The sequence below is a fragment of the Helianthus annuus genome, chromosome 11, assembly GCF_002127325.2.
Source record: "Helianthus annuus cultivar XRQ/B chromosome 11, HanXRQr2.0-SUNRISE, whole genome shotgun sequence".
Lineage (NCBI taxonomy): Eukaryota > Viridiplantae > Streptophyta > Magnoliopsida > Asterales > Asteraceae > Helianthus > Helianthus annuus.
In genome coordinates, this window is record NC_035443.2 from 104,157,730 (window position 1) to 104,229,818 (window position 72,089).

The 72,089-nt window shown below is 39.6% G+C and overlaps 2 protein-coding genes across 7 annotated transcripts; both read left to right on the top strand.

Moving 5' to 3' along the window:
- Positions 1 to 12,003: 12,003 nt before the first annotated feature.
- On the top strand, positions 12,004 to 15,404 carry LOC110886923 (protein terminal ear1). 6 transcript variants are annotated; one of them, XM_035979764.1, is made up of 6 exons: positions 12,004 to 12,117; positions 12,268 to 12,445; positions 14,154 to 14,538; positions 14,661 to 14,774; positions 14,846 to 14,987; positions 15,079 to 15,404. In XM_035979764.1, exons 3-6 carry the CDS (start codon positions 14,396 to 14,398, stop codon positions 15,244 to 15,246), a joined length of 567 nt encoding a protein of 188 aa, XP_035835657.1. In that variant the 5' UTR covers positions 12,004 to 12,117; positions 12,268 to 12,445; positions 14,154 to 14,395; the 3' UTR covers positions 15,247 to 15,404. The 6 variants fall into 6 exon arrangements, with proteins under 6 accessions (XP_035835657.1, XP_021990502.1, XP_035835656.1 ...); XM_022134810.2 differs by having other exon boundaries at positions 12,268 to 12,339; positions 13,968 to 14,538; XM_035979763.1 differs by having other exon boundaries at positions 12,268 to 12,339; positions 13,977 to 14,538.
- Positions 15,405 to 29,645: 14,241 nt separating this feature from the next.
- On the top strand, positions 29,646 to 33,604 carry LOC110886921 (F-box/LRR-repeat protein At1g55660). The gene is made up of 5 exons (XM_022134809.2): positions 29,646 to 29,732; positions 29,882 to 29,953; positions 30,417 to 31,479; positions 31,698 to 31,889; positions 33,000 to 33,604. Exons 3-5 carry the CDS (start codon positions 30,526 to 30,528, stop codon positions 33,399 to 33,401), a joined length of 1,548 nt encoding a protein of 515 aa, XP_021990501.1. The 5' UTR covers positions 29,646 to 29,732; positions 29,882 to 29,953; positions 30,417 to 30,525; the 3' UTR covers positions 33,402 to 33,604.
- The last annotated feature ends 38,485 nt before the right edge of the window (positions 33,605 to 72,089 follow it).

Consider the following 72,089-nt stretch of genomic DNA (forward strand, 5'->3'; position numbering starts at 1 on the left):
TACGTGATATTACCTGCTTCAGTGATTAAGCGCCTAGGTGTTTGCGTGTTTATGTGTTTTGTGCTCTAAGTACTTATGTGCTTTTGTGATCTACGTGTTCTATGTGCTTCTGTGCTTATGTGTATCTGTGGTTATGTGATTATGTGACTATGTGATACGTGATTCGACGTGATTCTAAGCTTTAGTAGTCTAGACGTGTGAGGTGAGATTCGATTTCGTTGTGTTGAGTCTCGTGACGATGTCTAATGCAGACCATGTCGTCGTCTGGATCCCGACACCGTTTGACTCGCCAAGAGAAGAGAGACCGACGTCTCGCTGCTATCATCTCCAAACAAGTGGCGAAAGCTGTGAGTGAGGTGTATGAAAATGCCAGCAAAACGTCTGAAGAATCCCGAACTGAGAACCCTAAGGATTCAAGCAAGACTGCTTTTAGCTTCAAACAGTTTAAAGCATGCGGACCGAAGGAGTTCACCGGTGAGGATGGTCCTACCGCCATGTTTCATTGGTTCGACTCAGTCGAAGTCACTCTGCGACAAAGCGGATGCCCCGAAAATTTCCACACTCTCAATGCTACTGGCGTCTTCCAGTCCCGTGCTCTAGACTGATGGACTGCTGAACGAAACAAGCGTGGGAATGATGCAGCTTACGAGCTGACATGGGAAGAACTGAAGGCAATTATGATCGACGAATTCTGCCCTCCTCATGAACGCCAAAAGCTGGAGGATGAATTTTGGGTCATCAAGCACAAAGACGGAGACAACGCTGCTCTCACTGCTCGCTTCAAGCAGCTCAGTATTATCTGTCCTGATCAAGTCAAGACCTCAGATCAAGCCATCAAGAAGTACATCCGAGCCTACCCGACTGTGTAGCCGACTTTGTTCACGTCGCCAAGCCAGCAACGATCGAGGAAACCTACCTACTCGCCGCTGAGATCAACGATAAGCGAGTCAAGTCTGGTTTCTGGGATAAGCAAACCAAGTCTCTGCACCAAGCCACTGCAACACCCACCGACTCATCTGCTCAATCCTCCAAGTATTCAAGAAGAAAGAAGAAGAACAACAACAACAGCTCCAGCAACAAGAGCTGTGCTGCCGCAACCACTGCTGCTCCACTCCAAGCTGTACCAGCTCAATAACAGCAGCACCACCGCTCAGCTCCAGTGATCAATGCACCGCCAGCGAAGCGTGCATACACAGGCCCTCACCCGCTCTGCCCGACATGCCCGTATCATCATCCAGTGGGTCTAGCCTGTCGCTTTTGCGCTCACTGCAATCTATACGGTCATTTCACTGCGAACTGTCGCTACGGTCCTCGTCAAGCCCCAGTTCAAGCTACTTTCAACCAAGCTCTACTCCCCGCCCCTCAAGGCCAACCAGCACCTCCAGCACCAGCAGTCAATGCTCGAGTCTGCTTTGCATGTGGTGACCCTAACCACTTTGCAAACAGGTGCCCAAACAGGGTGGTTAAGCAAGAGCCCCAACAGCAACAGCAGCCTCAACAACAGCAGCAAGCAGCCCATGCCCGAACCTTCAACATTAATGCCCGCCAGGCTCAGGCGGATAACAACGTGGTTAATGGTACGTTTCTTGTGAATGGTATTTATGCATCATGTTTGTTTGATACTGGAGCCAATAACTGCTTTGTGTCATTTGAATTCGAGAAGCTCCTTAGTCGTAAGTGCTCTTATCTGTCCTCGTCATTCGAAGTCGAAGTTGCTACAGGAAGAACTATTGCCGTTAATTCAGTACTCCGTGATTGTACTCTCGAACTCAACAATCACATCTTCCCAATCGACCTTATTCCGATGCAACTCGAAAGTTTTGATGTTATAATAGGCATGGACTTTCTTCGTGAAAACCATGCTGAAGTTGTGTGCTTTGAAAAGATGATTCGATTCTCGCTCGCAAATGGTGATCTCCTATGTGTATACGGTGAAACAACGTCGAAGGGTCTCAAGCTTATGTCGTGTATTCAAGCCAGCAAATATCTCCGCAAGAAATACCGAGCCTTCTTGGCCAACATTGTAGTAGCGGAGAAGGGAAAGAAAAAGAAAGTTGAAGTCAAAGATGTTCCAGTGGTTCGTGAATTTCCTCAGGTGTTCCCTGACGATCTTCCCGGACTACCACCAAGTCGTGATATCGACTTTCGTATCGACCTCATTCCTGGAGCTAACCCTGTTGCCAAAGCCCCTTATCGACTTGCTCCATCCGAAATGAGGGAACTCTCGAACCAACTCCAGGAATTACTCGAAAAAGGCTTTATTCGCCCAAGCACCTCTCCTTAGGGCGCGCCAGTCCTTTTTGTCAAGAAGAAGGATGGATCGTTCCGGATGTGCATCGACTATCGGGAGTTGAATAAGCTAACCATTAAGAACCGATACCCCTTGCCACGAATTGACGATTTGTTTGATCAGCTACAAGGTGCAGCATGCTTCTCTAAGATCGACCTACGTTCAGGATATCATCAACTACGGATTCAAGAGGAAGACATTCCTAAAACTGCTTTTCGAACCCGTTATGGCCACTACGAATTCGTTGTTATGCCCTTTGGTCTAACCAACGCACCCGCGGTTTTTATGGACCTCATGAATCGCGTGTGTAAGCCTTATCTTGACCGTTTCGTCATCGTGTTCATCGACGATGTCTTGATTTATTCCAAATCGAAAGCCGAACACGCGCAACATCTACGTTTGGTTCTCGAGTTACTTCAGGGAAACCAACTCTATGCCAAGTTCTCCAAGTGCGAATTCTGGTTGGAGGAGGTTCAATTTCTGGGTCACATAGTGAATAGTCGAGGTATCCACGTCGATCCTGCGAAGATTGAAGCTGTCAAAAGCTGGATTACGCCTAAGAACCCGTCAGAAGTTCGTTATTTTCTCGGACTAGCGGGCTATTATCGACGATTCATCGAAGGATTCTCCAAGATCGTTGTGCCGCTTACTACTCTTACGCATAAGGACAAGCCTTTTGTGTGGGGAAACGCACAAGAGACTGCCTTTCAAACCCTCAAGCATATATTGTGCAATGCACGGATTCTTACGCTGCCCGACGGAAGCGACAACTTCATTGTCTACTGTGATGCTTCTAACCTTGGTCTCGGCTGTGTCCTCATGCAGCGAGACAAGGTTATAGCCTACGCATCTCGTCAGCTCAAGATCCACGAGAAGAACTATACAACCCATGACCTCGAGCTAGGCGCGGTTGTCTTTGCATTGAAGATTTGGCGACACTACTTGTATGGCACTAAGTGTACGATCTACACCGATCACAGGAGTTTACAACACATCTTTAATCAGAGAGAGCTTAATATGCGTCAACGCCGATGGGTAGAACTTCTCAATGATTACGACTGTGAGATTCGTTATCACCTAGGCAAGGCGAATGTGGTTGCTGACGCGCTCAGCAGAAAGAGTTACGTGCTCAGTACCCGAAACATCCAAGCCCAGCACAACCTCGAGACCCTTATTCGCGAAGCCCAACATGCTTGCTTTAACGAGCGTACATTGAAGAGAGAGAGAATCTATCACGATGGAGCTCAGTTAGTAAGCAAACCAGATGGGATATTCTATTACCTGGACCGAATTTGGATCCCTAAGCGGACCGATTTGCGAAAGATTATCATGAACGAAGCCCACAAGTCCCGATATTCTATTCATCCCGGTGCAGACAAGATGTACCAGGATCTTCGTTATAAGTACTGGTGGCCGGGTATGAAACGGAATATCGCTCTATACGTTGGAAGCTGTTTGACTTGTGCAAGAGTCAAGGCTTCAAAGACATTCTGGCTTACTCGAACAACCGCCGATACTTATATGGAAGTGGGAGAGTATAGCTATGGATTTCATAACGAAACTCCCGCCCACGCCATCAGGTCACGATAGTATTTGGGTCATAGTTGATCGTCTAACGAAATCAGCTCACTTTTTGCCGATACAAGAAGACTACAAGGTGGAACGATTAGCTCAAATCTACACCGACGAGATCATTCGTAATCATGGTACGCCTCGTGACATCATTTCAGACCGTGACGCTCGATTCACTTCGCGATTGTGGGAAACGTTTCAAGCGGCCCTTGGTACGTCGCTTAATCTGAGTACTGCATTCCACCCTCAAACCGACGGACAGACTGAAAGAACGATCCGTACTCTTGAAGACATGCTCCGAGCGTGTGTCATAGATTTTGGCGGTAGTTGGAACAAACATCTGCCATTGGTCGAATTCTCGTACAATAACAGCTATCATGCCAGCATCCAAATGGCACCTTTCGAGGCTTTGTATGGTAGAAGATGTCGATCGCCTATTGTGTGGCACGAGATCGGTCACTCGCAACTAACCGGTCCCGAGATTCTACAAGAAACGACTGACAAAATCCACCAGATTCGAGAAAACTTGGTGAAAGCTCGGAACAGACAGAAAAGTTACGCTGATAAAAGACGCAAGCCCCTTGAATTTGAAGTTGGTGACTACATACTCCTAAAGGTATCACCTTGGAAGGGTGTAGTTCGATTCGGCAAGAAAGGGAAACTAGCGCCTAGATATGTTGGACCTTTTATGATTCTGGAAAGAATCGGAAAAGTCGCCTACAGACTCGAATTACCGGAGGAACTCAGTAACTTCCACCCAACTTTCCACGTCTCTAACCTCTGAAAATGCCTTGTTGATCATGATCTAATCGTACCGCTCGACGATCTTCAGGTCAACGAAAAATTACACTTCGTGGAAAAGCCTGTCGAAATCATGGATCGCCAAACCAAGCAACTCAGGCGCTCTCGCATCCCGATCGTGAAGGTCCGATGGGAAGGCAAACGAGGCGCGGAGTTCACTTGGGAACTCGAAAGCGACATGAAGGCCAAGTACCCGCAGCTGTTTAAATAAATAGATCTGAAGGATCAAATTGGTAAATCACGGTGTCGTGTAGCCTTCGGCCTAATTTCGGGACGAAATTCCCTAAACAAGGGGAGGCTGTAACACCCCGTGTTTTCGAATGTTAAAGTCAAAGTCAAAGTCAATGTCAAAGTCAAAGTCCAAGTCAACTTTGACTTTCTTTGACTGTAAATAGTCGATTTTATGTTTTAATTGTATTATGTGGAGTAAGTGTTGTAATCAGCAAGAATCGAAGTAATCGAATGTGTTTTAACGCAAACCGATCTACGACTGTGAATAGTAGAAGTAACAATGCGATAAAGTTAACTAATCATTAATCAAACCGATCTAACAATCAATCGAACTCGAGACTCGAATTATGCTAATGGTGGTATTGTTATACGTGTGTGTGTGCCTTATGTGTTACTTGTGCATGTTTACTTTATGTTTGGTGTGGTATTCAAGCAAATTAATCGAAAATCAAATCGAAACTCGAAAAGCAATCGAACTCAATCGAAACCGACATCGAAACGTGACTTATAGAAGATTGTATGTTAGATATAGTAGTTGGGACTGAAAGTAATTTGACTAGGAACTCTATCGTATTCATATCATCGTCCATCGAAATCGAAACGTCAAAAATCGTCGCAAAATACCCAAAGTGTGTCGCGGATCGAACAGGAAGGCAACCTGATCGAACAGGCCAGCCGATCGGCTAGCATCTTGCCAGCCGATCGAGCAGCCCACTCGATTGGAGCTCCTGGCCAGCTATCTTCTTCACCTTTTCTCAGATTTCTCTCAATCCCGGTAAGTTTTCACTCTAATTCTTGTACGTTTTTATCATTACCTGATTCTACACCTTTCTATCTTTCAAAACTTGGATTCTAACCGTGAAATCACCAAGATCTAAGTGTTCTTGGGTGATGTCATCATAGTGTTCTTGAAGAACATCATGTTTTGGCCTCATTCCACTATGATTAGCTTAGATCTAACCGATTTCCACATAAACAAGTTAAGATCTATCAAAGATCTAAACATCCACAAGTTGTGAAGGATTGAAAGAAGGAATTCCAACTTTCTTTCAACTCTTTTACACTTAATGCCTTCAAATCAATAGAAACGAAGCTTGAACCGGCTAACTAATCATTCAAATAGTTAAAGGTTCAAGATTCGGGTTCTATGAACAAGGTTCACCGATTTCGGGTTAAACTCTAAACCGACATTCCGAACCGTTCACCGGCCGAACTTGGGTGATTCCTGTTCGAGCCAAGGAAACAAGTAGGAACGGAAGTTATCATAGTTCAACACGTTGTCAAGATACCTTGAAAGAATGACAAATAAACAAACAGCCAAATGTTAGACGAAAGGCCGACCGGGTCAGAAATGCTGGCCGAACGGCTAGGCTGTTCGAACAGCCCAGCCGATCGGACATGCCAGCCGATCGACCGGGCCAGCCGATCGGCTAGCACATGGTCCCACACTTTCAAAATTTCATGAGGTATAGTATTGACGAAGTAATGTTCGATCGAACATGGCACTCGATTGGTGAACATTACTGTTCGGATCATGAGATACTATGCTTCAACACTTAATCGTTTTCACAACTCGTTCGTAGTAGGGATGCCAGCCGATCGAACAGACTGTTCGATCGAGTGACATTCAGTTGGGGACTAACCCTGAAGCTCCTAGCCGATCGAGTGAGCTAGCCGATCGAACGAACCGTTCGATCGATCGACTTGAAAGGTAGGAACACTTCAGTGCTCTCAAATACTGCCACAAAAACTTCAAAAGTTCAAATCCTCAAACACAAACACACCAGAGGAAGAAACAATCCACTCGAATGGTCCAGCCGATCGAGCCAACCGGCCGATCGAACGGGACTGTCCAATCGGATATACCAGTCGATCGAACGGGCCGTTCGATCGAACCTGCCGTTCGATCGACCAGCCCACTCGATCCATCCATACTTGTTTACTTTTCCGCATTACTTATCGTTATGCTATCGAACTATTCAGGCTAATCTTACTCTCAGCGCTCCCTTCAATCAACAATCAATCACTGTGGGTATACTCGATCCCTTTTTGCTTTTAGCACTTTTGGGTGTTACATACGTTACCTATCAAATCACAATCAAACACAAACTATTTGAACGCCAACCGAATGCATGTGCTATTTGACTAAATGAATGCTGTTTATTATGTTTACACGTGGAGTGCTATCTACCTGCCTTAGCAACATAGTACTATAGTTTGGACTCAGCACCCGTTCACACGGGGATTGTTAAGGACAATTACTTGCATGGATTACGGTGGTAATCATGTATTGCGAACCGTCTCGGACGGTCAACCCGCAGTCGTTGGTATTGATGGTCCCATGTCGATAATTAACATGCATCGTTTTCCTCTGTATACGTGCCTGGTTATGCGTAAACTATTCGAACTCTATATGCTATTATCAAACTTGTGTGCTCACCTTTACATTTTATGTATTGACTTTATTTTAACGTATGTGACAGGTAATTAGTATGCTTATCTGCTAGGAAAGCGTGGCTAGGATAAAGCTCTAGAGGCCAATGAATAGCTATAGGTAGTGGTCTACCTAGGGGTCTCTAGAAGCAAATAAACAATTGCCATGGAGCCGTTGGAGTTGTCCGATCCGGGGTCTATGGCATTTGCTGTCTGTAGATCTTGTCCGGATAGGTCTTAATGACTTCAAGCAATACTTTTATTCATTTGGTTTGTAATAATTAAATCTGAGTTGTCGGAACGGAATTTATTTGCCTAGTTGCTTTCTATGATAACTTGTTTATTTATTTGGGATACGGCATGGAACTATCATTTAACTGAATTTGTAATAATAGTTGTTGTGGAAACTTCTGGACAATCTGTTTCGCTCAGTGGCGCACCCCGATGATTCCGCCATCGGTTGGGGTGTGACATTTGGCCTTGATAATAAAAAAGAATTAGAAGTAAATGACACATTTACACTGTGCTTTACCTCCGCAAACACATTTACACCATGTTTTATTATAGTGTGTTCTCCGGTGATGTTCCGACCACTCCAGCGATTTCCATTATACACATTATTTATTTATAATTTTTTACACATTATTGTAATTTTAATTTTCTATTATACAACAGGTCTATTATACAACCTTGTGTGATACACGAGTATATAATCTAAGTAAACCAATACCATGTTATAAAAGTATAAATTTATATTTATCAAACATTGGATAAAAGTTTCATTCAAAAACCAAACTAAGTAAAATACAATCGATTTTATTGTTCTTTATTACATATCAATATGTTTACACTTTTTCTTCCTAAGGTTTTATATATAACTAGATGGAGTGTAAATGAATTGACAAAGCACTAAATGATAACTGAGAAGGTGTAAACGAAATTTCACTAAACTAGTTTTTTACTATCGTCGTGTTGCGGCGAACGTCTTTTGTTGTTTAATCTGTGTTTATATGTGTTTTGAAATCACTACGAGCGCGTTGTTCACGGAAACCGCTGACAAGAATAAAAAGAAAATATATAAAAAACACTAAAAGATAACCAAAAGAAATTCAACCAAAAAAGTTGTATGGTAATAATATTGTTCGTATGAAACCTGTGGTTAGAGATGAGCAAATGATACTGGGTACCGGTACCGAATTTTCCGAACCGAAAGATCTTAAGTTCCAATTCGGTACGACTTTTGGCGTTCCTGGTACCGGTTCGCTACCGCTTTTTTACCTTCATGTACATGTACCATAATTGGTATTTTCGGTACCAGTACCGATTCGGTATTAGGTGGCATCGAGCTCATCCCTACCCTGAAACTAAAAAAAGAAATCATTAAAAGTTGAAGAAAAAAAAAAGTTGCACGATACCGTTGTTTTTCATACGACACCCGTGATCAGGGATAAGCAAATGGTACCGGGTAGCAGTACCGAATTTCCCGAACTAAAAGATTTTCAAAATTAATTCGATACCGACTTTTGGTGTGTTCTGTATCAGGCTGGTGTCGGTTTTTACCTTTATGTACCGATAACCGTACTGGTATTTTCGATACCAGTACCGGTTGACAAAAGGTTATCTAACTTAAAAAGTAAAGAAGATAATAAAACTATTAAAAAAACCATATATATTATTATAACTTTTACTATTCAAAGCATTGTTATTAATAGGAGGATGGGAAATCAATAAATGAAAAAGTAGTAAATTACAGGGTGTGTAAACGAAATCTCGCTAAATGGCCACCGAGTAAAATACAAGGGTGTAAATGAAAATTCACTATAACAAAACAGTATAAGACGAAAGAGTTACTATTCCTTCATGTGATATATGTTTAATACTAGTGGATGCCCCGCAATGCGGGCGGGGCGATGACCAAATAATGAGCGAGTGTTAGGGAGCTCATTGACACGAAAAACAATTAAATCGAGTCAATCAATTAAAAAAAACACTTTTATAGTTTTGAAAAAAAAACAAAAACAATGGCAATATTGTAATTTTTAACTGAGAGAAAGTTGTATTTTTTGACTGGGGTAAAATCGTAATTTGCCAAAAGCTAAAATGATGGTAGTACTGTAAATTTGAACCAGGGGCAAATTCGTAATTTTGAACTTGGGGTAACAGCGTAATATAAATTTAAACTAATTAAGGGCACAATCGTTATTTTAAGGTGGAGGCAAAACCACAATTTTATTTTGAACCGAGTGCAAAATCGTAATTTTGAGTTGGGGGCAAAAGCATAATTTTATTTTTAACTGGGGAAAAAACCTAATTTTGAATTGAGGGCGAAATCATAATTTTTTAAACAGGAAAAAATCACATTTTTGAACAGAGACCGAAATCGTAATTTTTAGCTTGGGGCAAAAACATAAATTTATTTTGGACTGGGGGGCGAAAAGGTAATTCTGAGCTGAGGGCAAAACCACAATTTTATTTTGAATCGAGGGAAAACGTGTAATTTTGAGCTGGGGACAAAAGCGTACTTTTATTTTGAGCAGGGGGCAACAACGTAATTTTAAAATGGATATAAAATAATAAGTTGTTTGGGCCAATGGGGGAGTGCCAGGTAAAATCGTAATTTTGATATGGGGACGAAAACGTAATTTTATTTTAAGCTGGGGGCAAAACGGTACTTTTAAACAAGAGCAAAAATGAAATTTTAAAATAGATATAAAATAGTAAATTGTTTGGTCCAATGGGGGAGTGCCAGGCCCCATTTGGTAAATGTAAGTATAGGAAACTAGTTGATGCCCCGCCCGTGTTGCGGGGCGATGGCTGAATAATTCTCAGTCAATTAAAAAAAGACTACTATAATTTTGCTAGAAAAAAAAAAAAAACAAAAACGATGATAAGACCGTAATTTTGGCCTTATGGCAGAACTGTAATTTTTCAGGTCTAATGAGCCAGTGTTAGGCAGCTCCTTGACACGAAAAAAAAATCGAGTAAACCAATTAAAACAAAAAACCTTATAGTTTTGCTAAAAAAAACTAAAATGATGCGAAAAACGTAATTTTTAACTGAGGGCGAAATCATAATTTTAATTCAGGGATAAATCGTAAATTAAATGGACCAATGGGGGAGTGCCAAGAAGCTGCCGGCATGACTGTAATTTTCACTGGAGGCAAAATTGTAATTTCACCAGGAAAACAAACAAAAACGATGGGCAAAATGTAAATTTAAGTTGAGGGCAAAATCGTAACTTGGCTGTGAGAAAGAAAAACTAATGACAAAATTATAAATTTATACAGGGCAAAATCGTAATTTTGAACTGAGGGCAAAATTTGAATTTTTAGCTGGGAGCAAAAGCGTAAATTTATTTTTAAGTGTGGGTAAAAACATAATTTTGAACTGATAGCAAAATTGTAATTTTAAGGGAAAAAACTAATGGGAAAACTGTAAATTGAAACGGGGCAAAATCGTAATTTTTAACTGGGGGCAAAATTGAAATATTTAGCTGGGAGCTAAAGCGTAAATTTATTTTTAAGTGGGGCAAAAACATAATTTTGAACTGATTGCAAAATCATAATTTTAAAGCGGGATAAAATCGTCAATTTATTGGGCCAATAGGGGAGTGTTCCCTCTGCCGCCCATTTAGTCCAATAGACGGCAAGCATTGGCTTTGTAGATATTGATAAATGATGAATATCATGCAAAAAAATAAAAAATAAAAAGGTTGGCCGCCACTTTTGGCCAACGAAATGGATGATCTATTCCCGCCGCCCTTTTGGTTTTGTATGTATGGAAATATAGGTATAATACTTTATAAAGTTTTTGATATAATCTAGTTTCGATACCTTTTTAACCCATTTAATTTAACTATTTTCTAATATGTTGCGTTCGTAAACTTTAAAAAAGCTTAATACTGAACAGGTACCAAATTTCCGTTGCATTACAGATAGAATTCCGCTAGTTATTTCAAAACTCATAAAATTGTTACTATTTAAAGTTTACATTTTTTTTTTGTTGAACACCCAACTAAATCACTGGATAAGCATTCTGGATGTTCTCAATCGAGCAAATGCATACCTTCCTCCATAATGGTCAGAGTTGGATACATACTCGAGCCACCAAGCCACCAGTTCTAGGGATAACCCGCCCGCTCGAAGGCCTACTGCGATAAAACCCGGTTCGCCTCGGTTTCGAATTAGCGACCTTCAAAGAGGCCTAGTTCTAAACTTTATTTCCACCACAATTTCCTTCAAAGTGATGCTAGTGGGAGTTGAACTTGTGACTAGGGCTGTTCAATTTTTAACCAAAACCCGAAACCCGACCCGAATTCAAAGCCACACAAACCTGAATTAGCTAATATCTGAAAACCTCGAACCCGAAAAACCCGAACTTTAAATGGTTCGGTTATCGGGTCACTTTTTTCCTACCAAACCCAAACAACCCGACCCGAAAAACCCAAAGCATGAAACCCGAAAAAAAACCCGAACATTTATTGTTTTTTTTTTCCTTACCAAAAACTGAAACAACCCGACCCGAACCCGAATAACCCAAAACCAACTAACCTGAATTTTAAATAGGTCGGTTACCGGGTCAATTTTTCATAGATAAAAACCTGAAAAACCCGACCCATTTTGTTATAAATTTAAAGTAAAATTTAAAACAAGAGATATCATTTAATGTATGTTTGGCAATGGTATAAATTGAAAATCATCCCTACACATTCACTCTCTCACGCTCACATAGTCACATCCTGTAATACCAACTGAGCGATGCTTAACTTTTCATCTTCCTTGGAGTAAAAGGTACCTTTTCACAACAAACCCTAGCCCAACATACACTCATCATTTTCCTTTCAACTGTTGAACTACTGATTCATTGTTAGATTGATTATCATATTCATATTTCGATTGTTGATAGTATGAACTCATTTTTTTAATTTTTCTTGTTATTAGGTTGAGTTTCTGCTAGTAAAATTTGTCTGTCTGCTCGTAATGCACGGGACTGCTTAGAGTACTAATCTTGTGGTTAGTATTCCATTTTCCGATTTTTAAAGTTCAATTAAGATTTAGCAAACAAGAATAGTGCTGTAACGATTGTTGCCAGTTTCAACTGATTTTCCTTGTTTTTAGGGTAAGTTTCTTGTCTGCACATAAACATATGGGTGTACGGGGTGGAAGCGGCAAGGGGTGCGGCAAGTCCCTTTGCCGCTCGGGGAACACCGCTGCCACCTTTTTATGCCGTGCGGGCATCTTTCAAAGCGGGGAGAGTTCACCGCTTGCGGGGACTTGATTGTTTGGCTTGATTTGACCGTTGGGGACTTGATTATAACCAATCATGTTTTGTTTTTTGTTCTTTTTAAGGGTTATTGGATTTTAATAATCATAAGTTTCACCTGTTGGCCGATAATAATCACAACTTTAAAAATTCTCTCCAATAATCTCAACTTGTAAAAGTTTGGCCGCCGTTGATCCTTTTCAAACATATAAGAATTTGGTCTCCTCAATAGATTCAATTACACCTAGAGACTCATTAATTGATTTAAGTGCACCTATGTTAGAAAATGATCAATGACGGCCAAACTTTTACAAGTTGGGATTATTGGAGAGAATTTTTAAAGTTGGGATTATTATCGGCCAACAGGTGAAATTTAGGATTATTAAAATCCAATAACCCTTTTTTTAAACGAAAACCACCTCCAATATTTGTTAGGCAAGAGGGGAGAACGAAAGGGAAAATGCCTTAACGTATTAGACCGTGGTGTATGGTGGGGCGGGAGTTTGGGGCATGGGTTGACACGTGGACTTCGAGGGGCACCGTTGGTCAGTTGCATGTTGGGTCGGTATGGCGGGGCGTGGCTAGCCCGCGTGGGTTGGCCACGTGTTATAATTTTTTTTTTTAGTTATTGTAAAAATACACACTTATTAAATTTAAATCCTAGCCACCTATAGCTTAAGCCAACCCAGCCAATGAGAGCCGGCCACGGAAGACCGCTAGGCCCGCCCAACGCCCGGGCTGAAACCCCTGCCCAAGAGGCAATGCCGAAACCCAAGCACACCCGGGTGGTGACGTGGGCGTTTATACCCAACCCACGCCCCAACCCCGCCCCATACCCCATAATGTTATGATTAGGCGGATGAAATTTTCCCCTCAACTGATAAGCGAGCGGTGCACCCCTTCACCCTAATGTACTACTGATCAGAAACTACATGTTTGACTCGAGATGAGAAAAGTTGATGAAAAGTTTTATATTTTCAGCAAATATTAATTAACATCTATTATTACAATATTTAAAATTTAAAAAATAAACAATATTAAAAGTACCAAACTAGCCATGTAGGTAATGATTGCTTGGCGGCTTCACCAGGCCTTGACACGATGCCCAATAAACTTCAAATTGTAACAAAAAACTTTTGATTTCTCTTGAAACAAAAAGTTATGTGATGCTGCTAGATCAAAAAAATTATATCTAAAAAGATATTTCATCCACCTTCATGTAATATTAACAAACGTTGATATAACACCAATAAATTAAAATATAACATATACGTTAGCAGTATAAAAAAAGTACGTTATAGTTTATTAACATTTTGGGAATATCCTATAAAATTGTCGTTTATTTAAAATCTTGTTTTTTTACAAATTATCTTATAAGCTCTGGAAGGTTCGCTATCCCTGCAGTGCTGCACGTTCTCTTTCACATATCGATCGCAGATACGAAATGTGCTGTTAACTGATTCTTGACCTTCTAGTTGTCGAACTGCATGTTTCTGGTTTAGGAGAATACCATAGAAGGGTTTTTCTTTTCTTTTGTCTTCAAGTTCTTCTCATGTCAGTACAGATTTTCTAGAGAGAGAAAAGAGAGTTTCTAGAGAGATAAAGCATGGAACATGCTTCTAAATAAACCCTTGAATCCAACGCTTCTCCTTACATTACTCAGCGATCCTTGTACGTCGTATACCCCAATCATCATTCACCACCCATCTACACATACAACACCCATCTTCAACCATTTCCGACCACTCACTCACTCACCCCTGTTCCCTCGGGCCCCGAATCCCCAAAACCCGCCGCCGGAAGGAAATGAAATGGGTTCCGGTGGATAACAAAGTTCTAGGGTTTAAAGAAACCAGATGGAAGAACAACCGTCGAGGGTATCACAAGCTTCTGCCTTTGGAACCACAAACCACATCTTTGATGATAAGAAATGTTCCAAGTAGATATACGTAAGTAACTCTTCATTTATGACAGCTTTTAGTTTGTTTGTTTTTTTTTCTTTTACATTTAATGTTTGTTGTTTTCTTAAAATGGGAATGTTTTGGTTTAAACGAAGTTGTTTATTTTGTAGTCGGAATTTATTGATCCAGACTCTTGATAATCATTGTCAGCTTGAGAACAGGAAGCTCAGCAATGGTGGTAACAAGTCTGCTTATGATTTTGTTTACCTGCCGATTGATTTCAAGTAAGTTATTTATTGACATTAAACTCACTGTGGGTTTGTTGTTGGTGTAACTGTGTGTGTGTGTGTCACAGGCGCCGAACGAACGCTGGGTTTGCGTTTGTGAACTTCACAAACCCTAAGGCGGCGTTTAGGTTTCGAGATGCGTTTCATGGCGGACATTGGAATCTGTTTGAGAGTTCAAAGGTGGCTGAGATTACAATAGCAAGGATTCAGGTACCTACTTTTTTTAATCACATAATTAATTATTAGTATTAATACTGGGCGTTTAATTAATTAATTAATTAAAAATTTTACTTTCTTTCAGGGTAAGGCAGCTTTGATTAATAACTGCAAGTGTATGGATTTTAGCGATGGCTTGGAGGAAGACATGCCGGTGTGGTTTGCACCGGCGAGAGATGGATCAGATCAGGTTAGGTCCAAAATGTTTGTGGTGGGGAAGTTTTCATGGGCTAAAATGAAATTTGGGAATTAGGTCATCATCATCACATGTGTGTATGTTGTTTAGTATGTGCAAATAGTAGTAAGGTGGTGGATTTGAGCACCTGAACCCTGTGGTGTTCTGGTCCACCATCTTTTCGAGAATTTTGTTGAATTATATTTTGCTATAGGTATGCAATCTCTTTTATGCAATTTGGTATGTTGTCCAGGTACAATTAAATTCATAAATTTAAACACATTTTTTTAAGGGTAAACTTCATTAAGAAACGGCCGGCCTGACAAAAAAGCGCAGGACCGCAAAGTCATCAAACATCTACTTTCAAATCATTAATTGTTTAAACTCACCTTTGCCTTTTGGATCATAGCTAATATGCCCTAATAACAAAGTTATATATTTACAGGGGTCACTTGGACATGATAATAATGCCTGAATATCTTAAATTAATAACATATTATCAATAAGTTGATAATTTGTCGGATTATGTCATACTAAAGCTTTTCTAGTACTTGTATATGGACAAGTTGTATAATTCAAGAACAATGAGTCCATGATCAACAAAATCTCAATAGTTTAATATCCCCTATACACTATAAATAATACGTGTTTATACCTCAATAGTTTAATTTTCCTTTGAGAAAAATGCCCGGATAGTCCCTGTGGTTTCGCATTTTTTCACCTATAGTCCCCAACTTTCTAAAACTACCTGAATAGTCCCCAAGTTTTCATTTTTTGTTCCCGGATAGTCCCTAGGTCTAACTTCAGTTTGTTTTCTCTGTTAAGTGGGGTGTGAAATGACCAATTTACCCTTTCCTTTAAAAGACCAAACCACAGGGACTATCCGGGCATCTTCTTCATATTTATTTATAAAACCCCATATTATCCCTTTCTCTTCATCCCTGCTCTCTCTGGTACCACCACCACCGTCACCGTCACCTCCACCGCCGCCAAGATACGGATCGGGTCTTCATACTCCTATTTTGCTCAAAAATCATTTCATCATCACCGCCTCATAACAACATTGTACTAGCAAGGGCGCCGGATTATGATTCGTAAACACAGAACAACATGATAATAACACAATGTAACAGGTTTGGTGAAACTGGTCCCTGTTTCAAACCGACCACCGGTTCGAGAACTTATCCCTTGAAACCAATTAATAACCGGAACTAGTTTCAAACCAAACCGATCCTTTTCCACTTGTAAATCGGTTTCACCAAATACCAGTTTTGACAATTGTTGACCCAAACCAAACCAAAACAATTCCAACCTGAACTAGTTTGGGAAAAAACCGAAATGTACACCTCTAGGTAGATAGATATTCTTATCTCCAAGGATAAAGGTTATCATCGGAATTTATTGTCGAAATCCGCCATGGCTGCAAACACCATAGCCTCTCTATATGGAACAACAACAGTAGCAGCAACATCAAATAATTCCCATCACCATAGCCTCTCTATATGGAACAACAACAGTAGCAGCAGCATCAACATAATCACCGGAGTAATCTGCGGCTTCTTCTCTGGTCGCATACAACACCCCAGACCCCCCCCCCTTTTCACCTCCCGTTCCCTCTCTGTAAATTCCGGTGAATAGAACGGAGCCAACCAACGATGAGCGGCGGCGGAGGTGTGCTTGCAGACGAGATTTCTCCGACATCTTCCGTCAGCGACATCTCTCTCTCTCTCTCCTTGCACTCACTCTCCTCTCGCTCTGAACAAACGGCCGACCACCATTCGGTGGTGGCGCCTCATGGTGGATATTGGCAGCAGAAGATGAAGATGATGGTGCTCGGTTCCACGGTGGCGTCGCACGACGTCACACAGCAGTATTCAGGTAGTTTTTGGCTGAGTTGTGGTGTGTCTGTGGATGTATGTGTGTATTTAGATTAGGGTTAGAGAACTAAGGCCATTTGAAGAAGATGCCCGGATAGTCCCTGTGGTTTGGTCTTTTAAAGGAAAGGGTAAATTGGTCATTTCACACCCCACTTAACAGAGAAAACAAACTGAAATTAGACCCAGGGACTATCCGGGAACAAAAAATGAAAACTTGGGGACTATTCAGGTAGTTTTAGAAAGTTGGGGACTATAGGTGAAAAAATGCGAAACCACAGGGACTACCCGGGCATTTTTCTCTTTTCCTTTTATAACTTTCGTTCGTAAGTTTTGTTTTCACAAAACCTAAATACGCGACATAATTCTATAATTGTTATATTTTGTTTCGATTTTGTCTTTTTACGCATTCGTATTTTGCGTATATAAAATTACATAACAAAAGGTACTATAACAGCTACAACGTTGGGGTTTTTTACCCTATGCACTATAGATAATATATGTCTTTATCAGGTAGTTTTATTTTTCTTTTATAACTTTCGTTCGTTTGTTTTTTTTTTTTTTTTTACAAAAATTAAATACACGATATAATTTTACATTGTTACATTTTATTTCGATTTTGTTTTTTTTACACATTTATATATTACATCTTCATACTCGTCTTTGCCGTTTGATCCGTACGCGGATTCCCTGCCGCAAAAGCGTGATGGGGAAATCCTAGTTATAAAAACAATAAAAGGTACGTGGGTTTGTGTATTGGGTTTGTGTATTGAGCTAACATTACTGAATATATTTAACATTTGACGGTATTTATGATTACATTGGTCATGAAATAACTAGAGGCCCAAAATCTTAGAAATGTGGGTTTGTGTATTTGAGCTAATTAATTTCTGAATGTATCATTTGACGGTATTTAGAGTGGAGGGAGCGGTCACCAAATGGTAATTGTTTAAACAATTTTCTAACCAATAATATTATGTTATATCAAGTTTTCACTCCACTCCCCGTTTTGCACTCAATCACTAGCAATGGTTAAACACATAGAGAGTGGTAAACAATTTAAAAAAAATGTGATTGGTTGAAAGGGGTTGGGGTTCACCATTAACTCTCTCTCTCTCTCCATCACTTCTTTTCTCTTTCGGTTTCTCACCCGGTGAGTATTCACCGACTTGGACAATCCCCGATCACCGCTCCACCCCTGGCAACACCTCCCCCCTCTGTAAACTACCCTTCCCGCCCCACTCACCGCTACCACTCCGCCCACCCTTATGCTTACAATGGTCATGAAATGAAATTTTATTAACCTTCAACGTAAACTACTAGTAATATTAGGTATTCTTTAATTGACGTAAAAACAAACTTCCATCTATGAAATGAAATTTTATTAACCTTCAACGTAAACTACTAGTAATATTAGGTATTCTTTAATTGACGTAAAAACAAACTTCCATCTATCCGAAATACCAAAATGATGACGATTGACGAGTGAATAATATTTAAAAGCAAAATGGATCACTTTTGAGAGTTTGAAACAAGTGTGAGATGTTGGCTTAGCAGAGTGTAATATACTCTGATTAAAATATAAAATTTTAGAAATGGCGTGCTCTGTATGTTTTTCCAGATGATTTAAGTTTGAGAAATCATAATTTACATATTACATTACATTAAAGTGTGAAACAAACAAGGCAGTAACTAAGTATTAATATTATTGTATGTTATAAGCTTAATCCCATATTTATTTTGATAATAATTACATACACAATATACAAATATAAATGACTTGCTTATTTTCTAACAATATCCTAAGGTATTATTATTTTTCCGTACGGTTGAGGATTCAAAGTTGTATAATGGACAAATGTGTAAATTTAGAACTACGTTGACACAAGATGTGTGAATTAACCGATAAAATTTTATGATGGACAAACGTTGTGAGCAACCGGTGACACTGGAACATCTTCCGATCACTTACTCAGTCGCCAACATGATTTAAACGATCATTACTCATTGATTGATGTAAATTTCTCCTATTTATGATTTTTTCCGCATAGGACCTACTCGAGTAGCACAAGAAGTTAACGACAAAGGATACAAAGGGAAACAATCTAAAAGATTATTCTCACTACATGGAGTTTTTGGAGAACCTTGCAACAAACCCCCTTTCATCAACAAGATTATCGAACATGTCAAGAAGCCTCGTCTCTTATGGGGTAAAGTATAGACCAAGATTGAATTATCCAGAGTGACCAAATGTTTTTCCTTAATCAAGTATGTACCCCCTTTCTCTTTAATGTCTGTTTAAATGCTGATAGCATCCCTGTACTCTTTGGTTCCCTTCATCTATAATATCTTGTCCTGGTAAAATAAAATTGTTATATATAAGTATATAACACAACACAATACAATTTAAAATCCAACCATTTAAAACAATGTTAAGTATAAACCAAACCAGACAATAACTTGGTATTAGCAATGTTACAATATTTAAATATTTTTTTTTAGTAAAGTACTGGTTATTAAAATAATCAATATTAAAAACAAGCCAACTAGGCAACCAGGAGTTTTTTTCATAGTGGTGTTTGTAGATAAAATATTTATCAAAATGGTGTCGTTGAAAAACTATTTACTAAAATGGTGTTTTTAAAGTTTTTTTTGTTTCTCACTTCTAACCTCATTGGATAAATTCAATTCATTAAACTACATCTAGAAGATGCTGGGACATTTTAGTATGGACAAAGCTCAACCTTAAAGTATGTTAAAGATTGTTCGGTCACTTGTTATAAGACTATTATCATCTCATACCAAAGTAGAGATTCTCAGTCTATAAGTACCAAAGTTATGCATATGTGCATTAATATGTCTTGCTAGATATGGATGATTATAATATCTTCCATTTGAACTTATTGTCATGATATAACATGTGTTGAGCGAGTAGACACTGGAATGAGTTAAAACAAATATTCCAGGTATGAACGATATTTGTTAATACTTTACTAACCCATCAAAACAAGTTTGGTAAATCATATAGATGCGGGGAATGTAACACAACACAGTAATAGATCATATAATATAATTTGATAAGAGGCGCGTAATGTCTCATTTGAAGATCATACATTGCTCAACATAAAAGATTGTATTTCAAGGGATCAAGCAACATTTCATTGGCTATGAAAGCTTTGAGCAATTTTCAAGGAAGATCAACACATGTCACTTAAAGGCTATATATTCAAATGAGGGGAAATATCATACAAGTTGCGCTCTTTTTTCCCTCACTAAGTTTTGTCCCATTTTGTGTTTTCTTAGTAAGGTTTTTAATAAGCCAACATACATAATCCAGAAGTATCAGGAGAAGAAAATATGCATTGTGTTCTTTTTCCCTTAACTGAGGTTTTGTCCCACTGGGTTTTCTTAACAAGGTTTTTAACGAGACAGCATCTCAAAGCGTATAAAGTTGATAACCAAAGGGGAGTGTTATAAATATAGGAACAGCATCAGGAGAAAACACTTCAAAGTGTGAGAACGGTGAGAACGATTCTCAGCCACAAGATCTTAGTGGTTAGTGGTTGAGATTGATGCGGTGACATTTCTGTAAATACTAGGGGCAATGGAACTACCAGGAGGCGTAAAATAATAAGATCCAAACAAGGGCGCACATGTTAATCACATGCCATTTCCTCCGATCATATTTAAACGCCAATAACTTTTTTATACGTGATTATTTTTTCAAAAAAATCACACCATAAAATTCAGCGTTTTTTTATCTTTCCAACGAGTATACTATTGATATACTTTTTGAAAAAAATGAACTGGGTTTTTATGGCGTTTTTCAGAACTGGGAGTTTTATGGCGTTTTAGACTATGTATTTTCATGGCGTTTTTCTGAACTAGGTGTTTTTATGGTGTTTTAACTAGGTATTTTTATGACGTTTTTCTGAACTGAGTGTTTTATGACGTTTTCAACTGAGTTTTTCATGTCGTTTTTTCTTAACTGAGTGTTTTATGGCGTTTTCAGCTGAGTTTTTCATGGCGTTTTTCTGAACTAGGTGTTTTATGACGTTTTTAACTGGGTATTTTCATGGCGTTTTTAACTGGGTATTTTCGTGGCGTTTTTCTGAACCGGGTGTTTTATGGCGTTTTCAACTGGGGTATTTTTATGGCGTTTTTTCTGAATTGCGTGTTTTTATAGCGTTTTATTTGAATACCCATTTCATGTGAGTGAATTTTTTTGACAATATTACCCCTTAGTGTTATTTAGCATCAATGCCACATGTCAACACCAAAATTGTTCTCACCGTTTTCACAATTTTTACCGTTTTCTTCCCTAAATCCTGACCTTGTAAATATATTATATTATGTGGTTATCAACTCCATAAATAGAATTGACTTGTTCTCCAATATTTCATCTCTTATATATTCATCGTAATTCTTTGTAAAAGACATACCTATCAATGAAATATACATTTCTTTCTCTTATTGTTAGTTATTAGGCTAGTTTCACAACAGTAATTAATGTGTTCATACAAACTTTTGGATATCTTTTTGAATTCTATTCGGATGTGTTAATTTGGACTTACCAACCGGTGGTTTAAATACGCACTTGTTTAAGAATAATTAAATCAATTATTATGCTAGTAAGTATACGTGATTTGGTGTTGGTGAACATTGTTCTACCAAACACATGATTAAGGTTTTTTTAGTTTTATTTTTAATGCCAAACACATGATAAATGCTAGTGAACATATGCAAATTTGTTATTAGTGTCATGCTAGTTTTTTTTTTATCTTTCTATTTTTCTCAACATTAATTTAACATGCCCATCAAACTTATTAACATGCCAGCCATCAGGTGCGCGTCAAAATTTATCAACATGCCCATCAAACTTAAAAGTTAAAATCATAATAAAAAACTAATTATCACATAAATTATTATTTTTAACCTATTTTTAGTTTTTTTTAGAACAACAGTATATCAACAGTGCTACTATTTGTAATGATGAATAACATGGTGCCGTGTGATATTGGGAGAAATATGGAAACTTGTTTTACCTGGATCTAAACAATTTAATCAAGGGTTAATGGATTTAATTAAACACCCTCAACTATTGTCATTTGGCCGCTGGCACTCTTAACTTTCATTTTGGCTCACACCACTTCCAACTTAACACTTGGGTTGCTGTGTCACCCCGTCGTTAACTAGCCACTAACTCTGTTAGTGGTTTTTGCTGATATGGCATTTTTATCTGATGTGGCATGATGACGTGTACAAAATTATTATTTTTAAATATTTAAAAAGATATGCCCCACCCCTTCCTCTCTCCACCACCACCACCTCACTTTTCCCCTTTCTCAAACCCTAACTCTAATCAATCCTCCACTCCAATTTCTTTATTCCATCCAATCCGCCATGAATCCAACTCAGTAAATACACACATAATCTGCCATGAATCCACCTCAATACATACACACATACGGCTAGTCTTACACAAAATATGTCACTTTCAAGGACAGAATTGGAAATTGGCACCACTATATACCCTCAGTTTTCAGAAGACCAGTAAATAAAAAATGGGGATCTGAAGAAAAAGATGCGCGGATAAATGAGGCTCCGGCAAGAGAGACGGGGTGTTTTTATAGGGTAGTTGCCCCTCTCATGCGACATCATCTTTGGATCAGATCTAATCTGATCTGATCTGATGATGTTGAGCCCATGATTCAATCAATCCCCATTTTCCCTGAAAATCAACAACCCTTTACATAAAGAATGCCAATAAGCAGTATAGATATATCATATATGTGTGTATACAATTATTTCGATGGTGAAAGATGAAAATGAGAAGGCGATGATATTAATTTCTGTACGGATTCGAATCCGAGCATCGTAATCAGTCATGGGGTTAACTTCGACCCGGTGTTGCAGCCATGGCGGTGATCGTCCCTCTAGTCTGATCTTCATGTTACAGATCTGAGCCTCTCTCTCTGCTTCACTTTCTCTCTCTTTACTTTCTGATCTCGTTCTCTGTCTCTCTGTCGTTGCGCCGCCGCCGTGTGCGGCGGCTCCCTTTCTTCCGATCTGCAACGTGAAGGTGGTGGTGAAGGGTGGTTGGCGGTGGTGAAATGTTGGGGAAGGAGGTTGTGATGGTGGGGGTGGGGGTGATGGAGGTGGTGGTGTTTAGGGGAAGAGAGAGGAGGGGGTGGGGCTTTATATATAAAAAATATATTTTGTTTTATTTTTAAGTATTATTATTATATTAAAAACAGATTTTTCTCCACGTCATTAAAAATTATTAAATTAAAAGTCTGAACTAGTAAACTAATTTTTAATATAGGCCACGTCATCTTGCCACGTTGGACAAAATGGCCACGTCAACAAAAAGAACTAACCCAGTTAGTGTTTATTTAACGACAGGGTGATACAGCAACCCAAGTATTAAGTTGAGAGTGGTCTGAGCCAAAGTGAAAGTTGAGAGTGCCAGCGGCCAAATGGCAATAGTTAGGGGTGTTTAAATCCATTAACCCTTTAATCAAAGTGATGAGTGCTTTGACAGTGGAGGATAATCCAAATTCCAAATCATTACACCGTGGGGTATGGTGGGGCGGGGGTTTGGGGCATGGGTTGACACGTGGCTTGGGTGGGCTTCGCTGGGCTGACCCACATTGAAGACGGTATGGTAGGGCGGGGGTTTGGGGCGTGGCCAGCCCAAACTGCATATTTATATTTTTAAAACAAATTTAAATTTTTTAATAATGTTTTTTAAATAAAGAAAATTACATAAAAAAATTCCTAGTGCTTGTAATATTTTTTCTTTATCTCTTCTCTCGTCTCCAACATTAGTTCCAACTCTTCACCTGATAGGTGATCGATGGGCTAGGCTAGAAACTTCATATCATCTCGTCTTTGTTTCAGGGCATCCCTAGCTTCTTTGTTCTTCCGAACTTCGGCCCTTTGTTGTTGGAATACGTTGAATGTATCTAACTTGCATGCAATGTCTTCCAACTGATCGATGTATACTCCCCTATGCGAGCCTGAACTCCCAACTGAATTCGATGACGTACCCGATCTTGATTTTTGAGCACGCCTTTTTGCGGCATCTCTTTCGTATTATGGCCGGTTTGGCGATTCATCCACAAAGTCCTCAAACTCTTGATCTCGTGCATCCGATTGGGCTTGGGACGAGGGTGTCCTTGACCTTTTGGAAAACGTGTTAGTTTCGCTACCACTGAGGATATTCGCCCACTTGGGATGGAACTTACAAATGTCCCAACAAAGCATGAAACGAAAGTCGCTCCCCACATTCGTTTTGTATGTAACCAATACATTTGTCACAAAGTCGGCTTCGGTTTCACCACTTTTTGGGTTTTGCTTTGCTTTATGTAAATAACCACTAAATTTGGTGAGTTGTCCGCTTATCTCGGTCCACTTCGAGGATAAGCTATCATTTTCACGATAAAGCTCCCTTTCTATTTCTTCATGGAATGCTTTACTGATCACGTCCCACAAATGGTTTCTATGTTGAGAATTTCATATTTTAATAAAAACAAAATTTAATATATTACAAAGTTATATAAAAAAAACATAAATATTAAAATAAGGGCTACAAAATTTTTAAAAATACCTAAAGTTGGATGTAGAGATTGTTGAACACAAGCCCTCGCCAATGCAACTTCTTCTTTAAGGACCCATCTTTGTTGTTTTCGTTTGGCGCTTTCAAGTGCTTTCTCGGCCTCAGTTTTTTTCTTGTGACTTCTCTTCTTCATGGGTTTGGATGCGGAAGGACAATCGATGGGGGGTTGAGTTTCGGGGACAATTTCGGTTTGGGAAAGGTTGATGGACGTTTGTGAAAGGTTGATGGGCGTTTGTGGAATCGAGCTAGGTATAGAATCGTCGGTGTGAGGGAAGTTAGTATACACACGATTCGAGAGAAACGATGCGTACCCCGCCATATCGGGCATAGTGGAGTGTATTAAAAATGGAGAAATTGGACGATTGGGTGGTGGGCTAGGATTTTCTTGTAATGCCCACGGGTTGTTCGGGTCAAAACCATGATTATGGAGATTCATTTTTCGTATTATGGTTGGATAAGAATTTTTTTTTTAAAAATAAAATAGAGATGATTATAGAAGAGGGGGAGTAGTTATGGTAAAAAATATGAATAGAAATGAGTTTTTATAGTGAAAAATCAATTTTTTTTACACATAACCGTTGGCCAACGGCTAACCCAAACGGCTAGTTGTCTTGGCCAATCAGCTCCCGCCATGTTACCTTGATAGACCCGCCAAAGGGTCGGGCTGAATCGCCCGCCCAAAGGGCCACGTCGAAACCCAAGCCCACCCGGAGTGGTGACTTGAGCATCTATGGCCAACCCCGCCCCAAACCCCATAGTCTTATGTTGCTTGGAACATGAATTTGAACACACACGTCATATTTACCTAATAATGAATACACACGTCATATTTACCTAATATATTGTATCCACTACGAATTTGATGGTATCTTTTTTGAACGCCCTAACGAATCTTTCAGATAGACTATTGGCGAAAATCACCACATCAGGATACACTCGTATCCGAACCGAGGAAAACCCTCACCTAGGGCCGAAGCCCGTGAACGCTCGCCCGAAGGCAAGACAGTGCGGTGAGGTAAAACTCGCTCATTTCTAGGATCGAGCTAACGATTGTCGCCTACTCGTTTATTCTCCATCATCTCCAGGTGCCGCCGAACCCGAATAACCCAAAACCGACTAACCCGAACTTTAAATGGGTCGATTATCGGGTCAATTTTCTAGACCAAAACCCGAACAACCCGATTCGAAAAAGCCGAAGAAAAAACCCGATGAACACCCCCTACTTGTTTGTTATAAATCTATATATATTCTAAAGTTTAGTTATATGTTCTATTTTAAAACCAAAATTTATGGTTGTTTTAAATGAGGTCATTTACATATATCCCACTCCTAAGATCATTTATTACATATATACTCAACCCATAAAATCAATTACATATTTCCCCCTTTTAAACCATACATATTACATATTTACCCATTTTATTAAAATTACTCCTATTGAATTACTATTTTACCCTTAATGAACTTATTAAATGATTATTACATTTTTCCCCTTTCTAATACCATTACTTACATATTTTATGATTTAATGTGTAATATAATTGTTTACAAATAAAATATTAACCTAATGATATGAATTATTTTTTTATAAGCCATGCCTATTTTTTTATAAGCTTCTGCCTCTGTTATGTGAAAATTGAAAGTTTTGCTTATATATAATACGTCATAGCTCTTAAGCATTATTTTTTTTAAAGAGAACAGTCATGCGACCATGGTTTAAAAATTTACTTTTGCTGTAAAACAGTTTTTTCAATATTATTTTGAATGTTTTTAAAGTCAAAATTTATGGTGTTATAAATTCAACACTTAAAACAATATTGATTAAAAAATATATTCTAAAATCATAATCTAAAAGTTTACAAATAATGAAATAGAGGTAAATTAGAAGTCTTTAAGTTAAAAAATATTAAATGGAATTCAAAGAGAAGTAATTTACCTATTTAACTTTAACATTAATCCCTGTTTACCCTTTTTTCTCAATAACTCCTTTGAAACTAAAGAGTTTCCTACAACTTGCAATTGCAATTGAATCGTTTACTTTTAATTAAAATTTATTTATTTATCAATTTATCAACTATTATTTACTTCCTTTTCACATTCGCATTCACATAACACTACGTCTACAAAGTTAGATACATCCAGGGTTAAAGAAAGAGAGAGAGGGGCCTGGAGAGAGAGTGGACGGTCGCCGGCTACATTACTCGGTGATCATCTGTTACTCAGGAGATGACGACGAGGGTGATGGGGGTAACATCACCGCTCAAGGGTGACATATAGTGACGATGGTGACGGTAGTTCGCCAGTGGTCAGCAACCACATCTTTGAGTGACGACTAGGGTTCCGAAGAACGAACCGGGTGATGTGATGGGGTAACGACTTCAGTCAAGGTAAGGTAACGGGGGATCGAAGGTGGTATACGAAGTGTCATCCGCATTTTCCGCCTGCTCTTCTCCTCTACTCCTCCGGCAATGGACTCCTTATCACTTTTCGAGGTGCGGTTGCTCTATTCCCTGCTATTTCTCTCAACTGGTATGTTTTTTTTCTTTTGTCTTTATCTGATTTAGAGCTTCATACGTCTTTAATAATTGGATTGTTATAAAAAAGTTTCATGCAAATATATGTATTGAATATGGTTATATGCAATTCCTTTAACTGTTTTATGTATTTTGGAATGTTACTTTGATGAGCAATTACGGACCATCTGAAAGATAAAGAAAGGGTTCCGGCCACGATTCTGACCGGATGTCGCTTATATGGAGATAGTCGTGCACGATTAGTTGGTTTGTTTGTTTAAATACTCATATACATCTCGCCTCTGATTGGGTTCAGATCTTTTTTATTCGTGTCATAGGTCTGATTGCAAGGGTTTTTTCTTTTCGTATTCTGATTTGGTTCAGGTACGTTTTTATTTCCAGTTTGTTTAGTCGCATTATTTTGAGTTTTGATGTAGAAAGAGTTCGTGGAAATAATAACATATTCGGTGGTGTTACAAATGGATATTTTGCTTTCACTGAGGAACACCAGTAACCGTGTGGATACAGGTGCATTGCCTCCGTTTCAGTTCAGCTATTTGAGAAATGTGAGTTTCATACTTTCATTGGTTTTCATTTTATTTGATGTATATGAATAAGAATGCATAATCATAATGTTTTAGTTACTAAATTTGTGGTCTCTTTGTTCTAATTGTGGAAGAATTGTTGTGCTCTGCTATTTCTGGTCTAATTTCTTCTTAATTAGTTGTCTTTTTCCTTGCCTGCAGAGGAAATCATTATCTGAGTTTTGGCGGGATTGTCCTATTGTGAGTATATATTTTAGCTTATTTAATGATTTGTTTATTTTGTGTTGATTTATTTCATGATTTCATCCTGTTTGTGGCCTTTTAATGAATGAGAGCTTTTTTGTTGAATGTGTTAATGAATGACAAAGAAGATTGTTACTAACAGATCTTTTCATTTTTTTGAAGTTGGCTGATAATTCAAAGGAGCATAATTGCATGCCTTATGAACATTATACCGCAACATTACTTGCAGTATGTTCATATTATCAGTATATTTGTATTCTATCTTCAAGAAATACAAGCAACTAACTTCGCTTACCATTATGTTCATCATTTGTAAACTGGCTTAAAATAATCAGCAAAAAGGCCTTGAAGGAGAACCCACAAATAAGAGTTTAACTCACACTTCATGGGTATCTCATCAAGCAAAGGTCGTGAAAGGCAAGGATGGCATCCTATGACGGCCAAATCTACAAATTTGTTGTTGCTACTCCCATTATTCATTCAATGGTCTCATTCACACTTGATCACAATAAGGTTGCAAATCATACTGCTATAGTGCTATACTATGCCAACTCTACAATATAAATTTTTTAAGCAAATAAGATGAATAGCTTTTGGTATGTACACTTTGACACGATATATCTTTCACTCATTGTTGCATTCTAAATCTTAGGTGGTTCATGACGAGTGCCCACCTACCGAATAAAAGAAGCAAGTTAGTACACAGAGTCTTCCCTCGCCCAATTAACCTGCTTTGCTTCGCTCGCTTCCATTTTGTTTCTATACTTTATTGGTCTTATAATACCTTTTGTTTATATTCATGGTAGTTGTTGATATTTTTACTTAGCGTTAAAGTTTATGTATAAGAAATCTATGATGTTAATAATGGCACACTGGTTGTAATCTATTTTGTTACTGTTTCATGTTTCTTTACGTGCATACTGCAGTCGCTACACTCATAAGTTAGTTCACTTAAAAATTTGTTTATGTGTGTTCATTTACCTTCATTTATCTATGTTTAAGTTCGTTTAATAGTCATTTCAAGTTTTTAGGCTGTTACAATTTAGTCTGGTTTTATTTAATTTATTGTAGCATATTGTAATATGATTTAAGGTTTTCATATGGTAGTGAGTTCTCTCAATGATTTTTATGGGTTAGTCATGTATGGAGAGTCATGCGTGCACATATGTTAAGATATTTGATTTGACTAACTCATAGCCGTTGCTTATGTTTACTTGCTTAAACCTGTTGTAGACAAGAAACTACTAAGGGGAAGGGCGACTACATGGGCATGCATTAGCGGCTGAATATTTCGTGAATTATTGAATAAACCGGAAGCTTTATGAACTCCTTTAAGTTTTTTTCCTGTAATGTATGTTTTTAGACTTGGCATACAAGTTTGTTCTTAAACACATTCCGCAAACAAAGTTTCCTGTGCTATGCACGCCTTAAGTTTTGTGTGGCTGGCTTATGGTACAAGCTCTTATGACGTTTTGTATGGCTTCTCTTACATTGTCTTTTGGCTAATCACCTTTTATCCATGCATAAACATTTTTCCCGAACGCACCACAAAATGAAGGACACTAACTGTTGGTCATGCCGTGCATCGCACGGGCCTACCCTCTAGTTTAAAGTAAAATTTAAAACAAGAGATATCATTTAATGTATGTTTGGCAATAGTATAAATTGAAAATCCTCCCTACACATTCATTCTCTCACGCTGACATACACATACATCCTGTAATACCATCCGCGCGATGCTTAACTTTTCATCTTCCTTGGAGAAAAGGTACCTTTTCACAAACCCTAGCCCAACATACACTCATCATCTTCCTTTCAACTGTTGAACTACTGATTCATTGTTAGAATGATTATCATATTCATATGTCGATTGTCGATAGTATGAACTGATCATTTTTTTATTTTTCTTGTTATTAGGTTGAGTTTCTGCTAGTAAAATTTGTCTGTCTGCTCGTAATGCACGGGACTGCTTAGAGTACTAATCTTGTGGTTAGTATTCCATTTTCCGATTTTTAAAGTTCAATTAAGATTTAGCAAACAAGAATAGTGCTGTAACGATTGTTGCCAGTTTCAACTGATTTTCCTTATTTTTAGGGTAAGCTTTTTTGTCTGCACATAAACATAAGAAACTACATGTTTGACTCGAGATGAACTTACGAAGAAGTTTACGGTAGAAGGTTTTGACTTTTGAAGGTCAAATTAAGACTAGAAACTAAAGTTGTTGGAAACTTGTACTTCCAGTGTCACATGTGTAGTGGGATTCTTTCTTTATTTTTCATGAAAATTTTTGGTTTCGTTTAGCATAACAAAAGGCTTGTCAAAAAAAAAAAAAAAAAACTATCTTCTTGTAACATTCTTGGTTAATATTAATTTAATATTGAAAATTTTAAAGTATAGCTAGTTGTATTGTTTATAAATATTAATCCTTTTGTTTCACCACTGAAAATTGCAGCTTTAGGAATCCAAAAAAGGGGTGTAATATGGCAATGATATTGGTTTAGCAAACAAGATTGGAGATTAGTAGTACCGTATTGAAACTGGCCAGTGCGCTGTATCAAAGTATGAGTGGGACGAGAATGGGTGATAGACTAAGCAGTTTGCCGGATGATCTTATTCATAAAATCTTGTCTTTTGTTTGCATCAAACATGCTGTTCAAACGAGTGTTTTGTCACCCAGATGGAGATTTATTTGGACTTCAATGCCTTATCTCAATTTCTTAAGTGAGGATTTCCCTTCGTTGCCCCATTTCGCCAAAGCAGTTACCAATGTATTGTCTCGCCGAAATGATCGAATAGAAGTGGCATCTTTGACGCTTAGTCTCCATGGAAGGGTTAGTCTGGCGTTTGTCAAACGAATTCTCAACTACGCGTTCTCCCACAATGTCCAACATATGACTGTTACATGCCTGATTGAGAAGAAGATTGAACTCCCTCTTTCTCTCTTTCGTTCTCGGTCCCTCAAACATCTCACTTTAGTCGGTTCTGTTGATCGTTCGGTTGCATCAACTTGGGAGCTTCCAGCCTTAACGACATTGCATCTCGGTTATGTCACATTGTATAAAGATGAAGATGAAGAAGATGATGAAGATGAGGATGAGGATGAAGATGATGAAGACAACAATATTTTTTCCAAGTGCCCAAACATGAAGAGTCTCACTTTAGATGGCTGCAAGATAATGGGATCGAATGGTTTAAGTATTTGTCATCCTCAACTTTCTAATCTCACGTTTGAAAATGGATACTGGGGGTTGAATTTTTTCTATGTGGTTGTACCTCAACTCAAGAATCTCACTATTGTAAATTGTGATTGGGTGCATCTTTCTGCACCTGATCTTACCTCCTTTATATATAGAAGTGGTTATTCTTTGAAATTCTATACGGACAGTTTACCCTCTTTGGAGGAGGTTGATCTTTGTATACGCAAACCTTGCAAGACAGAAATCAGTGCTATTGTTGGTTTACTTCAGCAGTTCCATAGAGTCAAATATCTTACAGTTAACTTGGAAACTATAGAGGTATTTGGTTCTTTATTCGAAAGACATGTGCTTGTTTTCTGGTGCTAAAAAAACTAAATATGGAATCATGTTTTATACCTTAAAAAGCCAAGAAACAGTTAACCAAAATAGGACGTTGCATATAATATATCTATGTATGTGTACTTATATTAATGCTTGTTTTATACTTCTAATAATTTTCTCTTAGTGCATACTTTTCTTTTGTAATATTTCTGCAGGTTCTCTGTTCCTCAGTCGAACTAATCTCAAATCAACCTTCTCCATTTGCTAACTTGAGGAGTTTAAAGATTCATCCCGTGGACATACAATTGGTGGGGCAGGCACAAAAGAAAGTAGTTGTGTTTAATGAAGTCAAAAGCTATTTGCTAGGCGGTTCTCCAAGTGCCTCATTAACACTGGTTACACATGAGGTAATTAATTACATCATGAAGGATCTTATTGTTATTTGTCATGCATCATACATATTGCTCTTGGTTATAAAGAAAGTTATGGTAAGCAATTGGCATAATAATTAGAATCTTTTGTTAGATTTTATTTTGACGTCACCGTGCTGACCTTGATCCGGTATATAATCTACCATTGCTCACCAAATTGAGACGCTTGATAGGGTGATCTTTTCTTTTTGCTACAACCGCATTAATTAATAGGGCCCTAAAGCATGTCAGTAAATCATGAAAGGTAGGTAGATTGTTGAAGTTTACATTCAGTTATTCCATTGGGGGTTCGGGGTTGGATCTTTTGCCCGTGTGTTATTTTCCAGGACCTGTTTCCTCTGTAGTTTTACTTTGATTGTCGAAGTTTACATTCAGTGTTCCGTTTTTGACATAACCAGGATGGATCAACTGATCAGTGGTTCGGTTCTAATGGATGTATTCTTTCTGTTGGTCTAGTTTTGTCATATTTCAAATTATGTCCTTTTTTTTTGGGTAAAGGGTTTACCCCGGTGATTTTATAAATTTCACAAAACCAATAAGAACATGTAGTATGGAAACGTACCATACTAGATCATAGATGGGACATCCCCCCCAACTATGTACACCAAAACAAACCAACAACTAAAACTAGCCAACAAGGCAAATAAAAACCACTAGACTAGATACTAGATACAAGACCAAACCCAAACTCTATACTCTAACCGAATCCAAACATATCATCATTATCCAGCATCCCCTCTCCACAAATGTTCCACTTTCCCAACATCCTCATCACTTGAATAGATGGTTTGAACTTTAGACCCATAAGCATTTCAAATTATATCCAACAAACAAGATTCTAAATTTATTATCTATTGAGGGCATATTTAATAAAAAAATATTACCGGTTTAGGCATTAAAACACAGTTGATATGGTTATTAGTTAGTTTCAATGTATAGACCTGGTGGATTCTACTAACTAAATCTGTAAAATGTGTTGGTGCTAATTTTTTATTTCTTAAAGAGAACCACCAGTGATCCATCTGTATTAGTAAGGTAGTACAAGTTTAGAATAAATGATTAGTACTTATTATGGAAATATTGCAGGAGATTAAAGCGCGGGACACATCACTAGCACAACACCTTATGACAGAACTATGGGTAATGCTAGAGCAGGATAAAGCTAACATCAACTTGGATCATATGGAGCGAGGGAAAGCACCAATCGAGAATTGTTGGGAAGATCTAACTACACGGAGTCAGCTTGAGAAAACAAAGAATTGCGACATCATTTCAAAGTTGCAACACATTGAAGGTGTACTGACAAAGTTGCCAACATCAGACAAGGCTAAAATGCAATCATCGTTTTCTAGTTTGTGTGCAGAAGCCAACCTTGTCATGAAGAAAATAGATCGTACGCATATCCAGTGTGGTACCCTAGGGATGCGTTTTAGTGTCTACGATGATGAACTTGCTAAAGCATTGCATCGGTCTTCTAAGCAGATATAAGTTGTTGATTTTCTATAGCTTGTAAGTGTTAAAGCTGTTCTTTTGTTTTGATTTCAGGTTCCTGCAGTAGTCTTCAACACTTCATGTTCGTATTAGGAACTAAAGTGTTGGGTGCCTAGTGTGTGTTAGAACTTGTTTCAAAAGTGGGTTTTTGATGGATGTTGAACTCACAACGATCGTTAGTATCCTTGTATTTGAGTAAACTTGCTCCAGCTATGATTTGGATTAGAAAAAAACATCTAAAAGATTTTAGAAAAAGTTTATGATTTCTAAACCGCGATCATCTTTTACTCTTTTAGAGAAGTTTATTTTCGTTTTTGTTAGTGTACTTTGGACTCGCCTTGTAAAACTTAAAAAGTCAAAATATGGTGGTAAAAAACTAAAAAAGATTAAACTCTACCCATGTCATATCTACTTGTACACTGTGGTATAATTTGATCGAGCAAGAAATATGATATTTTCTACTGTGTCAATGAGATCACGATAGAAGCAACAAGTTCAACTCGATCGAGCAAGAAATATGATATTTTCTACTGTGTCAATGAGATCACGATAGAAGCAACAATTTCAACCTTACACTTGCTAGAACACGATGGTATAATTCGATCGAGCAAAAAAATAGAGTTAACTGCCATTTTCGTCTCTGTGGTTTGGTCACTTTGGTCATTTCAGTCCATTTTTCAAAAATGCGCCATTTTCGTCCCCCACGTTCTGGAAAGGTGCCATTTCAGTCCAAAAATCATAACCCAGTTAAGTCAGTTAGTAAATAAGGACTGATTGTGTAAATTTGTAACATAAAGGACAATTTAAGTAAATATTAAACACCACCACCACTAGCCCTGCCACCACCACCGCTCCGCTGCCACCACCACCACCACCGCCACCACAGCCCTGCCACCACCACCACTCCGCTGCCACCACCACCACCACCGCCACCACAGCCCTGCCACCACCACCACAGCCCTGCCACCACCGCCACCACAGCCGGTTCATCATCATATCAGACGAGAGAGGGAGAAAGTCGGAGAGAGAGAGAGAGAGAGAGAGAGAGAGAGAGAGAGAGAGAGAGAGAGAGAGAGATAACGAGGCGGGAGAGAGAACCGGCGACGGTGGGGCTGCCTTCCCCAGATGATGACGATGATGACGTTGATGGTGGTGGTTCCGGCGGCGGCGGTGGTGACCATGCTACTGTTCATCGTCTTCCCCAAAACGGTCAACAGAAGTCAAACGGCCTAATTCTCGATCAATACCGGATAATATTCAAATTAAACTTGCAGAAACATTGTACAAGTATAAACATACCGATTGGGTGATTAAAACCGATCCGGTATCGCGTGCAACGGCGTGGCGACAGTCTCCGGCGACGGGTATTCCGGCGAGACTTGCAGACGATGAACATAGGGTATTTTCGAAGGGGTAAAGGATTTTGAAGGGTGTGAGAATTTCGTATGGGTTCAGGGACTCTAAATAACACAACAATTTGACACTTAATCGACAAACTTCTGTGGATTAATTCCACTTTGAATTTTTTATAAAAACTCCGATTTCACGTGGTGTCGGGCATGCTTATTGAACAATTACAAAGCGTGGGGAGTTGTTTACGATCTGTGAGAGTGGTGGTGGCAGCGGAGTGGTGGTGGTGGCAGGGCTGTGGTGGCGGTGGTGGCAGAGCTGTGGTGGTGGTGGCAGGGCTGTGGTGGTGGTGGCAGGGCTGTGGTGGCGGTGGCGGTGGTGGTGGTGGCAGCGGAGTGGTGGTGGTGGCAGGGCTGTGGTGGCGGTGGTGGTGGTGGTGGCAGCGGAGTGGTGGTGGTGGCAGGGCTGTGGTGGCGGTGGTGGCGGCGGCGGCGGTGGTGGTGGTGGTGGTGGCAGCGGAGTGGTGGTGGTGGCAGGGCTAGTGGTGGTGGTGTTAATATTTACTTAAATGGTCCTTTATGTTACAAATTTACACAATCAGTCCTTATTTACTAACTGACTTAACTGGGTTATGATTTTTGGACTGAAATGGCACCTTTCCAGAACGTGGGGGACGAAAATGGCACATTTTTGAAAAATGGACTGAAATGACCAAAGTGACCAAACCACAGGGACGAAAATGACAGTTAACTCCAAAAAAAATGATATTTTTTACTGTGTCAATGAGATCACGACACGTAGTTAGAACCAACAAGTTCAACTTTACTAAAACTTGCTAGAACACTATGGTATAATTTGATCGAACAAAAAATATGATACTTTTTATTGTGTCAATGAGATCACGATACGTAGTTAGAAGCAACAAGTTCAACCTTAAACTTGCTAGAAATTGTCACACCCCCAAAATCCACATGCGGAATACCACCGCTTGGAGGCGTGACTGACCAGGATCCAGCCACTAATCATACTGAGCATTGATTTAATATTAGAAACATTTACTATCCAAAGTAGTTAGCAACATTTCAGTTTAAGTTCGATGATTAGTTTAACAAAACAGCGGAAGCATAAACCAAAGTAGTTTTAAAGATAGTTCTTAGTTCAAGATAGCTAAACCCAACACACGGGTTTTTGACGAACACTACACATCCCCAAGCAGCAGCTCCTGGGTCACTGGTTACCTGCAAAGCATGCAGTAAGGGGTCAACAATAATGCTGAGTGAGTTCACTAGTTGTCCAGTTTTAGTTTACCAAAAACTTAAGTTGTTTAGATAAAGCATTTATAATCACGTTGTGGGGAGCTACCCCATCTGTAAGCTCACTAAACTGTAGATACCGAAACTGTTGACGGAAAGTTGTTGTGCTTTCGTGCCCCGAGTCAATGTCTATCGTCATTGACCATGTTGCAAGGTCTACTAGTTCACGCCCGATCCCCCCGGTCACGGTGTGAGGTTGTCAAACCTAATAGCGCTATCAACTAATAACCCGTTCGCCCCCGGCGATTAATCGGTACTGTAAGCAGGGACTTAAAGTGATAGAGTTTCGTTTAGCATGGCTAGTTGTGATTTATAAATAATATCCAAACGTATCTCCCCCGGAGATAGAAATTACCCATTCTGTTTTCCCCCGGAATAATGGGTCAAAAGTGTTTTTCCCAAAGTTGGTAGTTTGTTCGTGTCCCTCCGCGGGACGCATGCTTTTAGTGTGTGAACTCACCTTGGGTTGCTCGGCAGATTTGGTTACTTGTCAAACACGTTGGTCACCACGTCCTAGCATGGTTACCGGTATAGGTCAGGTTTGGTGTACAAGCAATCACGTAAAATCTACACATAACTAACACGTTGCATGCATGCAATTAGACGGTGGGTTATTGGGCCGGCCCTAATATTTACACAGTCAAACAGCAACACATAGTCCAGTCAACCGGTAGCCCATGTTACGCACATTATGGCCCAATAACCAAAGTGGACAGCCCAGTCGCAACCAGGTGGTCTCGAGTCGCAACCAGGAGGTCTCGGGTTGTCACGCTGTTGTTGCGAGTCGCAACCGCTGTGGTTTCGAGTTGTCATGCTATGGTTACGAGTCGCAACCGCTGTGGTTTCGAGTTGTCATGCTATGGTTACGAGTCGCAACCGCTGTGGTTTCGAGTTGTCATGCTATGGTTACGAGTCGCAACCGTTGTGGTTTCGAGTTGTCATGCTATGGTTACGAGTCGCAACCGTGTGGTTGCGAGTCATCACGCCGTGGTTGCGAGTTGTAATGCTGTCCTTTTCATGTTCACGTGTAGATTCAGATCCATCAGTCCAATTTGTACTATGTAATCAGGCCCAAATCAAGTAATAGCCAATAAGGTTTCACTAACACTTTTCCTAATCTGACCATTAGTAAAAATAGATCAAACTTTGCCCTTTTTGAAATCTTCAAACCATATTCAACAAGTTCATCACAAGTTCATAGTTTTCTAGGGTTTTCATCTTAACATAATCATGCATTTTTAAGAGCCAAAATCACATATTTTAACAAGATCAACATGTAAGAACAAGAAAACATACATTTTGTGATTTTAAACATAACTCGGTTGGCCCTAATCATTCTTAAACCACTATTCTTTAGCCATTATAAACATGTTATCAAGCTTTCATACATAAGGGTTTACACATATAATCAAACTTCACAAATCATCCTAAAGTCATGCATAACACTACTAACCAAGCATTTTCTAGTTCATTCAACAACCATAAATCCTATGCACATAATAATAACACTAACCGGTTGTGAAGAAAGTGCCGAAATGAAGGAAGAAAATGAGAGAATGAAATGTCCGACTTGTGGTGATGATCTTGACCGAGTTTCTTGACCGAGATCCTTTGTGAGATCCGACTCCAAGCTTGAACCGAAAGTTGGAAGAGAAAGTGGTGTTGTAGAGGGTTTTCTAGTGAGAGAGAAATAGAAGGAGTGTGTGGATATGTTTGTGAAAAAAATGAAGGAAAGTGGGGAAGGTTAGGATTTTATACAAGGTTCAACATAGGCTAAGGGGTTTCGGCCCAAACCGGTTACGGCCCACTCGAGACCGAGTGGCCCACTCGCAACCGAGTGGTTGCGAGTCATGGTCTCGACTCACATACATATATATATAATACATACATACAACACATATAATGCAAAAAGGATCACGTTTTCATTTAATAACATATATATACACAAAGATATTACAAGATGTTCGTTCGGAAAAACCTAGAGTGTCACATTATCCCCAAGTTTTAAGAACTTTCGTCCCGAAAGTTAAAGCAGCCACTGTCAAGCTAGAGTGTTTCAGCGGGGTGTCACATCATCCCCCCGTTAGTTTGAAATTTCGTCCCGAAATTCGGTTGTAGCTTCAGTGCTGGGGTTTTCGTTTGGGAACAACTGGGGATACTTGGACTTCATCTGGTCTTCCCGCTCCCAGGTAAACTCTGGGCCACGCCGTGAGTTCCAACGAACTCGCACGAGAGGTATTTGGCTACGTTTGAGGGTTTTGATCTCTCGATCCGTGATCTCAATCGGTTCCTCAGTAAAGTGTAGCTGTTCATCAATAGTGAGTTCCTTGAAAGGAACTATGAGTGTTTCATCTGACAGACACTTCTTCAGATTAGACACGTGAAAAACATTGTGCACTGCACTCAGCTCTGCAGGCAGGTTCAATCTATAAGCAACCTTACCGATTTTCTCGGTAATTTCGAATGGTCCAACATATCGCGGATTCAGCTTGCCCCGTTTACCGAAACGAACCACACCCTTCCAGGGTGAAACTTTAAGTAGAACCCGGTCCCCGACCTGGAATTCTAGCGGTTTCCTACGCTTATCAGCGTAGCTTTTCTGACGGTCACGAGCTGCCGCCATGCGTTGCCTGATCTGGGCAATCTTTTCCGTTGTGTCTACCACCAGTTCTGGGCCTGTGAGTTGACTGTCACCGACTTCCGCCCAGCAAAGAGGTGATCGGCATTTACGACCGTACAATGCCTCAAAAGGTGCCGCCTGAATACTAGTGTGGTAGCTGTTGTTGTAGGAGAATTCTACTAGCGGTAGATGCTTCTCCCAGTTCTTGCCAAAATCGATCACACATGCCCTAAGCATGTCTTCCAGGGTTTGGATGGTGCGTTCAGACTGCCCATCCGTCTGTGGGTGATAAGCGGTGCTCATGTCCAAGCGTGAGCCAAAGGATTTGTGCATAGCTTGCCACAACTCGGAAGTAAAACGAGCGTCTCGGTCGGAAATAATAGAAGTTGGCACCCCGTGTCTCGAGACTACTTCCTTTAAATAGATTTCTGCCAAGGTAGAAAACTTGTCTGTTTCCTTAATGGCCAGAAAGTGTGCAGACTTAGTCAATCGATCTACTATCACCCAAATAGTATCATTTCCGCGTTGGGATCTTGGTAGCCCCGTAACAAAATCCATGGAAATTTGCTCCCATTTCCACTTCGGGATTTCCGGTTGCTGGAGTAGGCCTGCTGGTTTCTGATACTCAGTCTTGACTCTTGCGCAGGTCAAACATTTGCTAACGTAAGCTGCTATGTGGGCTTTCATGCCAGGCCACCAGTAAGTGGTCCTTAAGTCGTGGTACATCTTATCTGAACCAGGATGTACTGAATAACGGGACTTATGGGCTTCGTCCATCACAAGCTCTCGTAGATCTCCGTAAAGTGGGACCCAAATGCGCCCTGCCACATAGTAAGCGCCGTCTTCTTTTTGCTCTAGTCGTTGTCTCGATCCTCGCAGGGACTCAGCCCTGACGTTTTCCGGTTTCAGAGCTTCAGTCTGAGCATTCCGAATCTGGGTAGGGAGATTAGACTGGATGGTAAGTTGTAATGCTCGCACGCGCTTGGGCGTAGTGTCTTTTCGGCTGAGGGCGTCTGCCACGACATTGGCCTTGCCCGGATGGTACTTGATGGCGCATTCATAATCATTCAGGAGTTCGACCCATCGACGTTGTCGCATGTTTAATTCCTTTTGCTTGAAGATATGCTCGAGACTCCTGTGATCGGTGTAAATGGTGCACTTGGTACCGTACAGGTAATGTCTCCATATCTTAAGCGCAAAGATCACTGCTCCCAGTTCCAAGTCGTGCGTAGTATAATTCCTTTCGTGCGTCTTAAGTTGTCGAGAGGCGTAAGCAATAACTTTGTCGCGTTGCATTAACACACAACCGAGCCCATGGATGGATGCATCGCAGTAAACCACGAAGTCGTCAGTGCCTTCAGGCAGCGAGAGAATAGGAGCACTACAGAGATTATCTTTTAGTTTCTGAAATGCGGTTTCCTGAGCTTCACCCCATTTATAAACCATACCCTTCTGAGTAAGAGCCGTGAGAGGCTGAGCGATCTTTGAAAATCCCATGATAAATCTTCGATAGTATCCCGCTAGTCCCAAGAATTGGCGGACTTCGGTCGGAGTCTTAGGGGTAGGCCAATTCTTTATAGAGTCGATCTTTGCAGGGTCGACGTGAATTCCATCCTTGTTAACCACGTGCCCAAGGAAATGGACTTCTCTGTGACAACTCGAGTTTCCAAGATTCTGTCTTTGCACTATCGCACGTTAATTGGTTAGACTGTTTGTTGACACGGCTTGTTTGTTTCACAACTGTATACGTTTGTAATACATTAAATTGTATTATGATTGACACGTTATATTTGATGTGCGATATAATTGTATTTGTGATGTGTAAATTATGTGTGTATATATTATCCATGTTGCATTAATAAGATGATGGAATAATTGTTAACAATGTGGGAACCTTGGCCGAATACCCTACCCCACGAGATTTCACTTAGCCGAAAACACACTAGTGTTTTGTTTTCGTCCAATTAGAAGCCGGCCAAAACAGGAGTGGGCTTGGCCCAAGTAACGTTTAGATATAGTTTTGATAGAATCTTTACGCGAGAAACTATCATTCGGCAAACCCTAGCATCAGTATTATCATTCGGCAAACCCTATCATTCGTCCTTCCCTGCAACCGACGATAACTAGCATCATCATTCAAATCATTTGGATCTTTCATTGCTATTTATTATAACTTGATCGGTCAGTATTATCATTGCTTATTTTATTCCTATTGAGCCATATTGTGTGTTGACTAAGATAATGCAGTAAATCGATATTGTTTTAGTAAATAAATACATGACTCACGTGAATACTTGAATTAGCATGTGTTGATGCATTTCTAGCAGATTAGTTCGGTCCAGTAGAAACATGGCAACACTAGGTAATTGTCGGCCACATTGATATGATAAATTACATGTCTTTTCGTAAATTCATTGATATGATAAATTATATGTGTTTTCGTAAATACATTGATATGATAATTGTCAGCATGATGATGATGCTATCCAACAACTAGGCCATGTGCCGTTGACTGTTATTATGAGTAATATGGGGGGGTCCAATGAATAACTTGTTAAGTATATTGGTCCAATAAGGCTTGGGGGAAAGTTTAAGGTATGCATTGTGTCATTGGTTGTCTTGCATGATAAAAAAAAAAAATAATAATTCTTGAGCCAAATCCGATTGGTGGAGATTGGCGGTCAGTTGAAGACCATTGGTTGTTTGAACCGGCACACTAATGCATATTCTACCAACCGAATCATGTTAGGAATAATATTGTTGCTGTTGTGTTTAGACTGAACAAAAATTTATGTCAATTGGGAAGATAGATACTGGTCCACCAGCTAAATTTGTGCACGAAAGACAATAGGATTATTCCAGATTTAATTAGCTTGCCGGAATTTAATTTGTTTATGTCGAAAATATATAAAGGTATCTTATGTGATTACTGAAAATGGCAATGGTTGACGAAACCGTCTGAGTGAAACAAAGGTGTTTCGCCAAGACCCAGTACGACGAAACAACCTTGGCGAAACAGTAGTGTTTCGTCGGAGAGGGGTCACGGCGAAACAGGGGGCGTTTCGCCGATGGATTAACCTGCTCAATAAATTGGCTAAATTCTGTTAAAAGTTGACAAGAATCATTAACAACTCATAGTTGATGCGCATGACTTAAATGAACAGGAATACGTGTCTTATATTATTCGTAATTGCTAGACTTACGCTACTGTGATTGTATATGCTTGCGATGGAATTAGTGAATATAAACTGATTTATTACACGTGCACACAATAGGACTTGACTGATTACTTGTGAGTGCATAACCCAGCATACCGAGCAAACCAAGGTGAGTTCACACTCCTACTAAGGCATGGGATTCCCGGGTCGTGGGAATGGGTTAAAGGTTTCAATTGACTAATAACGTACAAAAGCTTTTCCTAGACTATCACCTATCATAGTCCTCGGATGTCAGGACGGTTCCGTAGGTTGGGATAACACCTACGTGGTTCCGTAGGTTGGATAACACCTACGTGGTCATATGCCATTACTATCCTCGATACAAAGGATACGCACGTAAAACCTACGTGTACGCATTACTTACTTCTTCCGTAGGTTGGGATAACACCTACGTGGTCATATTTTCAATTACGCTATACGCGCTTCTGTTCTCGGACGAAGAACAGGGATAATTCGAATAGTCTAGTGGTCACATAACATGGGAAGCCCCCACTTGTATAACTTACTATTGGCCCTGTAGAGCCACCCGTTACTTACTGTTACGCATTTACTTACTGTGAACTCGCTCAACTAGTTTGTTGATCATTCTGTTACATGCCTTGCAGATCGTTAGGTACTTGGAGCTTGCACTGGAGAAGCGGGTCGTTGTGGACAAGGATCGTGGTTTCTACGTTGAACTATTATGACATTTAAAACTATTAACTATTGTTGGATTATTTACTATGCTTCCGCAACTTAAATTACGTTTTATTGAAACATCAATCGTATTGAATGGTTTGTTTACATTTATTATACTTGACATTAATTACATGTTCAATATGATTGGTGGCTTGATCCTGGTCAGTCACGCTCCCAAGCGGTGATACTCCGCAGGTGGATTTTGGGGGTGTGACAGATTGGTATCAGAGCCATTGGTTATAGAGAACTTGGTTTTAATATGGAAAAACGTTTTTATTAAAACCAGACTATAACCAGAACAGTGCTCTCAACGATCCACAACGACGCTTCGCTCCACGTGCAAGACTCGACATCCTAGGTAATAAGGTTTATGTTTGTTACCTGCTTACTAGAACTGCATAGAACTTTGCTCGTAGTATGCTTACATTACTTTGCTCACTACTTGTTATTGCTTGAGAACACTTACGTGCTTACACTCTTCTGTCATCGCACTATTCGCGAACTTTTCTCACTTATGTTGCCTTTGATGTGAAGATCAATGGCCGCACCAATTAACATGACTCAAGCCCAGCTAGAGGCTCTCATTGCTGCGGCAGTTGCAGCCGCTCAAGCAGGTAGTATACCCTGCAGTATAGACACTAGGATCTTTAGATCCTACATTAATTCTCGTATTTAACTTTGCCCTATTCGTACACAATAGGTCAACCCGCTCAGCAACAACCTGTGTGCACCTTCAAGAATTTCATGGATTGTCGTCCTAACACGTTCAGTGGCACGGAGGGAGCAGTTGGACTCCTCCATTGGTTCGAAAAGCTCGAGTCGGTTTTTGAAATGTGTGAATGCCCTGAGGCTCGCAGGGTGAAGTTCGCCACTGGCACACTTGAAGGGATTGCGCTCACTTGGTGGAACGCACAAGTGCAGATCTTAGGGTTGGCAGCTGCTAACGCCACACCCTGGAATGAATTCAAAGAACTGATCAAGAGGGAATACTGCACTAGAGAAGACATTCACAAGTTGGAGGACGAGTTGTATAACTTGAAAATGGTTGGTTCGGAAATCGAAGCTTACACCAAGAGATCAAATGAGTTGGCTGTGTTATGTCCAACTATGGTGGACCCTCCATACAAGCGTATTGAGTTGTATCTCAAAGGTTTGGCACCAGAAATACAGAGCCACGTTACCTCGGCTAACCTCAACAACATCCAGGAAATCCAGCGTCTCGCTCATCGCATCACCGATCAGGCAGTGGAACAGAATAAACTGCCTAAGCGTGTCAGTGCTACTGCTACCGCTACTGCTTCTACTACACTTGCTACTCCCAGTGAAAGTAAGAGAAAATGGGATGGGGATTCTAGCAAGGGGTCAGCTTCAGTACAGTCACAAGCTCAGCAACGAAAGACAGACAGTTACCAGAGTCCCAGTCAGCACTCCTCAGGCAGCCACAGACAGGGAGGGTATCGAGGAAACCTTCCAAAGTGTAACACCTGCAACAAACATCACAGTGGCCAGTGTAATAAGGTTCGTTGTCAAAGATGCCTCAAGATGGGTCACGAGGCCAAAGATTGTAGAAGCGCTCGACCTGCGAACCAGAACCAGCAGCAGCTACCAGCACAGCAGAATCAGCAACAGGGCAACAAGGGGTGCTATAATTGTGGTGCTGAAGGTCACATCAAGAGACATTGCCCTCAGCTAAACAGGAACCAGAACAACAACAATCATAACAACAATCAGGGTAATGGTAACAACAACAACGGGGGAAACAACAACAACAACGGCAATGAAGCTCGTGGTCGTGCTTTTGTGTTGGGTCGAGGAGATGCAGTGAATGATCCCAATGTGGTTATGGGTAAGTTTCTTCTCGACGATATTTATGTTACTGTCTTATTTGATTCGGGTGCTGATACAAGCTATATGTCATTGAAAATGAGTAAATTATTAAAACGTACACCAACACCCCTAGACACCAAACACGTCGTAGAACTAGCAAATGGTAAGAGTGTAGAGGCCGCGCATGTAGTCAAGGGTTGTAGTATTGTTCTAGCGGGTCAGACTTTCTCGATTGATCTCATACCCATAGTTTTGGGTAGTTTCGACGTCGTCATCGGTATGGATTGGTTATCCCAACATCACGCGGAGATCTTATGCAAAGAAAAAGTTATTCGTATTCCTCGCTCCCGTCAAGAACCTCTCGAAGTACAAGGTGACAAGAGTGGTGCTGTGGTTGGCATCATCTCTTTCTTAAAGGCGCAGAAATGTTTACGAAAGGGACATACTGCCATTCTGGCACTTGTCACTGACGCATCAGCAAAGGAAAAGAAGCTGGAGGATATACCAGTTGTGCGTGATTTTCCTCAAGTGTTTCCTGAAGATTTACCTGGTTTACCTCCTCATCGTCAAGTCGAGTTTCAGATTGAGTTAGCTCCTGGAGCAGCACCAATAGCCCGCGCACCGTATCGTTTAGCTCCAACCGAACTGGAAGAACTGTCGAAGCAGCTACAAGAGCTCTTGGAAAAGGGCTTTATTCGTCCAAGCTCTTCGCCTTGGGGAGCTCCAGTGTTATTTGTGAAGAAGAAAGACGGTACGTTCAGGATGTGCATCGACTACCGCGAACTCAATAAGGTGACGGTGAAGAACCGTTATCCTCTTCCGCGCATAGATGACCTATTCGACCAGTTGCAAGGGTCGTGTTACTATTCCAAGATTGATTTAAGGTCAGGGTATCATCAGCTGAGAGTCCGGGATGAGGACGTCTCCAAAACCGCTTTCAGAACTCGCTACGGTCATTACGAGTTTCTTGTCATGCCATTCGGGCTTACGAACGCGCCTGCAGTCTTCATGGATCTTATGAACAGGGTGTGCAAACCTTATCTTGACAAGTTCGTCATTGTTTTCATCGACGACATTTTGATCTACTCCAAGAGTCAGGAGGAGCACGAGCAGCACTTACGCCTTATCTTGGAACTTCTTCGAAAGGAACAACTGTATGCAAAGTTTTCAAAATGCGACTTCTGGCTTCGTGAAGTCCACTTCTTAGGCCATGTGGTAAACAAGGATGGGATTCATGTCGATCCATCCAAGGTTGATTCGATCAGAAACTGGCCAGCACCACGTACACCGACAGAAATACGCCAATTCTTGGGTTTGGCGGGTTACTACAGGCGATTTATTAAAGACTTCTCAAAGATCGCGCAACCACTTACTATGTTAACACAGAAAGGTGTCGTTTACAGATGGGGTAATACGCAAGAGACCGCTTTTCAGTACTTAAAGGATAGGCTTTGCAGCGCACCTATTCTCTCATTGCCAGAGGGCACAGATGACTTCGTGGTTTATTGCGACGCATCGATACAGGGGCTTGGTTGTGTATTGATGCAGCGGGATAAAGTGATTGCCTACGCTTCGCGGCAACTCAAGGTTCATGAACGGAACTATACGACGCATGATCTAGAGCTGGGAGCTGTTGTTTTCGCGCTTAAGATATGGCGACACTACCTGTACGGTACCAGGTGCACGATTTACACCGATCACAGGAGTCTCGAGCATATTCTTAAGCAAAAGGATTTGAATATGCGTCAACGGAGATGGGTTGAACTTCTGAACGACTATGAATGCGCCATCAAGTATCATCCAGGCAAGGCCAATGTTGTGGCTGATGCCCTCAGTCGGAAAGACACTCTACCTAAGCGCGTGCGAGCGCTACAGCTTACCATTCAGTCCAGTCTTCCTGCACAGATACGAGCTGCTCAGTTAGAAGCACTGAAACCCGAAAACGTCAAAGCTGAAGCCTTACGCGGCTCAAGGCAACGCATGGAACAAAAGGAAGACGGCGCCTACTATGTAACGGGGCGTATTTGGGTCCCACTTTATGGCGGTTTACGCGAACTTGTAATGGATGAAGCTCACAAGTCTCGCTATTCGGTACATCCAGGGTCGGATAAAATGTACCACGACATCAGCACTACTTATTGGTGGCCTAGTATGAAGGCTCACATCGCTACGTACGTTGGAAAATGCTTAACCTGTGCGAGAGTCAAGGTTGAATATCAGAAACCAGCAGGCCTACTTCAACAACCCAAGATACCACAGTGGAAATGGGAAGAAATTTCCATGGATTTCGTTACGGGCTTACCTAGATCCCAGCGTGGGAATGACACTATTTGGGTAATCGTTGATCGACTCACAAAGTCTGCTCACTTCTTGGCTATCAAAGAAACGGATAAGTTTTCTACCTTAGCAGACATCTACTTGAAAGAAGTTGTTTCGAGGCACGGAGTGCCCACCTCTATTATTTCGGATCGCGATGCACGATTCACGTCAGAGCTATGGCAAGCAATGCATAAATCTTTCGGCTCACGTTTAGACATGAGCACGACATATCATCCTCAGACGGATGGGCAGTCTGAGCGAACGATTCAAACACTTGAAGACATGCTTAGGGCATGCGTTATCGATTTCGGCAACGGCTGGGAAAAACACCTCCCTTTGGTGGAGTTTTCGTACAATAACAGTTACCATACCAGCATTCAAGCCGCTCCATTCGAGGCATTGTACGGACGTAAATGCCGGTCACCTCTCTGTTGGGCAGAGGTGGGGGATAGTCAGATTACGGGTCCAGAGATTGTAGTGGACGCCACAGAAAAGATAGCACAGATACGACAACGCATGGCGGCAGCACGCGACCGTCAGAAAGCCTACGCGGACAAGCGTAGAAAGCCATTGGAATTTGAGGTCGGGGACCGGGTTTTACTAAAAGTCTCACCCTGGAAGGGTGTGGTTCGTTTTGGTAAACGAGGCAAACTGAATCCGCGGTACGTCGGACCATTCGAAATCTTAGAAAAGATTGGCAAAGTAGCCTACAGATTAAACCTACCTCCTGAACTCGGTGCAGTTCACAATGTATTTCACGTGTCGAATCTGAAGAAATGCCTATCAGATGAGACCCTTATAGTTCCTTTTAAGGAACTCACTATCGACGAGCGGTTGCAATTCGTCGAGGAACCAGTTGAAATCACGGACCGGGATGTTAAGGTCCTCAAACACAAGAGAATCCCTCTTGTTCGAGTTCGTTGGAACTCCCAGCGTGGCCCAGAGTATACCTGGGAACGCGAAGACCAGATGAAAGAAAAGTACCCCCAGCTATTCGAAACCAATGCATCCACTTCTGAGGCTGAAGCTACTACTACCGAATTTCGGGACGAAATTCCAAATCAACGGGGGGATGATGTGACACCCCAGGAAAACCAGTGAACGATGTAACTTACCTAGCTTCCTCAGTGAGTGCGTACCAAATTTCGGGACGAAATTTCTTTTAAGTTGGGGATAATGTGACAACTCGAGTTTCCAAGATTCTGTCTTTGCACTATCGCACGTTAATTGGTTAGACTGTTTGTTGACACGGCTTGTTTGTTTCACAACTGTATACGTTTGTAATACATTAAATTGTATTATGATTGACACGTTATATTTGATGTGCGATATAATTGTATTTGTGATGTGTAAATTATGTGTGTATATATTATCCATGTTGCATTAATAAGATGATGGAATAATTGTTAACAATGTGGGAACCTTGGCCGAATACCCTACCCCACGAGATTTCACTTAGCCGAAAACACACTAGTGTTTTGTTTTCGTCCAATTAGAAGCCGGCCAAAACAGGAGTGGGCTTGGCCCAAGTAACGTTTAGATATAGTTTTGATAGAATCTTTACGCGAGAAACTATCATTCGGCAAACCCTAGCATCAGTATTATCATTCGGCAAACCCTATCATTCGTCCTTCCCTGCAACCGACGATAACTAGCATCATCATTCAAATCATTTGGATCTTTCATTGCTATTTATTATAACTTGATCGGTCAGTATTATCATTGCTTATTTTATTCCTATTGAGCCATATTGTGTGTTGACTAAGATAATGCAGTAAATCGATATTGTTTTAGTAAATAAATACATGACTCACGTGAATACTTGAATTAGCATGTGTTGATGCATTTCTAGCAGATTAGTTCGGTCCAGTAGAAACATGGCAACACTAGGTAATTGTCGGCCACATTGATATGATAAATTACATGTCTTTTCGTAAATTCATTGATATGATAAATTACATGTGTTTTCGTAAATACATTGATATGATAATTGTCAGCATGATGATGATGCTATCCAACAACTAGGCCATGTGCCGTTGACTGTTATTATGAGTAATATGGGGGGGTCCAATGAATAACTTGTTAAGTATATTGGTCCAATAAGGCTTGGGGGAAAGTTTAAGGTATGCATTGTGTCATTGGTTGTCTTGCATGATAAAAAAAAAAAATAATAATTCTTGAGCCAAATCCGATTGGTGGAGATTGGCGGTCAGTTGAAGACCATTGGTTGTTTGAACCGGCACACTAATGCATATTCTACCAACCGAATCATGTTAGGAATAATATTGTTGCTGTTGTGTTTAGACTGAACAAAAATTTATGTCAATTGGGAAGATAGATACTGGTCCACCAGCTAAATTTGTGCACGAAAGACAATAGGATTATTCCAGATTTAATTAGCTTGCCGGAATTTAATTTGTTTATGTCGAAAATATATAAAGGTATCTTATGTGATTACTGAAAATGGCAATGGTTGACGAAACCGTCTGAGTGAAACAAAGGTGTTTCGCCAAGACCCAGTACGACGAAACAACCTTGGCGAAACAGTAGTGTTTCGTCGGAGAGGGGTCACGGCGAAACAGGGGGCGTTTCGCCGATGGATTAACCTGCTCAATAAATTGGCTAAATTCTGTTAAAAGTTGACAAGAATCATTAACAACTCATAGTTGATGCGCATGACTTAAATGAACAGGAATACGTGTCTTATATTATTCGTAATTGCTAGACTTACGCTACTGTGATTGTATATGCTTGCGATGGAATTAGTGAATATAAACTGATTTATTACACGTGCACACAATAGGACTTGACTGATTACTTGTGAGTGCATAACCCAGCATACCGAGCAAACCAAGGTGAGTTCACACTCCTACTAAGGCATGGGATTCCCGGGTCGTGGGAATGGGTTAAAGGTTTCAATTGACTAATAACGTACAAAAGCTTTTCCTAGACTATCACCTATCATAGTCCTCGGATGTCAGGACGGTTCCGTAGGTTGGGATAACACCTACGTGGTTCCGTAGGTTGGATAACACCTACGTGGTCATATGCCATTACTATCCTCGATACAAAGGATACGCACGTAAAACCTACGTGTACGCATTACTTACTTCTTCCGTAGGTTGGGATAACACCTACGTGGTCATATTTTCAATTACGCTATACGCGCTTCTGTTCTCGGACGAAGAACAGGGATAATTCGAATAGTCTAGTGGTCACATAACATGGGAAGCCCCCACTTGTATAACTTACTATTGGCCCTGTAGAGCCACCCGTTACTTACTGTTACGCATTTACTTACTGTGAACTCGCTCAACTAGTTTGTTGATCATTCTGTTACATGCCTTGCAGATCGTTAGGTACTTGGAGCTTGCACTGGAGAAGCGGGTCGTTGTGGACAAGGATCGTGGTTTCTACGTTGAACTATTATGACATTTAAAACTATTAACTATTGTTGGATTATTTACTATGCTTCCGCAACTTAAATTACGTTTTGTTGAAACATCAATCGTATTGAATGGTTTGTTTACATTTATTATACTTGACATTAATTACATGTTCAATATGATTGGTGGCTTGATCCTGGTCAGTCACGCTCCCAAGCGGTGATACTCCGCAGGTGGATTTTGGGGGTGTAACATTCTCGAAGCCAGAAGTCGCATTTCGAGAACTTGGCATACAGTTGCTCATTGCGAAGGAGTTCGAGGATAAGGCGTAGGTGCTCAGAGCCGTCCCCGAAAACTTTTGAAAAAATTTAGGCCTCGGGCGACAAAAAGAATTGGGCCCAAAATTATGGTAAAGCGTAAATGAATTACAAAAATAAAAACTTAGTGGTGGAGCAAAGACTTGAACTTGAGACTTTTATGTTATTTTGAGATGTTTTTTACCACTACACAACCAATAGTTTTTTACATAATAAATGGATAAATAAATACTAAATATATAATTTAATAAATATATAGAAGCTTATAAAGATTTTTCGGGCCCTTTTAAATTTTGGGCCTCGGGCGTCGGCACGGGTTTGCCGGGCCCAGAGCCGGCCCTGTAGGTGCTGTTCATGCTCTTCTTGACTTTTTGAGTAGATCAGAATGTCGTCTATAAACACGATCACAAATTTGTCAAGGTAAGGTTTGCACACTCGGTTCATGAGATCCATGAATACTGCGGGCGCGTTGGTCATTCCAAAGGGCATAACAAGGAATTCATAATGACCATAACGAGTTCTGAATGCAGTTTTGGAGATGTCTTCATTACGGACCCTTAGCTGATGATAACCTGATCGCAGGTCAATCTTAGAGTAGTAGCTCGATCCTTGCAACTGATCGAATAGGTCGTCGATTTGCGGGAGAGGGTAACGATTCTTGATGGTAACCTTGTTCAGCTCACGATAGTCGATGCACATTCGGAACGTGCCATCCTTCTTCTTAACAAAGAGTACCGGTGCTCCCCAGGGTGACGAACTAGGGCGGATAAACCCTTTATCCAATAGTTCCTGTAGTTGAGTAGAGAGTTCCTTCAATTCTGCGGGGGCTAGTCGATAAGGTGCACGAGCTATTGGCGCTGCTCCGGGAGCTAGCTCGATTTGGAATTCGACCTGACGGTGGGGAGGGAGTCCAGGTAATTCCTCAGGAAATACCTCGGGGTAGTCACGCACTACCGGAAAATCTTCAATCCTCTTTTCCTTTTCCTGCGTGTTGGTGACAAGTGCTAAGATAGCGGTGTGCCCTTTTCGTAAACACTTCTGGGCCTTCAAGAACGAGATAACGTCGGAGATTTCTCCGCCTTTGCCACCTTGTACAATAAGAGGTTTGCCAGAGCGGCGGGGAATACGGACTGCTTTCTCCTGACAGAGGATCTCAGCGCGATGCTTGGATAACCAATCCATACCGATAACGACGTCGAAGCTTCCAAGTGTAACAGGGAAAAGATCGATACTAAATGTCTGACCAGACAACTCTAGTTTGCAGCCTTTGATAACATGTGAGGCCTCGATGTTCCTACCATTAGCTAACTCGACGATATGAGGAGAACTTAGTAACGAAAGCGGACGCTTAAGCTTCTTACTAATACGTAGGGACACATAACTAGCATCGGCTCCAGAATCAAATAATACAGAAACATAACGATCATCGAGTAGGAACTTACCCGCCACGACATTGGGGTCATTCCTTGCTTCTCCAGCTCCAATCACAAAAGCCCTTCCTCTAGCACCATTCCCAGCATTGTTGTTCTGATCGTTGTTTCCAGCTCCCTGATTGTTGTTGCGGTTCTGGTTCAGTTCAGGACAATTCTTCTTATAGTGCCCCTCAGCTCCACACTGGAAACAACCCTTAGCGTTCCCGTGTTGTTGTTGCTGCTGGTTCTGCCCCACGGGACGTGGACTCCTACAGTCCTTGGCCTCATGCCCCATTTTGTTACATCGCTGACACTGACTTTTCCCACAAGGCCCGCTGTGATGTCGATTGCACTTGTTGCACTTGGGGTGGTTGCCGCGATAGCCACCCTGTTGTTGAGTGCCCTTGTTGTTTTCAGTTTTCCTTTGCTGAGCTGGGGCCTGAGTGGGGTTAGCATCCTTGCTTTGATTTCCTTCCCACTTACGCTTGTTGTCACTAGAAGTTCCAACAGTGGCACTGATCCTTTTGGGCAACCTGCCCTCTTCTACGGCCTGATCAGTAAGTTTGTGAGCAAGTCGAACGATCGGCTGAATGGTAGTGAGGTTGGCTGAAGTTACATGGCTTCGAATTTCTGGAGCCAAACCCTTGACGTACAACTCGATTCTTCGATACATGGGTCGAGACATGTTGGGACAAAGGGCAGCATAGTCATTGGACAGCTTGGTGTAGGTTTCAATCTCTGACCCAACCATCTTAAGCGCATAGTACTCGTTCTCAAGTTTGTGGATGTCATCCCGGTGACAGTACTCCTCCTTAATCATGTCCTTGAAATCCTCCCATGCAGTAGCATTAGCAGTTTCTAACCCAAACATCTGAATTTGCGCCTTCCACCAAGAGAGCGCGTTTCCTTCAAGTGTAGCAGTAGCAAACTTTACCCAATTCGCAGGGGGACACTCGCAGACAGCAAAGACAGCTTCAACTTTCTCAATCCAGTGCAGAAGGCCTATGGCACCCTCAGTGCCGTTGAAAGGGAGAGGCTTGCAATCCATGAAAGTTTTGAAAGTACACACGGGTGGTTGCGCAGGTGCATGCTGACCTGTTCGTGAGAAGCGAAGCGTATAGATTTAGGGATAAAAGGCGATGTGGCGGTAGGATCTAAACATCCTAGGATATCGAGTTTACCTCCAGGGTGAGCTGCGAAAGCTGCAGCCACCGTGTTAAGCAGGTTAGTGAATTGAGCCTGAGTCATGTTGATGTTTCCTCTTCCACGTCCACTCATTGTCTTCATAACCAGAAAACACAGTATGAGTGTGGTGTCGTAATGTAGCGAGAATGAGATAGAAGAGAGAGGTGTGTCTATCTAATTAGGCACACTAGTACGTATAGTAAAACAGGAAACATAAGGTAAGCAAACAAGTAAACACTGGTCCGAGCTATGAGGTCAAATGTGTCGAGCCCTGCACTTGGAGTGTAGTGTCGTTGCGAGTCACAGGTTATAGTCGGGTTTTTCCCAAAAAGATTTTCCCCTTTTTAAAACCAAGTTCACTATAACCAATGGCTCTGATACCAATCTGTCACACCCCCAAAATCCACATGCGGAATACCACCGCTTGGAGGCGTGACTGACCAGGATCCAGCCACTAATCATACTGAGCATTGATTTAATATTAGAAACATTTACTATCCAAAGTAGTTAGCAACATTTCAGTTTAAGTTCGATGATTAGTTTAACAAAATAGCGGAAGCATAAACCAAAGTAGTTTTAAAGATAGTTCTTAGTTCAAGATAGCTAAACCCAACACACGGGTTTTTGACGAACACTACACATCCCCAAGCAGCAGCTCCTGGGTCACTGGTTACCTGCAAAGCATGCAGTAAGGGGTCAACAATAATGCTGAGTGAGTTCACTAGTTGTCCAGTTTTAGTTTACCAAAAACTTAAGTTGTTTAGATAAAGCATTTATAATCACGTTGTGGGGAGCTACCCCATCTGTAAGCTCACTAAACTGTAGATACCGAAACTGTTGACGGAAAGTTGTTGTGCTTTCGTGCCCCGAGTCAATGTCTATCGTCATTGACCATGTTGCAAGGTCTACTAGTTCACGCCCGATCCCCCCGGTCACGGTGTGAGGTTGTCAAACCTAATAGCGCTATCAACTAATAACCCGTTCGCCCCCGGCGATTAATCGGTACTGTAAGCAGGGACTTAAAGTGATAGAGTTTCGTTTAGCATGGCTAGTTGTGATTTATAAATAATATCCAAACGTATCTCCCCCGGAGATAGAAATTACCCATTCTGTTTTCCCCCGGAATAATGGGTCAAAAGTGTTTTTCCCAAAGTTGGTAGTTTGTTCGTGTCCCTCCGCGGGACGCATGCTTTTAGTGTGTGAACTCACCTTGGGTTGATCGGCAGATTTGGTTACTTGTCAAACACGTTGGTCACCACGTCCTAGCATGGTTACCGGTATAGGTCAGGTTTGGTGTACAAGCAATCACGTAAAATCTACACATAACTAACACGTTGCATGCATGCAATTAGACGGTGGGTTATTGGGCCGGCCCTAATATTTACACAGTCAAACAGCAACACATAGTCCAGTCAACCGGTAGCCCATGTTACGCACATTATGGCCCAATAACCAAAGTGGACAGCCCAGTCGCAACCAGGTGGTCTCGAGTCGCAACCAGGAGGTCTCGGGTTGTCACGCTGTTGTTGCGAGTCGCAACCGCTGTGGTTTCGAGTTGTCATGCTATGGTTACGAGTCGCAACCGCTGTGGTTTCGAGTTGTCATGCTATGGTTACGAGTCGCAACCGCTGTGGTTTCGAGTTGTCATGCTATGGTTACGAGTCGCAACCGTTGTGGTTTCGAGTTGTCATGCTATGGTTACGAGTCGCAACCGTGTGGTTGCGAGTCATCACGCCGTGGTTGCGAGTCGTAATGCTGTCCTTTTCATGTTCACGTGTAGATTCAGATCCATCAGTCCAATTTGTACTATGTAATCAGGCCCAAATCAAGTAATAGCCAATAAGGTTTCACTAACACTTTTCCTAATCTGACCATTAGTAAAAATAGATCAAACTTTGCCCTTTTTGAAATCTTCAAACCATATTCAAATAGTTCATCACAAGTTCATAGTTTTCTAGGGTTTTCATCTTAACATAATCATGCATTTTTAAGAGCCAAAATCACATATTTTAACAAGATCAACATGTAAGAACAAGAAAACATACATTTTGTGATTTTAAACATAACTCGGTTGGCCCTAATCATTCTTAAACCACTATTCTTTAGCCATTATAAACATGTTATCAAGCTTTCATACATAAGGGTTTACACATATAATCAAACTTCACAAATCATCCTAAAGTCATGCATAACACTACTAACCAAGCATTTTCTAGTTCATTCAACAACCATAAATCCTATGCACATAATAATAACACTAACCGGTTGTGAAGAAAGTGCCGAAATGAAGGAAGAAAATGAGAGAATGAAATGTCCGACTTGTGGTGATGATCTTGACCGAGTTTCTTGACCGAGATCCTTTGTGAGATCCGACTCCAAGCTTGAACCGAAAGTTGGAAGAGAAAGTGGTGTTGTAGAGGGTTTTCTAGTGAGAGAGAAATAGAAGGAGTGTGTGGATATGTTTGTGAAAAAAATGAAGGAAAGTGGGGAAGGTTAGGATTTTATACAAGGTTCAACATAGGCTAAGGGGTTTCGGCCCAAACCGGTTACGGCCCACTCGAGACCGAGTGGCCCACTCGCAACCGAGTGGTTGCGAGTCATGGTCTCGACTCACATACATATATATATAATACATACATACAACACATATAATGCAAAAAGGATCACGTTTTCATTTAATAACATATATATACACAAAGATATTACAAGATGTTCGTTCGGAAAAACCTAGAGTGTCACATTATCCCCAAGTTTTAAGAACTTTCGTCCCGAAAGTTAAAGCAGCCACTGTCAAGCTAGAGTGTTTCAGCGGGGTGTCACATCATCCCCCCGTTAGTTTGGAATTTCGTCCCGAAATTCGGTTGTAGCTTCAGTGCTGGGGTTTTCGTTTGGGAACAACTGGGGATACTTGGACTTCATCTGGTCTTCCCGCTCCCAGGTAAACTCTGGGCCACGCCGTCACATAGGCGCCACATCACCGTCTCATGGAGGATGGACCTCCTTCACTTTTGAGGGGGTGGATGATGGGGCTACCCCACATAATTTTTTATTGTTTAATTTATTTATTTGTTTAACTTTTATTGTTTAATGTTTAATTTTTATTGTTTAACTTTTTTATCTGTTTTACTTTTTTATTTGTTTAACTTTATAAAAACAAATCAAAATTTAAAAATAAGACATAAAATCCATTACATAACATAAAAAAAATTACACCACCTAAAATTTTATTACTATAAATAAGCAACAAAAATATGCAATACAACTTGTACATTGTGTTTTGGGATTTTTTCAAAAAAAAAACTTGATTTTTTACTTTTAATCCAAAGGTTTTTACCTCCTGCAATTTTAACCGTACATAATTTGTTTTTTTTTTAATTTTAACCCAAAACTTTTCATTATTTGCAATTTGTCACTTATACTTTTCATCTTTCGCAAATTTTCGTTTAAAGTATAGTTCTAAATTTTTCGAGTTAATACGACGCAACGTACGACCGTGGTTCAACCTTTTTATGTTTTGTTTCAAATTTTGCAAGTTAACACAACGCAACGTGTATGTGTGATTCAACGTTTTTACCTCTATTTTTCAATGTTTGACAGGTTCGTCGCAACACGCAGATCCTAGGTCGAGTCAGTGTTGGTGGTCGATGACGGTTGTGTGGCATTAGTACTATTTGACACCGTTTTACGCCCCGCCGCAACGCGAGGTGTGCTTTAAGGGTTTCTCAAAGAAAAAATGGTTATGCATATGGTTGTTGTAACCTCGGCTTTGGGGGTTTTCCAAAAAAAAATGATTTTTTTTTTACATTTCACCCAAAAGTATTTTATAAACTACTTTTAATCGAAAACTATTTGTTTTTTTTACTTTTAACCCAAAATTTTTTATCTTTTGCAATCTATTCTCACAACTTTTTTTTACTTTCAACTTTGGTCCTTTATAGTTTTCATTTTCCGCAAGTTTTTCGCTTTATGCTTGGTTCTAAATTTTGTGACTTAACACATCGTAACGTGCGTCTTTGGTTTAACGTTATTACGCTTCGTTCTAAATTTTGCGAGTTAACACGACGGAACGTGCGTGTGTGGGTGAACGTTTTTACATCGTCTATTTTTTTCCCGTTTGACAGGTTTAACATAACGTTTGGGTCGATCGATTTATTTATAACTAAAGAATCCCCGCCGCATTGCGGCGGGTCGCAATTCTAGTTTATAAAAAAAGACAACATTTAAAAATTTAAAAAAACTACACTACTCGTCTTCGTCTTCGTCTTCGTCACCGTCCACGTCGTTTGTGTTGTTCCATATATGTTCTACCAAATCATGTTTAAGGTTTGCATGCGTGTAGTCGTTGGTAAGCGCGAACGAGTTTAAATCCTGTTGCGTCGGCTCTACCGGGACAGTATTCCCGTAAGATGCATTCGCATCATACTCACAGATCCCGTAGTTCTTGCCGACATCTGTAAGTACTCGTCCAAAGCGTCGGCCACTGTCCCGTACGCCAGTTGGCGAATGGCCGCAATACACTTTTATAACGTGGTGAATCCTTCATAATTCCGAGCATCGGGTCGTTGCGTGAAAAACGGGTCTACCCCCGCCAAATCATTAGCAATCCGTGTGAATAACCGGCGACTCATTCGGAACCTTCGTCTGAAAATGTCGGCGTTGTAAAGGGGTGCATCCGAAAAATAATCGTTCACCAATTTCTCGTGCGCTCCTGTCGTAAAAAATATATAAATATGAGTAAATAAGGAATAAGGATAATAAAATTTATTAATGACAAACCTTCGTAGTCTCTGTTAACCCGTATTCGTCTGGTAATAACGCTTTCAGACGAGTCGTCTTCCTCCTCTATAAGAATCTGCGCCGCCTTTACCACAGTGTTTGCGAAAATCATCTCCTCTTCGTCCGAAGAACCCGAGGACCACCAAGAATTAGATGCCATTGTGGATGTGGATGAAAAGATTTTTTTTTTATAAAATAGTGGTATAAAAATGAGAGTGTTTTGGGTTGAAAGTGGGGAGAAAGTGATGAAAAATGGTATAAAATGGAATGGTTTTATAGGAAAAAGGATTTTTTTTTATTAAATTCATATAGCCGTTCAACGGCTATATATTCAAAATCATGGCACGTCTTCCCTGTCTTGCCCACGCCGGTTTTAACATAACAAGCCAAGGGGGCGGTGTGGGGGACCGGCGCCGGCCTTCGCCGGGCCTAAACCGACCCCCATACCCCTTGGTCTAAGAGGAATCCAAAATTGGATTCATGTTATTATGGTAATAGGATTAATAAAATGTTAATTCAACCAATTTGCGTTAATTGGATTGGGTTGTTTGTGTAACCGAGTTTGGATTGTGCCATTTTGGTTATTCAACAATTGTATTAACTAAAAGCCAAAAAAATCAGTGAATTCAACATCAGAAAAGCTCGTATGTAAAAGAAATAAAAATGAATGCGAAAACGTAAAATATATAGAATAATAACTAAGTCGTTCATACTCGTGTGTTGCGATTGAGCCGTTAAATATGAAAAAATAGGCGTAACAACGTTGAAACACAAACGCAAGTTGTGACGTGTTAATTAGCAAAAGTTAAACAAAAACGTAAAACAAATAATTTTTTAAAATATGAAAAGCATAAGGGATCAAAGTTAAAAGTGAAAAGTTTTGGGGTTGAATTGTAAAAGATGCATAAGTATTAGGGTTATAGATTAAAAAATTAAAGATAAAAAAACACCCAAAATGGGTACAATAAACTAAAGCTAAAAGTACAAACCAAGATGCATGACAAAGTTGCAAATTGATAATGCATATAACATATAATACAATAAATAACTTTTTAAGTATTTACAAAATTAAAGCTATTCTTTTCTTTTGAACGGCCATTAACAATATTAATTCTAAGCACTTTTGAGGCACTCACTTACTGGACCAAACGGAGTACTCCGAGAGTAACCCAAGTCCATCACCAATTTCGAGAAAAACCCGTTAACCCACCCGCCCGTAGAGATGACGGTAAAATTACTAGCAAAACCCGTTTGACTCAAGAATCAAACTTATATATCATTGGGTCTCTTATCGTTTTCTACCAATGCCTCACTCTCTACCAAATAGAAGTTAAACTAACCTCTCTAAGACCATGCGTAGTGGTTTTAGATATAATGCCCCCACCCTTGGGCGTTTTTTGCCACGTGGCAGTCCAGTCAGCAAGGGGGCATTATTGGGCATTTTTACAAAACAGGCGTATTGGGATAATAATGCCATAACCAAACATTAGACAATTATTGATTTTTTTTTAAATTAAAAACAAATAATAATTAATTAAATAGAAAAATTTACAATATTAAAAATAAAAAAAATAAAAAAGGGGTAAAGTTAAAAAAATTACTAAAAAAATAAAATACACTAATTTTCGTCTTCGCTTTCTTCATCCTCACCAACTTCGTCTTCCACGTCCTCCGTTTCTCCTTCACCCTCATGCGATATATATCGAACCGACCATGCGTGTTGTACCAAATCAACCGTTAACGCGGAATGGTATGGTTCGTAATGCAATTCTCGTGCATTATTCACTCTTTCTTCCATTGACGCTTGCGGATGCTCCTCCTGAACGGCTCCTGGTACATAATTCTGGTATATCGCCTTTCCTTCGTCTTCCAAAATCATGTTGTGCATGATTATACAAGCGTACATAGCATCTCTCATTTTTTGCTTGGTCCATGCACGACAAGAATTTCTCAAATAGTGTCATCGTTGTTTAAGAACCCCAACGCATCTCTCAATGTCTTTTCGTGAAGACTCTTGAACCTTTTTAAAGTGTGCTCTTTTTTCATTGATAGGATCACTAAACGTCTTCACGACAATCGAATACCTAGGATAAATTCCGTCACACAAGTAATATCCATGAGGGTAATAATTTCCGTTTGCGTAAAAATAAGTTTTTGGAGCTCTACGAGAAATCCAGTCCTCTAACAACGGAGATTGTTCAAAAACATTTATATCTAGCAACGGAGATTGTTCAAAAACGTTTGACAGTGAATCTAAGTGTCCCTTTCGCATCCGCTTTTTGTTTAAAATAATCGTAGTTGCTTTCCAAGTCGTCTACGATGCGTAGAAACAAACGCTTACTTATTCGGAAACGACGTCTAAAAACTTATGGGTTCGGAAATGTTGGCGCCTCATCGAAATAATCTTTCATCAACCCATCGTTTGCCGCACGTTGGTCTCGTTCAATATAATCTCTTGTCTCAACCTCACGTTCGGGCCGGCGAAAATGCTTCACATATCTCACCGCTAGTTGACAAGCACTCGTAACTGTCTCTTGCTCCCTCATCGGTGGATTCACCATCTTCCGCTAAAAACTGTCTATAGTAATAATTTGCGATGGACGAGGAACTAGGGGAACCCATTATTTTTTTTTTTTTTTATAAAAATGGCTGAATATTTGATATTGTAGAGGTTTATGTTTGAGAAAAAAATGGAATGGAAGTGTGTATTTATATATAGGTGAGAAAAGGAATATATATATATATATAGGGTTCATGCGAGAACCACCTTTATTGCGAGAACCGCGAGAACCAATGTGAACAGGGGCAATTTTGTAAAAACTTTCAGTAATTAAACTACATTTAATAAAAACTTTCATGTCCACTCTCTCCAACCTCTGATTAGATCCAGATCTCTCAACATTTCTAAACATTCAACCCGAATCTCTCAACAATACTCAACAGTTCGTCCCTGAATCTCTCAACAATACTCAACAGTTCGTCGATTACATCATTGTCTCAAATACATCATCACTTCACTATCATAAGTTCACCATATCGAAGCATCGAAGCATCTGGATTGAGATTTTATATCAGATTTGAGATTTTACCAGCAGATAGTCATATAATCGAGGTTAGTTCCCAAATTTCGTCCAAAGTCAGTCGTATAATATATATTAGGAACATAATCAGCAATCGTACATTCTTCATCCATTCGTAATTAGGGCAACGTGATTATAAGCATTGTGGGTTTTTAAACCGTTCATAATTAGGGCAATGTGATTATAAAATAGATGATTCAATGAGTGTGTCATAGTGAATTTGAGCAAATAACATGATTATAATGCTAGATATGATGGGCAACACGAAATTTGATTTGGTAAGTGTTAGGGTTTTTTTACTGAATTATAACTGTTGATAAGTTATGTCATGTTAATGCACATGTGCATAGCTATAGTTATGCACATGTGCATAGCTATAGTTATGCACATGTGCATAATTTGACAGAATATGCTTACACGGAACAGGATAATAAGGTAATGTTGTGATCTATATAGATATGCACATGTGCATATTTTTCTAACAGAACAGGCTTACACAGAACATGTTGATTAGGTATAATTGTGTGATATATAGTTATGCACATTTGCATAGCTTGACGGAATATGATTACGCATAACAGGATAATAAACTAAATTTGTGATATATATAGTTATGCACATGTGCATAAATTGTTATAATAGGTTAATATGCATGTGTGCATATGACTTTGAATAGGAGTCTCACCTATGCATCAATGATCTGTAATCGGTATTTAGTTTTATCTAGGTGTTTTTTTTGGTGTGATATACAGTTATGCGAATGTGTATTTCATCTTGGAATATGTTAATAAGGTATAATTGTGTGGTATATAGTTATGCACATGTGCATAGATAGCCAGAATATGTTAATATGCACATGTGCATAGTTTGTCAACATAGGTTATTAAGGTATTTAATGTTTATGCATATGTATATGTATATAATGATGCACGTGTGCATATCTTATATGTTGATCATAAATTAATATTGATACACATGCTCATTGTAGATCATCGATGGAAAAAAATACATGGATTAACAGATGAAAGAGTTAAGCAAAGATGAAAGAGTTAAGCAGATGTTAGACGAAGAGGCGTTGAAGCAATAGGAATGCTGGGGTGTGCTCAACAACTGGAAAAAGGAACAGACGATATGATGTTATGGATGTTATATGTGGGTGACTCAAGGACATGAAACACGTAGTGTTTTTTTTTCTTTTTTATGTTTTTTTTTGGGTAGTAGTAAGTGGCTAACAGATGTGGTGTGTGTATATTTGGTTGACAGTAGTTGTATAGGATAAATTATATATGGATGCATATGTGCATTATTCAAAATTCGTAATCATATGTCGATGTATTATGTATATCAAAGGACGTATTGTGTATATTAAAGCTGTAACAACTGTCACTAAAATCCATAATTAGGATGGTAATTAGCTATTAAGGAAACCCTAATTAAGAAACCCAAGAAATTCTGCACTAACCCTAAAATTTCCAGAACAATCAGAATCAGGATCAGGGCCCCTAAAACTCAGGGGGGGCAAAACCCTAGTTACGATTATCCTCATAACTATCTGTAAAATTCGAAAATTTAGAAACTGTCAACACAGCAAGCCTAGTTACACACGTAGCTACCCTATGAACATAGGTTACCACTCGCGTAGCGCGACGCCTATAAGGGTACCCCTCGCGCTACGCGACAGGGTCAAATTTCGTGTATAAATAGAGGAGTCTGGGACTTGAAATTTGGCATTTGAACGACGAAAAAACTCACAATATTCGTTGAGTTATGCTTAAATTACTACCAAACACACACTAATATCGAATCGCTGCCGCGGAACAGGGTAATTACTCGATCGCTATTACGATTCAGTTTCCGGAATCAATACATTCAAAGAATGTCTAAGTGCCGCCCACATTGGGCTATGCTTTGTCGTTTGTCGGTAATCCGATAAATGAGTTGAAGCATTGTACTTTGTCGTTTGTCGATAATTCGATAAATGAGTTGAAGTACTATACTTTGTCGTTTGTCATTTTGATAAATGAGTTGAAGTATTGCACTTGGTCATTCATTGTGAGAAATTGATCTCGGAAGTTATCGTAACTGCTGTATTGATCACTAATCCTGTTTTGTGTGCTTTATTATGAAATTAGGTTAAACAAGGATAAAATCATATTCTGTCAGTACTAAATTTGCAATGTGAGTTATTCTTCTTTTATAAATTCTTTTCTCACAGTTTGTGAGTTATTCTCTTTTTGTTAACTGTTTTACAATACTCCAAATTATTTTCAGAATTATAACTTACAGTGATTAAGTTTATGTAATCACCAAATTACAGCCGGTATGTGGGGTATTGTGCACATTACTTGATAATCTTCACCATTGGGGCAGCCATTGGGTGATATGACCATAATCACAGACACCATTGGACGTATGGGCCAATGGGTCGAGTAGTAAAGTACTGTGGGTAGATTGGTTGATATCAGAAACATTGTAAAAGATCTTAACACTGTGAATTATAATAAATGTGTCGTTTTCCAGTAGTTAGAATAATTCACTCAGTATTTCCCCGCTGACAAAAATCTTTTTCAAACATGTTTCAGGTGATCTGCTGTAAATCAGGGAAAAATGCAGGGGAAGCATTTCAAGCTTAAGATAGTGGCTCGATATAAAATAAAGAATTATGTTTTATTAATAAAATCTAGTTATTGTAAACTACCAGGGTTTGATCCCGAATTGTGAAATAAAAATAATCGGGAAAAGTTTTAACTTAGCCGATCCTGTGAATAAAATTTCCGCTGCTAAACTCACAATAAATAAAGTACTGCAGGATTTCTGTCCCGTGGCTCCTGAAACAGGTAAAACCGGGTCGGGGGCCGTGAAAGAAACAAGGTGGTATCAGAGCCACTGAGTTAAGCTAATTAAGTATTTAAACGATACTTAATTTTCCTGATTACTATTATTATGATTATGTGTTTATGTGCTTTTAACTGATTATTTGTTAGTTACAGTATGGGTAAACAAAAGTTGCAAGATATCTATCTTAAATTAGAAAGATCAATTTATGAAGAGGGAAGTTCGTCCAAAACTAAATTTTCAAAGCTCCCTACAATTCCTGAAGAAGGAATATTTGTGCAAAAAGCGAATTATGAAAATCCGCTTTCTCCTAGAAAAAGGAATATGATTATTAAGAAAAGTAAGGAGCAAATCAGAGAAAAGAAAATTAAAAAGGAAACCCAGGATTTAATCGATAAATCACCTTGGGAAGATAAACTCGATGAAAAATGGGCAAATTTATATATGCTAGCCACTGTGGCAGAACATGCAAATCTCTAGATGCCCTAAATTTAGCAAGCAGCACTTCCCAATAAGTAAATAAATAAAATTTAGTAAAATAAATCTGAGTATGTTCCCCTGTATTTTGTACAAATAGTGTGCAATAAAACTTTCATGTTATTTGTTAAAATTTTGTTCCAAAGTTTTAACTTGATATTTTGTGCATTTTGCATATATGCTACACAGCATGAACGAGATATCTGAAGCTTTTCAGAACCTCAATCTATACCCAGTGAACATAGAAGTTTCTCATGAATTCACGGGATATCTTGCTGATGTGGACCAACCTGTAAAACTCCCTACTCCACCAGTGACCAAACCAAAAAGGAAGCCAAAGAAAAATTATGTATGGGGAAGCCGTATACGTAAGAAAAAGTCAGTTACAAAAACCCCTAAAACTAGTAAACCTTTAGACAAGGGAAAAGCGATTATAATCCAGGAAAACCCTAATCCACAAGAACAGGAAACTAAAGCCAATGACGAATCTAGGAAAATGGAGGAACAGTTTGATCAGTGTTCTCAGGAAATAGAAATAAAAATAGGGCAAGGTTCTAACCCAACCCAGGTAGAAGTTGGAGAGAGTTCTAATCAAACCAAAAGAGTTACTTTTCAGGATCAGATAAATATTTTACTAGAAAAATGTGAGACTATGCAACCTGCCAGTCCGGGTATTTTTACTTATCCTATCGAAAACCCAATTCCTATGAATTTTGCACCAACCATCACTGAACCAATAGTCCATAACCAACCTGTAGAAATGGAAGAATGGTGGACCAACGATTGGCAATTTCAAAATATTGTCAATAACGCTTACTCATTTCTTCCACAGTTCGACCCAGAACCCCTACCTAATCCACCAATGAGCAATGAAAATCTGGCTGAACTTCGCCATTTCGGTGAGGAGTTGATGGATGCAGGGAATAGAATTAGGGAAATAGGGGGACAGATTGCCTGGAAGTATGACGAGAGGGAACTCCGTTTCTAGAATAACAAGTAGGAGAGTGGTAAAATTTTCTTTGTATAATAGTAAAAGTAAATAGTGAAACCAGTTGTAACATAACAAATAAAACCTTGTAAAATATCGGTGTGTATTGATGCATACTATACTGATATGAAATAGAATCGAGAAATCGATAATTTTGGCTTTATGTGTTATAACTTGTTTAATGATTTGTATAAATTGTTAATTGCTAATTATTTATAATAACTTATCATCAGATGGCAAATAACGATAACGAACCAGTAAATGAAGTTAATCAATCAGAGCAACACCCAGAAGATCAATATATGACCAAACAAGATATTGAAAATATGGTTGCCCAAGGAATAGCCAACGCAATTCCAATGTTCGTTGCTGCTATGAAAAATCCAACCGATCCGCAACATATCATACCTAGCAAACATACTATTGAAGATAATTTCAGTAATAGTATAAACGGGGGCAATAATCATATAAATCATGACAATGAATCTCAGCACACGCAGCACCCTAAGAAACGAAAAGCTGCAACACCTGGTTGCACTTTCAAAGAATTCCTTGCTTGTAAACCCGCTAAATTTGCAGGCAACGAAGGAGCAACTGCAACACTGTGATGGTTAGAGAAAACCGAAGCAGTAATTGCAATAAGTAAATGTGCTGAAGAAGATCAAGTCATGTATGCCTCAAACCTGTTTAAGGAAGGAGCACTAGAATGGTGGAACACAGTGCTGCAGGCAAAAGGAAGACGGGTGGCTTATGCTATGACCTGGGAAGAATTTAAGAATCTTGTTGAAAGAAAATTCTGTTCTGAGTATGAGAAAGAACAAATGGCAAATAAGTTCCTAAATCATCGAATGACTGGAGTAGATTGTCGTGGTTATACTTCGACATTCTTCGAATATGCGAGAGTGGTACCTAACCTGGCTTCGCCAGAACCGGTACTCATTTCTTGATATATTTGGGGATTAATTAGCGAAATTCGCAATATCGTTAAAGCTGCGAGACCTCGCACTATTGACGATGCAGTAGAATTAGCTAATACCCTAACCGACGAACTGATACGCACAAGAGATGAAGATAGGAAGAAAGAATTGGCTCAGAAAATTACCCAAGGATTTAGGGTGGGTAATAGTAATAACTTCAAGAAGAAAGGAACAAGACAATCTTCCATCCCGCCATTCTGCAGGAATTGCAAAAGGAAGCATTTTGGAAAATGCAATGCAATTTGTAACTTCTGCAAATCTGTGGGCCATAGTGAAGAAAACTGTAAGAAGAAAACTGTAACCTGTTTTCACTGTGGGGAAATAGGACATTACAAAACTGAATGTCCTAAACTGAACAAAATCACTGATAACAAAGGCAAACCAGTTGAAGGAACTGTTAAGAAGAATGCCAGAGCTTTCCAGCTAACTACTCAAGAAGCCGAGCTCATTCCGGATGTGATAGCCGGTACGTTTTTAGTTCACAACGTCTATGCAAAAGTATTATTTGACTCTGGTGCAAACCAAAGTTTTATAAATACTTCATTCTGTCAAGCTCTTAAGTTACCATTAACTACCGTTAGGCAGATTTTTACAGTCGAAACTGCAGATGGGAATTCAGTTAAAATCAATCAGGTTTTGCAAAAAGTAGAAATAGAACTTTTAGGTCATAAATTTGTTGGAAACCTATTGCCTATGAAATTAGCTGAGTTTGATGTTGTGTTAGGAATGGATTGGTTAATAGCCAACCATGCTCAAATCATATGTGATAGAAATTCTATAGAAATTCAAGCACCTACTGGAGAGGTAATTAAGATTTCAGGAGATAAACCTAGGAAGCCATTAAAGTTCATATCAGTAATGAAAGTTGCTAATTATGAACGAAACCAAGGAATAGTATATATGATTTCCGTAATCATTTGTACCAAAGGTAAAGAACTCAAGGAAATTCCTGTAGTCTCAGAATACCCAGATGTATTTCCAGAAGATTTACCTGGATTGCCACTAGATAGAGAGGTAGAATTTAGGATTCATCTAATTCCAGGAACTACACCGATAGCCAAGGCACCTTATCGATTAGCTCCTACCGAAATGCTAGAATTGAAAAAGCAATTAGATGAATTACTAAGCAAAGGATTTATACAACCTAGTTCATCCCCTTGGGGTGCACCAGTGTTGTTTGTGAAAAAGAAAGATGGATCAATGAGAATGTGTATTGATTATAGAGAGTTGAATAAGGTCACAATTAAGAATCGATACCCATTACCTAGGATTGACGATCTTTTCGATCAATTACAAGGAGCTAGGTATTTCTCTAAGATAGACTTAAGATCCGGATATCATCAATTGAAGGTACAAGAGGAAGACATACCTAAAACTGCTTTCAGAACTAGGTATGGTCATTATGAGTTTACAGTCATGCCCTTCGGATTAACCAATGCCCCAGCTGCATTCATGGACATGATGAACCGAATTTGTAAACCATATTTGGATAAATTTGTAATCGTATTCATTGACGATATACTCATTTATTCCAAAAGTCAAGTCGAACATTGTCAGCACTTACATGCACTCTTAACTTTGTTAAGAAAAGAAAAATTGTACGCTAAATTCTCAAAGTGTGAATTTTGGTTACAAGAAGTGCAATTCTTAGGCCATATGGTAAATCATGAAGGTATTCACGTGGATCCTGCTAAGATCGAAGCCATTGTCAACTGGAAAGTTCCACAAACTGCAATAGAAATTAGAAGTTTTATAGGATTAGCTGGTTATTATAGACGGTTTATTAAGGATTTTTCCAAGATAGCTGTACCATTAACTAAGCTAACCTGTAAAGCCACTAAGTTTGAATGGGGACCAAAGCAAGAAGAAGCCTTTAGAATTTTAAAGCAGAAATTAACCAATGCACCAATCTTAGCTTTACCAGAAGGAACAGAAGATTTTGAAGTATATTGTGATGCTTCAAAATTAGGATATGGATGCGTGTTGATGCAACGCAAGAAGGTAATTGCGTATGCCTCCAGACAATTGAAAAAGCACGAAGAAAACTATACGACTCATGATTTAGAACTAGGAGCCATAGTTTTTGCCCTTAAGATTTGGAGACATTATCTGTATGGAAGTAAGTTTACTGTTTATACGGATCATAAGAGTTTAAGGTATATATTCGGGCAAAAAGAGTTAAACATGAGACAAAGAAGATGGATGGAAGTCCTGAGTGATTACGACTGTGATATTCAATATCACGAAGGAAAGGCCAACGTAGTAGCAGATGCCTTAAGTCGTAAGTATCATGAAAAACAAAGGCGAGTCCGTGCTCTTAGAATAAACCTACAAGTAGATTTACGGGAACAAGTGAAGGAAATCCAAAAAACGGCAATCAAGGACGATGCCGAAGGAATGAAAGGATACCTAAAAGAATTGGAACAAGGAAATGATGGAATTTGGAAATTTCACAAAAGTAGAATTTGGGTACCTAAACAAGGGAATTTAAGATCGAAAATTTTAGAAGAAGCTCATAAATCTAGGTATACTGTACACCCAGGAAACAACAAAATGTACCAAGATTTAAGAAGGAATTTCTGGTGGATAGGAATGAAAAAGGATATAGCTGAATACGTATCTAAGTGTTTAACCTGTTCACAAGTTAAAGCCGAACACCAGAAACCCTCAGGTTTACTACAACAGTTAGAAATGCCTGTATGGAAATGGGAACTCATAACAATGGACTTTGTTACTAAGTTACCCAAAACCAGAAAAGGTAATGATGCAATTTGGGTAATCGTGGACCGATTAACCAAATCAGCTCATTTTCTACCCATAAAAGAAACCTTTAGCATGGAAAGGTTAGCCAAGTTGTATGTGGATGAAATAGTTTCCTTACATGGAGTCCCGCTCTCCATCGTATCGGATAGAGATAGTCGTTTCACTTCCCGATTTTGGACAAGTTTCCAAGAATCAATGGGAACCCGACTCAATCTCAGTACTGCGTATCATCCACAAACTGATGGATAAAGTGAAAGAACAATCCAAACTCTGGAAGACATGCTCAGAGCATGTGTAATTGACTTTGGAGGTAATTGGGATAACCATTTACCATTAATTGAATTCTCCTATAATAATAGTTATCATTCAAGTATAGAAGCTGCTCCATTCGAGGCACTGTATGGACGCAAGTGCAGAACACCCGTGTGTTGGGCAGAAATAGGAGAAAGTCAATTATCAGGTCCAGAAATTGTGCAAGAAACCACAGACAAGATAACTCAAATCAAGGAAAGATTGAAAACCGCTAGAGATCTCCAGAAGAATTATGCAGACAATCGTCGCAAACCGCTTGAATTCCAAATAGGAGACAAAGTACTACTAAAAGTATCTCCTTGGAAAGGTGTTGTAAGATTCGGTAAGAAAGGGAAACTGAGTCCCCGATATGTTGGACCATTTCCAGTGATTCAACGAATCGGACCAGTTGCTTATCGCTTACAACTACCAGAAGAACTAGCTGGAGTACATGATGTATTTCATGTATCCAATCTCAAGAAATGTTTATCAGACGAATCCCTGGTAGTACCTCTTCAAGATATAGAGGTGAACGAAAAATTAAACTTTATAGAGAAACCACTACAGATCGAAGATAGAAAAGTCAAGTTTCTCAAACACAAACGACTGGTGTTGGTCAAAGTCAAATGGAATTCAAAAAGAGGACCAGAATACACTTGGGAGCTGGAATCAGAAATGAAGCGCAAATATCCTCAGTTATTCCAATAAATCTCGAGGACGAGATTTTTCTTAAGGTGGGGAGAATGTAACAACTGTCACTAAAATCCATAATTAGGATGGTAATTAGCTATTAAGGAAACCCTAATTAAGAAACCCAAGAAATTCTGCACTAACCCTAAAATTTCCAGAACAATCAGAATCAGGATCAGGGCCCCTAAAACTCAGGGGGGGCAAAACCCTAGTTACGATTATCCTCATAACTATCTGTAAAATTCGAAAATTTAGAAACTGTCAACACAGCAAGCCTAGTTACACACGTAGCTACCCTATGAACATAGGTTACCACTCGCGTACCGCGACGCCTATAAGGGTACCCCTCGCGCTACGCGACAGGGTCAAATTTCGTGTATAAATAGAGGAGTCTGGGACTTGAAATTTGGCATTTGAACGACGAAAAAACTCACAATATACGTTGAGTTATGCTTAAATTACTACCAAACACACACTAATATCGAATCGCTGCCGCGGAACAGGGTAATTACTCGATCGCTATTACGATTCAGTTTCCGGAATCAATACATTCAAAGAATGTCTAAGTGCCGCCCACATTGGGCTATGCTTTGTCGTTTGTCGGTAATCCGATAAATGAGTTGAAGCATTGTACTTTGTCGTTTGTCGATAATTCGATAAATGAGTTGAAGTACTATACTTTGTCGTTTGTCATTTTGATAAATGAGTTGAAGTATTGCACTTGGTCATTCATTGTGAGAAATTGATCTCGGAAGTTATCGTAACTACTGTATTGATCACTAATCCTGTTTTGTGTGCTTTATTATGAAATTAGGTTAAACAAGGATAAAATCATATTCTGTCAGTACTAAATTTGCAATGTGAGTTATTCTTCTTTTATAAATTCTTTTCTCACAGTTTGTGAGTTATTCTCTTTTTGTTAACTGTTTTACAATACTCCAAATTATTTTCAGAATTATAACTTACAGTGATTAAGTTTACGTAATCACCAAATTACAGCCGGTATGTGGGGTATTGTGCACATTACTTGATAATCTTCACCATTGGGGCATCACAGACACCATTGGACGTATGGGCCAATGGGTCGAGTGGTAAAGTATTGTGGGTAGATTGGTTAATATCAGAAACATTGTAAAAGATCTTAACACTGTGAATTATAATAAATGTGTCGTTTTCCAGTAATTAGAATAATTCACTCAGTATTTCCCCGCTGACAAAAATCTTTTTCAAACATGTTTCAGGTGATCTGCTGTAAATCAGGGAAAAATGCAGGGGAAGCATTTCAAGCTTAAGATAGTGGCTCGATATAAAATAAAGAATTATGTTTTATTAATAAAATCTAGTTATTGTAAACTACCAGGGTTTGATCCCGAATTGTGAAATAAAAATAATCGGGAAAAGTTTTAACTTAGCCGATCCTGTGAATAAAATTTCCGCTGCTAAACTCACAATAAATAAAGTACCGCAGGATTTCTGTCCCGCGGCTCCTGAAACAGGTAAAACCGGGTCGGGGGCCGTGACAAAAGCGATGTATATACGTATCAAAGCGTGCTGGTATGTTGTTAAAAATATGTATGGGTAAGAGCATTATTAGAACACGTATATTACCCGTGTGCATCTTTTTTTCCGTTTCAAATAACCATGTTAAGTTAAACAGAAAAACATGTATGCACATGTGCATCTTTCAGTCAATACATTAAGTTTGGTAATGCACATGAAAACAACTAAAAAACATAACCAAAATGTAAATTTGATAATCCACATCATGACAACTAAAAAAATCAGAATCAAAGTGAATACTGATTGGAATTTGTTTATCGTCATAAATAGTTAATTCAAGAATCATAAATTTAGGTTGGTCGATTTACGACGTCTGGTTGAACATCTAAGAACGATTGTAGCTCGTTATCAACTGTAAGGTAATCAAAATAAAAGTCTTTGAGGTTGGCAAATTGGGGTTTCATTGTATGTAGTATAATGTATGAATCACGTTCACCGATAAATAGACGTACGTCTCTCGTATATACGTACGTCTCTCGTATGTTGTATTTCTCTGGAACAGTTTTTGAAATCTTCTATCGTCTGCATCACCCTTATCATCCTATATTTTTCAAATGTATACATAATGTAATTGTTAATATAATGCACGTGTGCATAATGTAACTATCAACATAATGCACACG

Bases quoted from the DNA above. Each gene is read 5' to 3' on its own strand.
- LOC110886923 (XM_035979764.1), top strand. From the start codon at position 14,396: ATGAAATGGGTTCCGGTGGATAACAAAGTTCTAGGGTTTAAAGAAACC. The intron at 14,539-14,660 runs GTAAGTAACTCT...TTTATTTTGTAG, and splicing joins AATGTTCCAAGTAGATATAC to TCGGAATTTATTGATCCAGA. The intron at 14,988-15,078 runs GTACCTACTTTT...ACTTTCTTTCAG, and splicing joins TTACAATAGCAAGGATTCAG to GGTAAGGCAGCTTTGATTAA.
- LOC110886921 (XM_022134809.2), top strand. From the start codon at position 30,526: ATGAGTGGGACGAGAATGGGTGATAGACTAAGCAGTTTGCCGGATGAT. The intron at 31,480-31,697 runs GTATTTGGTTCT...ATATTTCTGCAG, and splicing joins TTAACTTGGAAACTATAGAG to GTTCTCTGTTCCTCAGTCGA. The intron at 31,890-32,999 runs GTAATTAATTAC...GAAATATTGCAG, and splicing joins TAACACTGGTTACACATGAG to GAGATTAAAGCGCGGGACAC.